Source organism: Acinonyx jubatus, chromosome A1 (assembly GCF_027475565.1).
Source record: "Acinonyx jubatus isolate Ajub_Pintada_27869175 chromosome A1, VMU_Ajub_asm_v1.0, whole genome shotgun sequence".
NCBI lineage: Eukaryota > Metazoa > Chordata > Mammalia > Carnivora > Felidae > Acinonyx > Acinonyx jubatus.
In genome coordinates, this window is record NC_069380.1 from 88,556,887 (window position 1) to 88,628,975 (window position 72,089).

The following is a 72,089-nucleotide window of genomic DNA, read 5'->3' on the forward strand; positions in this document are numbered from 1 at the left end:
GAAACCATAAAATCCTAGAAGAAAGCTCAGATAGTAATATTTTGGACACCTACCATAGCAACATTTTTTTTTTTTTTGGTCTCCTGAGGCAAGAGAAACTAAAGCAAAAATAAACTACTGGAACTACATCCAAAAAAAAAAAAAAAAAAAAGCTTTTGCACAGCAAAGGAAATAGTCAACAAGACTAAAAGGCAACCTACTTAATGAGAGAAGATATTTCCAAGTGACATATCTGATAAAGGGTTAGTATCCAAAATATATAAAGAAGTTATAAAACTCAATTCCCCAAAACAAATAATCCAATTTAAAAAATGGACAGAAGACGTAAACAGCTATTTCTCCAAAGAATACATGAAGATAGCCTACAGACACATGAAAAGATTCTCGACATCACTCATCATCACAGACATACAAATTAAAGATATAATGAGATTTAACCTTACACCTGTCAGAATGGCTAAAGTAAAATAAAATAAGTAAAAATAAAATAAAGCATTGATGAGGAGAAAAAGGAACCCTAATGCACTCATGGTGGGAATGTAAACTGATGCAGCCACTCTAGAAAACAGTATGGAGATTCCTCAAATGGTAAAATTAGAACTACACAATGATCTAGTAATTGTACTACTGGATATTTACCCAAGAAATACAAAAACACTAATTCAAAGGGTTAGATGCACCTCAATGTTTATAGCAGTATTATTTATAAGAGCCAGATTATGAAGCAGCCCAAGTGTCCACTGATACATGAGTGGATACAGAAGAAGTCATATATACATACAATAGAATATTATTCATCCACAAAAAAGAATAAAATCTTGCATTTACAATTATATAGATGGAGCTAGAGAGTATAATGCTAAGTGAAATAAGTCAGTCACAGAAAAACAAATACCCTGTAAATTCACTCATATGTGGAATTAAAAAAAAAACAAAAATCAGCAAAGGTGGAAAAAAGGAGAGAGAGACCACAAGCCAAAAAAAAAAAAAAAGACTCAACAATAAAGAATAAACTGATTATTACTTCTGGGGAGGTGGGTAGGGAGATGGGTGAATAAGGGATGGGGATTAAGAAGTGCACTTTTCCTAATGAGCGCTGGGTGTTGTATAGAAGTGTTGATTCACTATACTGGACACCTGTAACTAATGTAACACTGTATGTTAACTATACTGGAACTAAAATAATAATATTAATAATAATAAAAATAAACATCTATGGGCCAAAGAGGCCCATATTTAATCAGAACAATAGTTTACTACAGATTATATATGCATACTATTTTGCTACAAGAATAACTTGGAATGAGTGACCTTATGGTCACTGAAAACAAACACTACTTAATTTTTCTTGATGCACTGAGATAATTTGGACTGAACTTTGAATTCTCAATGAGGTTGTGTCATTACAAGTTTATTCCACCTGAATGTTCTTTTAAAATAAATATCATTATGCTTTCAATCTTTATATTGAACTGTGGTTGGATTAAAGTGTTTTTAGAATTTATGCATTATTAATTCAATACAAGGTAATGCTGTTTCTTTTGACTCCAGGAACCTTGATCTTGTTCAAACTTTTTTCCCACAAATATCACTGAAGGTGCATATCACCAGTTCCACCTAAACTAAAAATCCTATTCACTCCCACTGGTACACATCCCTGGCATCAAGTGTGCAGGTCTCCTTCCCTCCTTCCCCTGTAATTCCATTTCCTTCCTCCACTCTGGGGAGATTCTGGTAGAGAGTCTTCCCACCTTCCTCTCCTATTCTGAACACTAAGAGGTTTCAGGTAGGGGAGCATCATCTGGTGGCATGTGAGGGTTGTAGCTGAAGAAATTTGTGTTTGGTACTTTTGATGTTCAAGGGTGCCATAGGCTCTGGAACATAGATATTAAAAAAGTTACAAATCTGAGGCCATCTTCTGAGATGTGTGAAGCAGTTTGAGTTATTATAAGTTCCATTACTGAATTTAATATCTATTCTGAATCCACATTCCATAAAGGAATTCTGGATAATCTCAGCTATATCAGGGGCTCCCCTTTCCTAACAATCAGGATTGGATCTAAGTTTTCAGAGACTATATAATGTTGTGATGTTGGCCAGGCGATCTCCAGGTGTTGTTAACTGTCCATGCCTGCATCTGCCAAGATGTCCATTCTTGTGTCAGATTCTGGCCACAGACTACACAAGATATAACCCATCACCCTTCATTTCAGAATGAAAGTCCCTATCTCAGCTACTAATTTACTTCCCTGGAAGGCACATCAGCAATTGGGCTGTCATCCCGAGACAGTCTGGAATCTTGAAAAACAAGACGATCTTAGTCTTTCTTTGGTCTTGCATAGTATCTTCCTTTCATGCCATGGCACACTCCAAAACTCCCCAAAACTGTGTGGAGAATGTTATTATTTTCCATTTTAAGCTGAACTTGGAAGGAGGTTGCAGAGTGGGGCACCAGATCTTTCTCAGGAAGTCACTAATGTCCATGTTCTCAAAAGATTAGTCAGGTTCTCAAGTGCTCATAATTGCCTACTTGATAAGTGACACAAACTCATGTGACACAAAGGTCATTCTGATTAGAGGGTACAAGCCAAAGCTCCATGGCCTAGTCTGGGTTATCATGAAAGGCTTTCATGAAGGAAATGAGTTCTAAGTGAGGTTTGAAGGATGGATTGGAATGAGTTGGGCAAATGGAAGAGGGAAAGTCTTCCAGGTCAAAAGGATATCATGAACAAAGACACAAAAGAATGAGGCATCAAGGGGCACTTGGGTGGCTCAGTCGGTTAAACATATGACTTCAGCTTAGGTCATGATCTCACAGTTTGTGAGTTCAAGCCCCGCATCAGGATCTGTGCTGAAAGCTCAGAGTCTGGAGCCTGCTTAGGATTCTATGTCTCCTCCTTTCTGTCCTCCCCCGCCAAAATAAGTAAACATTAAAAAAAGTATGAGGCATCTAGGTACATTTGGAGAACTGCAAATAGACCTGCTGTTGGAACCGAGACTGCAAACTCAGAAGTGGTAGGGAATGAGGGGAGGGGCCAACTAACTTATTCTTGGATAATCCATTGAGCTAAAGAGACTGTGCCTTCTAGGGGGCACTATGTAGGGGACTGAGGCTCATAAGGAATTTATCATCTAAAAGACGATACTGTGAAAAGAGAAAACAGAATTTATCATCTAAAAGACGATACTGTGAAAAGAGAAAACTAGGACTATTCCAGCCCTATCAGAATGTTGGTCACCCTTCCCAGATGAGGGTTATTTAAACCAGTCTCTGGGTGATATGGGAAATGGGTTGCGGGGATGTGAGGTGACAAGGAACTGCAACAGTCCAGGTGAGAAATGGTGCTCAGGGGAGGGATTATATGTATGATATATGAAACACATTGAACTAACAGGATTTGGATACTTTTTGGTGTGGTAAGAATGAAAGAGAGGGAGAAATCTAAGTCTGTGTCTTGGTCCTTTGATCAATGAATCATCTGTGAGAGGGCTGATGAAGAAGGAGAAGTTTTGGGAACTGAGAGTATATGGACAGTGATGAGTAGCTTAGCTCAGAGCAATGGGATACTCATACCTAATTCAAGTATATGTCTGGAAAAGTGTATGAAATGAACAACATAGGTGTTGAGCATTGCTTTATGCTTGCACAGTAACTGTTCAGAATTGCCATTTGGATCAGTCCTTTGGCATTTTCTGTACTAATGGCTTTGGCATACACTTGCTTTGCTGTTATTTTCAATATAGTGATGACTATGTCTTTCCTCTCCAGATCCAGTTTGTCCATCCCTACCTTGTTAGGCATCCTAACTGCCTGATCTGCATGAACCATGACTGAGGAGCCTCTCACCCTCTTGATGCTATTGGAATTTGGCCAATCAACAGCACTGGCAGAAGATTGAAGGAAAGAAAAATGGTGACAGGGTATTATTTTCTTTAGTTTGCTAGACGGCCACCCACTTTTGCAGCCAAAGTTGTATACAGATGCCATCTTCAGAGGCCAACAACCTGCACCTCTTCCTGCTCTTTCAGGTCTTTTGGGAGTCACTCCCCTACTTCTCTTTGCCCTGAAATCAACACATTCTCTTGGTGGTCTTTCTCCATCTTACCCATACCTTTGAAAACACTCTCCTCAACAAAGTAGGAATAGATGAAACATACCTCAACATCATAAAGGCCATATTCGAAAGACCCACAGCTAATATCCTTAATGGGAAAGGCTACAGTCATGTCCACTGTCACCATTACTATTTAACATAGTACTGGAAGTCTTAGCCTCAGCAATCAGACAACAAATAGAAATAAAGGGCATCCAAATTGGACAGGAAGAAGTTTAACTTTCACTATTTGTGATGACATGATACTGTATGTAGAAAACCTGAAAGACTTCATAAAAAAATTTCTAGAACTAATACATGAATTCAGAAAAGTTTCAGGACATAAAATCAATATGCAGAAATCTGTTGCATTTCTATGCACCAATAGCAAAGCCATGGAAAAAGAAATCAAGGAATCAATACCATTTGGACTTGCACCAAAAACAATGATACCTAGGAATAAACATAGCTAAAGAGGTAAGAGATTTATATCCTGAAAATCATAGAACACTTATGAAAGAAATTGAAGGGGACAAAAAGAAATGGAAAGTATTCCATACTCAATCATTGGATAACAAACACTGTTATAATGTCTATACCACCCAAAACAACCTACATATTTAACACAATCTGTATCAAAATACTGCTGGTATTTTTCACAGAGCTAGAACAAACAATTTGTATGTAACCACAAAAGAGCCCAAATAGCCAAAACAATCCTGAAAAAGAAAACCAAAACTGGAGGCATCACTATTGTGTAATTGTGTATTTCAAGCTATATTACAAAAGCTGTAGCCATCAAGACAGTATGATACTTGTACAAAAACAGACACATATCAATGGATCAGAATAGAAAACCCAGAAATGGACCCCCAACAATATGGCCAACTCATCTTGGACAAGGCAGGAATAACACTTATTGGAAAGGAGACAGTCTCTTCAACAAGTGGTGTTGAGAGAACTGGAGGGCAACATGCAGAAAAATGAAACTGGACGACTTTCTTACACCATACACAAAAATAAATTGAAAATGGAAGAAAGACCTAAAAGTAAGACAGGAAACCATCAAAATCCTGGAGAGGAACACAAGCATAAGCCTTTTTGACCTCAGCCAAGAGCAACTTCTTACTAGACACGATACTGAAGACAAAGGTAAAAAAGCAAACATGAACTATTGAGACTTCATCAAGATAAAAAGCTTCTGCGCAGTGAAGGAAACAATCAACAAACTAAAATCCAGCCTACAGAATGGGAAAGATATTTGCAAATGACATATCTGATAAAGGGTTAGTATTCCAAAATCTATAAAGAAATTATCAAATTCAACACCCAAACAAATAACCTAGTTAAGAAATGGGCAGAGGACATGAATAGACACCTTTCCAAAGAAGACATCCAGATGGCCAACAGTTACATGAGAAGATGCTCAACATCACTCATCATCAGGGAGATACAAACCATGATGAGATACCACCTCACAACTGTCATAATGGCTAAAATTAACAACACAAGAAAACAACATATGTTGGTAAGGATGTGGAGAAAGGGGAACCCTCTTGCACTATTGGTGGGAATGAAGACTGTTGTAGCCACTCTGGAGAACAGTATGGAGGTTCTTCAAGAAGCTAAAAGTAGAACTACCCTATGATCTATCAATTGCACTATTAGGTATTTACCCAAAGGATACAAAAATACTGATTAGAAGGGGTATGTGTGCCCCAGTGCTTATAGCAGCATAGTCAACAATAGGCAAACTATGGAGAGAGACCAAATGTCTATTGACTGATGATGGAGAAAGAAGGTGTTGTGTATATATGCAATGGAATATTAATCAGCCATCAAGAAGAACAAAAAGAATGAAATATTTCCATTTGCAATGACATGTATGGAGCTAGAATATCGTCTGCTAAGTAAAATATGTCAATCAGTGAAAGACAAATACCATATGATTTCACTCATATGTATAATTTAAGAAACAAAACAAATGAACATATGGGAAGAGGAAGGTGAAAAGAAGAGAGGAAAAAAACACACCACAAGAGACTCTTAATGATAGAGACCAAACTATGGATTGATGAAGGAATGTGGGTGGAAGATGGGCTGGATGGGTGATGGGCACTAAGGAGGGCACTTGTGATAGCAATGGGTGTCATATGTAAGTGATGAATCACTGAACTTTACTCCTGAAACCAATATTGCTCTGTATGTTAGCAAACAAACATTTAAATTTTTTTAAAAAAGGAAAAAGAAGAAAAAACTAAAAACTAAAATTAATACATAAAAAGTGCATTTTCTTTCCTCTCAGAACATTTCTTTATAAAAAATTTGATATCTTTCAACAATAAGTGCATACCTAAGAAATGCCTGTGTCTTTTCAACTTGAACATCTAAGTTACCACAAACTTTCCAAATAATTTCCTACCGATTTTAAGTTAGCATTTATGTTTGTACTTGATTGTTCATCATTTTTGCTGTTATTATTATAAGTATGTAAGCTCTTCTGTGAATGTAAGTATCTCTTGTAGACTTAACCCTACAGTGAGATTGCAGGCATTTTATAGGGCAAGATTAGGAAGAATTTTCTGGGATTACCTAGTGGATTCTCTTCCTCATGCTACACACACAGTGATATTGGCTGATGGGTTTTCACAATTCCACAAGTAGTGAGTACCTACTTGCTAATTTTCCATAAAAAGCTACTACTTTGATGTGCATGAGTGAACATTTTTAAAATTCAAAACCACTTCTTTGACTGGGAACTCCCTGAGAACTCCATAGAGCCCTTCTGTTCCATGAAAGGCTGCCTACAAGACCAGCCTATGGGAGCATGTGAAACTGTTGGAGACCCACATTCAAACCCACATGCCCTGGTTCTGCCCCAAAATGCCCACTGACCCCACAGTGGTATAAGTTTCACACCCATCTGTAGGCCTTGTGATGCAACTTCATGCTCTTCTCCTTGGGGCAACCAAGCTAGCTCCCTCTGGGGTGGATCATGCTTGCTTCATTGCCCCCCAGACTTCTCTGGCTACAACCATCTCCAAGACCTAGACTCACCTTCCCCATGGAAGTAATGGACCAAGACACAAGTTCCACTCAAGGCAATGTGAACTTTTTCACATTGAAAACTCCCCAGTTTTCTCTATGCAGCATGGGAGCCACATCACAAGACTCCAGTGAGGGTTTCATGGTATGATCCAGGTGAAGCTCTCAGCAGGGCTCCTAGACCTCTCAGTGAATCCTTCCTTGTCTTACTAGGATCTCTGAGGAAGACAGTCCTCTGTTTTTTCTTACTCCCTCCAACTTTTATTACAGTGTATGATGGTACTATGTCTGTGAGTCTGTCTGGACTTGGTGTTTTGTATGCATTTTCTTAATTAATCTTCAAACTCTATTAGTTAAGCAATATTATTATTCCTGGTTACAGATGAAGAAACATTGTCTTACATATGAGAAAATACCTCAAATCCAATATTTAAACCCTTAGTGTGATTCTCTGTTTCTGTCTAGACAGAAGGAGAGGACAATCCTACATAATGCTAAATCTCCAGTACCATAGCCTAAGGCATTGCTAGATGCTGAGATGCTTCCCTTGGGGATGGGGGTCCACTTATTGCTATGAACTGCCATTGACCCCTCCCTGAAAAACCCTTCCTAATTTGGGGAGAGAATGGAAATCACAGTTCTCTCTAAACTCCCATCCTCACTCCACATTAAAGAAAACTCACTTATTTGTAAGTGTGAGGAAAAATTCCACTGTGTCCCCAGTTCTCAGAAACTTCCTGGAAACTTGACACCCAAAGGGAGATAGAAATGTTGAGTGAAATGATTAGTGGATTCTGGAAGTTCAGAGGGAAAGAAGTTAATGGGAATATTATGTGATCACCATCCCATTTGCTTGGGGACAAGGATCTACTGAGGCCTGTGCCCATAAAATCTTCAGGGTCCTATACTATGGGCCCCTGTGACAGACTAGAGGTACAATAGGTCAGCAAGGATGGTGCCACCTCCTGCGAGGAGTGGAGGTACCCTGAGGTTGGTGAAGGAGTGAATAACTTGGTGGTGGGCAGAGCACACATAAAGTTGGCTAGAAGCCAGAAAGATGGAACCCTGGGCTGGATCAGACTAGTGGAGTCTTCTGGAATGGGAGTGGTAGCCAGTGGAAGGTATTTTAGTGGTGTCTGGATTACCATCTTCTCCTCAGGCTCAATTCTGATTCTCCTCACCCTTTACCTCTTATCCACCAAATTGGAATTCCGTGTTTGTCATATTTAAGGACACTATATACTTTGCTCACAAGGGCAGTAGTGGAGGATGAGGAAGGGTTAGTGGAGGAAATAGGAAAGGCTGTAAGGCCTCTTTTATCTAAATTTCCTAAGAGTATGCTTCCCTTGCCATTGCACCAAAATATTTAAGACCTCTCTTGTCCCTTCTTCAAAAAACTTGGGTTTTTGTTTGTGGGGGACAAGGAGGTTCCCGGAGGCCTTATGTGTCATCCTGGTTCCTAGGAGATAATCTCCTGGGTGAGTTATCTTCTCACTGACTTGGTTGTGTAAAGAAGTTTCTTCTGCCCCTGACCATGCTATGGATTCTGCTGGCATCTAAACTTGTCCTTAGTATGGGCTGGGAAAGGATCAATGTTCTTATCAGCAGTCCCCTGTGGCCAGGCCAGCCAGAAAAGACACGAACAGGACAGGAGCCCTTGAATCCTTCCTCTGATTTGTCTAAATCCCATCATCACTTCTACATGCACCCATATCACCCTGACTTCTCTATTAGGTCACTGAAAAAAGTTGATATCCTCAATGAGTATAGTATAAGTCACCGAAAATTGGCTTGTTTTCTTGTAAAGTACATATGTGACATTGATGCCAAGGCATCTTTTCCAAGACATCCAGTTAAAATAAACATGTTACCAACTATACAACTGGATAAAGAGCCTGGTCACTCCACCCATGATATTCTCTTCTTTGAAAGCCCTGGATGTCTTCATAAACTGACCACCTGAGTCACTTTGCTTTTCCCTTCCCATGTTTTAATCACCACCCTTATGTTTTAAATGTACCAAGAGAGAGTGAATTCCCAAACCCTAGACATCCCACTTTTAGCCCCAATAAAGATAGAATCACAAGTCCTCATCGCTCAACCTCACTGTGTGTCCCTATGCACGCCATGTACACTCCAGCACCTGTGAGTAATGCAACTTATTTTTGAAAGTTCCTTGGTGGTTTTTGCTGTGGTGTGTCTTGCAATCATAATAAGAAGCACAAGGGCCAGACCAGCCACAGCATTGGCTATGGCCAGGGGAAATGTCTATGCTGGATAGCCACAAGTATTAGGGGCCCAAGTGAGTGCCCCAGTCATTTCCAGACACTAACACCACTATCAATAGGCTGAGACTGACACAAACGAAGGGGTCAAGTCCTAGAAAGTACTTGCAGATCTCATGTTAAATGCTTGGTATAGAAATACACAATTGGGTCTTGGAACTTTTAATAAAATAATTCCATTAGGTTCATTTTCCTGTGACCTTAGCTGTCAGCAGATACTTGGTACACTTTTGTTAGATGAAGGAAACACAATATATTTTTGTATATCCTTAATTTACTGCTGACAAACAAATAACTTTTAGTTCTAAAGTCTATTGCGAGCTCCTCCACATCCCTGATGATAGCAAGTAGTGGCTAGGACAGAATACGAGGACCCTGAGGTGGGTGTGGGATGTCAGCACAACACTACACTTTTTCACACCATTTCTGTGACCATGTCTGACCCATCCATGGACTTTGCACCTTTATGCTCACCTGAGAACTTGTGTTGGGTCCTGTTAAAGAGGGTGATGAGACCTCACAGTCCCCACTTCCTGCTCTTCTTGTTCATGCTTTGTGTCCTGGTGTTATTCAGACATTCACACAACACCTGACCAAGCCCTAGGCCCAGTGCCTTCCAGTGCATTTCTGCATGCATATTTCCCCAGCAGGCCAGTTTGGGGCCAGGCAACTTAGCAAGAAGTTGCAGGGTTCTCCAGCAGTGGCCAGTGTGCAAGTGTTTGTATAGGTGAGCCTCTAGGACACTGAGGGTAGAGCACTAACCCAGAGGTTGAGAGAGGCCACCAAAGATCAACCTGGGATGGAAGTGGCCTCCATTCTCCTTTCTTTGCAGACCCTGCTCATGTTATTCCTCTGGTATCCATCTCTGAAGAGTAGTTGAAGGTCCCCTTCAGAAAGGGACATAGGACCTTATGGAGGGAGCCCAGGGAGCAGATTCAACTAGAGAGGGCAGGGGTGCTTAGATGGAGAAACAGAACTGTGAGCAAGTCTTCCAAAGTCTTCTCAATGAGACCAGCAGTAATATATGCATCTCTTAGTTCCACACAAAAACTAAGTACACAATGGACACACACACACACACACACACACACACACACACACCACTAATCGGAAAAAGTGTATCACCACAAAATTGGTGTTTGTTCTACTCTCATTTGTTATAATCAGTTAACTTTTTCAAAAATGCTGATCATACTCATAAAACACATTTCACCACCTAAGACACAGAATGAAGACACTTGTTAGTGGACTTCCCATTCAGGGTGATATGCAGGTCACACCTGACCTAATTATCCTGAGAACCAACCAGAGAGACTCACAGAGAACTGGGACCCACCTTGTACCAGATGTGAAGCCTGAAGCAACAAGGACTTTTGTCAGCACAAAACCCAATGTGGGTTAAAGCCCCAGGTGTGTTATCTGATCATCACAGGGAAAGGCTAAGAGGAAATCAATATCCTGATTTATCCCAGAAAAGTATAACAAACCTCACATGCTCCATGTGCATGGTGCTGAGCAGGCCAGAACTAACCTGGGAAGATGATGAGAGACACATTGTTTCCACACTGGAGAGCTGGATGGGTTTGGAGCAGACAAGGAGATTGCGTTCTAAATTCAGTCCCTGAAGAATGTCAGAGAGGGTCCCTGCAGCAAATACTCACTAAAATGGATAATCCAGTCCCCAAGCTCTCCTACCCTGGTGTCAGGCTCTACCTTTCATGTTTTTGTGCTAACAGGGTTATTAGGAAAGTTGGGTTGTAGCCTTTCACTTACCTGCTCCAGAAAGCAGCAGTTTACCATAACACAGCAGATAGTATTGTCTTCGTATAAAGTTACCCCTCCCTGGGATAGGGTTCAGCCCTCAGGCAGAGACAGTACCCTCTGGGACCATCCAGAACTGGTTATAGGTCCCAGTTGTTCCAGAAGGATGAAAGAAATGTGTTGGGGTGGGGTTGTACTAGGAAGAACCTAGCGAGAAGGAGGGAAGAGGAGCTGGAAGGACAGTGGAATTTTGTAGTATTTTCTGCACTAGCACCACTCCTGCTCAGAGTTCAATCATTTCTATATAAAGGAGTCAGAAAGGCCCCAGCTCCAGGAGGAAGGAACGCAGATAAGACCAGTTTCAGTGTCTATGCCTAGAAATCACTCCAGTTCTCAAAAATCTGATGCCCCAGGTTCACTTCTAATCTGGAGGGCAGGGAAAATGCAGGATCTGCATGAATGACTGGGCCCATACCACTAAGAAGTCCACATGCAGCCTCTGTGAGGGTAGCCCCTCAGATGGGTGCACACACTGCCCATAAAATCGTTTCCTGTGGTTGCCCAACATGTCTACCTCAGGGGCTCACTGGCTTCCACCCGCTGAGATCAGAGTGCAGATGCTACATCCACTGTGGAGTTTTCTTTCTGACCCTAGCTGTGACCTCCCCTGGTGTCAATGCACCTGCCCCCACCAGGTGAAGGCTTGAGTCCCAGCATGGTCACTACTGATTGGATGACTCTGGACATCTATTTAACCTCTCAGTGATGGTCATGCCCTCATTCTCATGTGGGAGCAGAAGGGAAAAAAACTCAGCATGTTTGCAGTCAGGAGACACAGGGAGGGATCTTGTGACTGTAACAGGGTGATAGAGAGGGTCCGCTTTACAAAGTGTCTGCCAAGATTGCTAATGTCCACAACAAGGTGTAAAACTCTTATGCAGCCAAGAGACTGTGAACATGGCATCACAACCCTTGATCCCTCCCCTGTGTCAGAAGAGCATAGCTAACAACCTAGGAGAAAAGAAGACAAGCTTTTGCAAGGAATGTGTTTTTCCTTTAAGACAACAATAAGGGCTGGACATTGGCTTTCCTAGCTCTGATGATCTCCAGAGAAAGAGGCTGGACTGCCCTTCTTTGTCTGACACTGAGGAGGTAGGGGGCCAACAGGTTTGAACTGTGCCTGTCCCCAATATCCCAAGAGGGATGCCAGTGTGAGTGAGCCCCAGATGGTCACTCCTACCTGAGGGACATTCATCACCCCGAGCCATCAGCAGGATCGCACGTGTACCACATATGTGTTTCATTCCTAGTACTCTTGTTCCCCTGAGCTACCCCATTCTGTGTAATGGAGGTGGTAGGAAGAAGAAAGATGAGAGAAGCTGACTTTTCCTGTCCTTGATGCAGGTGTCTCAGTTGGAGGAGGGACTGAGCCATGGAAGGGGAGATTTCAATTCTATGAGTCTGGAGATTGTTTATTAGACTAACTGGACCTACTCACCTGAGTGAAACCAGGCGACAGGATATTTCCTGAGCCATTCCTTCTGTCACCAAACAGGAAGTGTCTGTTTTGTGCCGTACATTTCAGAGACCATGCTGATCTCCATGACTACTTGCCCTTTCCAGCATGTGTCATGCCCTCAGATCAAAGTTTCAGAGCCTTCATCCAATGGCAACCTGAAGACTTACTCAAATGTGTGGGGTAAGAAAGGACCACATCTATTTATTCCACCTCAGCAACTGCTTATAGTTAGCAAGCTTGCAGAAGACATTTCAGGCAGATAAACACTGCCTGAAAACTGCTTGTCCAACTATGGACTGACGGCTCTAGACAACCCTAGATATGCCTATCCTCCTTCCTCTCACTCCTGTCCCTGCCTTGATTACTCAGATCCCCAGTCCTAGTCTGGTGTCAGATGGAGGCCTTGCACTCAGCTTTCTGGATAGGCCTTTAGGTGTTGAAAGGATGATTGTACAAATATCAGATAGATTGACACTTCTTGAAAACATATGAATAAGAGGAGGTGGCAGACCCCAAAAAAGACTCAATTTGATTGCCTGCTTGGGCCTTGTGAATTTTCCTGGGCCCAGTTCCAAACCATATCAGTTGTCTAAGAGGTGGACTAGCCTGGAAAGAAAAACCCAAACTTAGAAAAGTTTTGCACTGTGACCCCAAGTGCAGTCTGCAATTTTTGTTTGCCTCTCATGGGCTCCATATTCTACCATGGATTCCTGCTCCATGTGGGAGAAGGAGCCTAGCAGAGGTCTGCAGACCTCTTATGTGGCTGAGAAAGTGTTTCACCTGCAGAGGCAGCAGCTGTGCTTATGGCCAGGGAACAATTCCACTTGATAAGGGCCCCAAAGTGAGCATTGCACATCTGTTCTCACCCACTTGTCTTGAGGAAGGGTCATGTGATCACAGGGGGACACAGGACCAGAAGGTTTGACTATGGACTGTGAGGTGTGCACTCAGGGCATCAGGCCCCAGGCCACTGAGTACTGTGGCCACTAATGACCAGAGGAGAAGGAGCTGAGAGCTTGGTCTCAGCAGCAAAGCTCTTTGCAAATGACCAGTGAGGTAATTTGCCAAGTGCCTATGTGCTGTCTCTGTCCTCAGTCATGTATAGTAATTGCATAATTTTTGTGCTCGTGGTTGTGAGTCTGTGCATGTCTATCCTAATATGTGGTCAGTTTGAAGCTGGGCAGCAGGTAGATTTTCAGTTCTACTTGTTCTTCATAATATTCCTAAATCCCACCCCACCTACTCACTCCCAGATTCGATTATAGCTTATTACTCTCATCTCCCTCTATCCAGTCTCTTGCAAACTGTGGGTTGTGATTTTACTCCTTTATGATATCACTGGCACTTAAATTCCACCCTAAGCCTATAAAGCTTTAAATAAACAAACAAAGAAACAAACAAGTGTTTAGGCATGAGGCACTTTCTAATAAATGCCAGTTTTAGTGTGTGTACATCTGCACCCAAATATGTGTTAATCTCAGGATACAGGCATTTTTCTGTCTGTTAGCAAGTCTGACTCTAGACTTTGAGGTGTGCACCTGGGGGGGCATCAGGCCCCAGCCCACTGGGTGCTGCAGACACCGCAGACCAGAGCCAACCAAACAGGGCCCAGCCCCAGAATGATTATCATACACTGCTGAGAAGTAGCCAAGCTCTGTGGAGCCCCCAAGTGGGAGCTTTCTGTCACTCAGTACAAAAAAAAACCCATCACTGTCAGGGTACCTGAGTCTCAGGTATTTCTTACCTTACTACAGAGGGCTGTAATTTGCTGTCTATGTGTGTTCATCTGCATCCAAGCTAGTTGTCAAGTTCCTGTGTGGGTCTGCATCTTTGCCTTGTAGTTGTTTCTGGAATTTTAGTCTTTCTTGTCCCCTACTTCCTCCCTGAATAATTTCTCAGTCTTTCTGCCATCATAGAATTGATTCTCTCTCTTTGTCAGATAGAGAATATTTTTCTGAGGTCCCCAAAATATGGCAGGATGGAGAGAATCATGACTGACTACACACAAAAGAATATGCACAGCAAGAATTTGAAAAGAACTGAGCTATTTTTCTGTTTTAAATATTTTACTTTCTTATGTAATACAATGATCACCTATACACTAAATAATCATACAAAGGAATAGAATATCTCTAACAGCTTATACCTCCCTTTCTGTTCCTATTCACTCCATTTCTGTCCACAGCCCTGGGGAACAATTTCATGAAGTACACATTTATGATTCCTTTCTTTTATTTGTACACTATCACTTACATATGCATGCTTAACCTATAAATGGTTTAGTTTTCTTGAAACTTTATTTAAGGGGAATTTTCCTCATTCTTGGTATTTAATTAATCTCAATACTACCCTAAAAGATTAATTCCTCTGTATATACTTGTGGTTTATTCTTTTCAATTCTATGTAGCTCAATTTATTTATCCATTCCCTGTCAATGCTTAGACTCTCATTTTGCACAATTATGAAAAATGTTGTTAGGAGCACATGTGCATATGTTTCGTGTACAATTTTGAAGAGTGAGTCTTTGGTATAGTATTAGGAGTGGAACCTGAGTCCTGAGGCACTCGAATATACAATTTAAAAAGATTTAGCCATATTGTTTCTTCAAAGTGATTGCACTGAATTAAATTTTCAGCTTCCATCTTTCAGCAATTATATCAAAGTACATTATCACCAATACCTGATATTGTCCAGAGTTTTAAATTTGCAATTTAATCAGTATACAATGTAATTTCATAGTACACAGATGTGCATTTGCCTCGTTATTAGTGAATCTATATTTCTCTCTCTCTCTTTCTCTCTCTCTCTTTTGACCAAACTATTTCTTTTTCTGAGAAATTTGTTCATGTCTTTTGCCCACTTCCATGCTGAATTTTTTCAGTTTTTCTTAGTGATTTCTGGAATTTTTAAAATACCTTCTTTCCATTAATCCTTAGTGATTACATTTGTGCAAATATCTTCTCCAGATCTATGGAGATTTTTAAGTTTTCTTTTTGTATTTGTTTCCATGAAGAGAAAATTTTCATTTCAATATAGTCAGATGAATCACATTGGTCAGTCTGTTTTATACAGATGTCATCTGGGTATCTTCATTCATCATCACATTTAAGAAATCTTTATCTAGGAAGAACTATATTTTCTTCCACAGTTTCCATTTGAGATTTAGGTATTAAATGCCTAAATTAATTAATTTAATTAGTTAATCTGGAGTTTATTATAATAGTGATGTAAGTAGAGATTCAGTAACCTCTGTCCATATAGAGAACAGGTTTGTCAGCTCCACTTACTAGATAGTTCCCTTTGACATCCCCTGAACTTCTCCCATGCAACAGAATTCCACACATACCTGAATCCTATACAGGGCTCTGTGTCTCTTTCTGTGGGTCAGCTGGTCTAGCACCCAACTGTCTTAGATACTATAGAATTGAAATAAATGTTATCTGAAACAGCAAATCCTCTTATGTTCTTCTTCTAAAGAAACTTTGGTATTTTCCTCTTGATCTTCCATACAAATCTTAAAATCCAGGCTCCTTCCTCTCTCTGTGTCTCCCTTCCTGCTGCTTGCCAATTTTCCCCCAGAATACCTTCTACTTGTTTAAGTTGTTCATGAGATGTGACCCCGTGACTTTCCAGTGTTGTCCATGCCCAATGGAGACAATCTGGCAGCCAGCAACATGGCTCCTAAAATGAAAGAAACAGAAAGACAAATGTTATAGTCCCTCTCCTTTCTGATAGAAATGCTTCTCTCATTCAGTGGGTATTTGGAAACTTGCTCATTGTCTTCCTCCCTGCCCTCAGTTATCCCATGGGACTCTGGGCTAGATGACCTCCCAAGGGTTATCAGACACCTGCCTCCCAGGGCTTCTGGTGTCTCTCTGCCCTCCCCCAACTCCCTAAGGCACATGAAGTCACAACAGCCTTATGTTTCCTTTCCTGGAACTGCTTGTTCTGTGGAGAAATGATGGTTTCACTTTCATGTCCTATAAATGTGGGCCTACAACAACTATCAATCAGCCAAGTTTTCCTGAAGGAGGGGCTTGAGTAAGAGGCTGTCATTCTTCCTGCTGTCTTACCCACTTTTACATGGTCAGGACAGAAGCTCTCCAGCCCCTTGCTGAGCATAGTGACCTCAAGAGCACCCAGTGCCTGTATTTCCCAAGGAGGACAGGTCTGAGGAATATTCCTGTTCCAGGAGTTCCAGGGAACACTTCACTAGCCTCAGCATTTTCTGCTGCATTAGTGAGAACATCATGATCTCTGACATCAGAAACCTGTTTCTTCTCTGAAGCTCTTGAGTGAGCAGACTGTCTACTTGCAATGTTGGGATGCTGGCTTGTTCTTAGAAGGTTGAGGGGTAGCCCTGGCAGGTAGAGAATTAAGATTTAATCCAGCTGTTCATGCCACTCTCTATGGAGAAGAAAGAACCATTTTCTGAAAATGCCTCTTTTCCTTCTTTTTTAAATAAGAAAATTTATAAAAATTTAGAATAAGCAGAATGCTTATTGGAAGTCTCCAGTTGGAATCTTCTTTTTTTTAACTTTTAAAATTTACATCCAAGTTAGTTAGCATATAGTGCAACAATGATTTCAGAAGTAGATTCCTTAGTGCCCCTTACCCATTTAACCCATCCCCCCTCCCACAACCCCTCCAGTAACCCTTTGTTTGTTCTCCATATTTAAGAGTCTCTTATGTTTTGTCCCCCTCCCTGTTTTTATATTACTTTTGCTTCCCTTCCCTTGTGTTCATCTGGTCATTTCAATACTCTGTAAGTTTTGATAATTGGTAACAATGCAGAGTAAATATATATTTTTTTGTCCATTTAGGCTATAACAAAATACCTCAGACTGGGTGGTTTCTAACCACAAATCTATTACTCATAATTCTAAGTGATAGGAAGACCCAGATCAAGGCACATGCAGATTCAGTGTTTAGTGAAAACTCACTTACAAGGTAGACATTTCTTCCTGTCACCCTACATAATGGAGGAGCTCTCTGGGCTCTTAAGAGACCATTTAAGAATGGAATTAATCCATTTATGATCTCTCTGCCCTAGGAACTGTCAAAAATTCACCAACTAGTACCAGAAATTTGAGCATACACTTCATCTATGAATTTTGCAGAGGAAACAAACATTCAGGCCATGGCAGTAATATAGATAAAATTTGTCTGTGGAGTTTCAAGTGAATTTCCACCCTCACTTTAGAATATAGAGCTCTTGCCCTATTTTAAATGCATTTCCATATTCTTGAACTATAAATATCCCTTCTTTGAGATTCTCCATTCAACTAGTAATTTCATCTGCCTGTTTCCTTCCTTAGTAAATAGTTAAATAAAATTCTTATCACATATTCCTATTATATATGTTCGAGGGTCATGATTTCCCCTCTGTTGACAATTGTCCTTGCAGAACATGTAGGATGGGGATAAACTTTGAGCATGCTTCTACTGGTATGATCACTGGTAGCCCCTGAGATAACCTTATGTGTATAAATATTTTTAAAATCACAGTTTCCTTACTCATAGTGATTTATAAAGGCCCCATCAACAACGCAATAATTATTTCCTTGAATTGCCTTGATTTAATCATATCTATATTTTAAACTGTGCAGAGTTGAATAAGGAAAATTAGAGCTCTTGTATACTGCCTTTGCCACTTCCTGTCTCATGTTCTAAATCTCACCAAATTCTTCCATTAAGGAGATTAAGATGCCATGGGGCAATTATTACCACAAAGACTATGTGCTTGACTATCCTCCTTATAGAACACACATCCTGGCAGGTTTTTCTCTGCCTCCTACCTCTCCCACAAGACGAGTCCTGCTCCTATTTGCTGAAGTATATGGGAAGTGAGGTATGTCTATAATTCTTCTGTGTTCTGTAATGTGCAAGGCCTGACTGATTCTTCCTACAGAATGGGAAGGTTTTGGACATTGTATTGAGGAAATGGCATTCTAGGAAATCTGCATTCTGGGAAAATGCAGACTGTCTACATTAATTTCTCATTGCTTAGTATCATATTAACACAAATTTACTGGCTAAGACAGCAGCCCAGATTTATTCACTTATAGATCTAGAGAGAAGTTGTCCAAAATAAACCTTAAAGTAACCAAAACCATGGTGTCATTAGGGCTGAATCTTCTTGAGGGTCCATGAAACAATTCATTTATTTGCTTTCTCCAGATTTTAGAAGCTGTCTGAGTGCCTTAGCTTCTAGTTCTTCTTACATCTTTCTGTAACTTCAATCCAATATGTGATTCCATCACTTCACCTTTTTTCTGCACTCATCCTTGCCTCTTTCTATAAGTTCCTCTCTGACTGTATCACCACATTAAATTAGTAATGCAGAGGGTTCCTCTCTCTGGAAAGCTTTATTAGAATTAAAGTAGCTCTACAAGAGGACAAGGTAAAAGATGTGGCTGACATAATTCAGGAATCCCTTTTAGAAGCAGAAAATGCTTACATGGATGTGGCTATGATTGGGAAGTCAGGGACTGGGAAGTCCAATTTCATCTATTCCATGAAAAGACTTAGTCACAAAGAGAATGTATCTTCTGATAGTATTGGAGTTGTGGGGCCACCATGAAGAAAACCCCTTGAAAACATCCAAAATATCCCAATGTGAACTTCTGGGACATGTCTGAAACAGGAACACCCAATTTCCTCCCACATACATATTTAGAAATGGTGGGATTTGCTAACTATGACTTTTTCCATCATTTATTCCTCTCAGTTTAACTTCAATGATTAAGTTAAAAAATCAGGGAGATAGGCAAGAAGTTCTACTTTATTAGAGTCGGTGTGTCCAATAATTTATATAAGAAGAAGAATAGCAAACTCAGGTCCTTTCAAAAGGCAGAGAGTGCTTCAGCAGTTAGGAGACAACTGCCTGGCTAATCTCAGCACCATCAGAGTGCCCAAGTCATGCATCTTCTTGGTCTCCAACTTTGACCTGGATGACTTCGATTTCTCAAGACGGGAAGAGACATTGCTGAATAAGCGCCCTGTTCATAAGTGCTACTCCTCTGTGGTCCTGTTGCTCAGTTTGTCTGATGCTTCCATTGAGATGAAGAGAGCGTTCTTCAAGGAGAAGATCGGGCTGGATACCCTGAAATCATCTGCTTTGACCTTCATCCCCTTCATGGCATGCTCCAGTGACTTTGATTTGCTCCAGCATGAGAAGTGCTTGAACCTTTACTAAAGCCACTTCAGTTTGGATGAAAAGTCAGTCAGAGAGATTGCCATGAACCTGGGCATGTCTGTGGAAGAGATCAAGACTTTTACCAAGTCCTTGAATTTCTGGTTACTTATGAAGATGAAAGCATAACAGCTAAAACCATGAATTGTGCTAAATACTATTGCTCGATGAACGGAGGCCTCCCGTGTACCCATTTCCCATTTTTGAAAATCTACTTTCAAGGCACCTGAGTGGCTGAAATTTACACAAATGTCAGTTTTAGGAAATTTTTATTGAACATCTGACTCTTGATTTCAGCTCAGATCATGATCTCCCCATTCGTGGAATCGAGACCCAGGTCAGTCTCAGTACTGAGCATGGATCTTGCTTGGGTTTCTCTCTCTCTCTGCTCCCTCTCCACTCACAATCTCGATCTCTCTCAAAACAAATAAGTTAAATAGAATACACTTTAAAAAGGAATGGACAATTTTGATTGGGATTGCATTGAATGTGTAGAAAGCTTTGGGTAGTATTGACATTTTGACAACATTTATTCTTCCAATCCATGAGCACGGAATGTTTTTCCATTTCTTTATATCTTCTTCAATTTCCTTCATAACAAACTGAGGGTTGATGGGGGGTGGGAGGGAGGGGAGGGTGGGTGATGGGTATTGAGGAGGGCATCTTTTGGGATGAGCACTGGATGTTGTATGGAAACCAATTTGACAATAAACTTTATATATTGAAAAAAAATAAAAAAATAAAAAAATAAAAAGGAATGGACAGAAATCTCTTTAAGAAAACGGAAATATTTCTGCAGTAGAAATTCATCAGTACAGTGATCATTGATGCTAAAATTACCTTGCACAAGACATTACAGAACTTAAGCCTAAAGATGTCACAGAGATGGGTTGATTTGCCAAAAAAAAATAACAAATGGGACTCAGGTCTTGTCTCCTCTTAGTGAGGTTTGGGTCCTCTTACACCCACCACCAAGGTCAACTCTTCAATAAGTGGAAGGAATGTCATTCCACTGGAGAAAAACCATTGTTTCACATTGACACTCCACTGCTATACAAAGGGGACTTGACAATGGCTTCTCTGCATTACCTAGACTATTTTGCTTAAATCATGACAGAAATGTACCCTGTGTTTTTCATTAATCTCCATGTGTTATGAGGCAATTTACATTTGTTTGATTTATTCAGATAATAAGCTTTTGAACACAATCAAGATAACTCTTGTCCATTGGCTTTTTACAACTGATTATCTCCAGTCATCATATTAATAGCTTTCTCACAAAACTAAGTATGGGAACATGTCTAAGTCAATAGCTTAGTGTGTAGTGGAGCACTGAAGCAAGAGTGAGGAAGTTTAAAGAGGATTAGGGAAATGTTTCCAGATGCTATGGGGGAACAGAGGGAAGGGAACAAAGTCAGGGTTTGTATTTCTAAGATTTTATCAACATTAGATGGGCCAAGAGACTAGTGAACAAGACACAGTGAGGGTCAGGAGATATGGGAGAGTGAAGATGAATTGAGAAGGAGACTACAAAGCAAAGATGAATTGAATTAGTGAAGTTGTAAGAATAACGTGTTTTGCTTCCACCCAAATCTACATCAAATTATGTAACAGGACTACCTCAAGACTCAAGGATTGTTAGAGCACTGCTACTGTAATCAAGAATTTCCTACATCTTCCCCCATCACTGGTGTATGGAGGATGCTTTAGGGTGTAAGAGGTGTACCTGGGGGATGCTGTCCCTCAGATACTTGTTACTCTGAATGTTCTCCCAAGAAAGTGGTGGGAACAGAGGTATAGAATGGGACCCAAATGGAATACAATTTCCTATCCACTCCCTGCTGCTCCACTGCTCAGGAGAGGTCTCTTGTAGGACAGAAGGGGGTCAGTAAGGGATAAAGTGAAGGACTGTGCAGCTTCATGCATAACAGGTGTATGAAATACTCAGAGGGAAGGAGCTCTTGACCCTCTTGTGTGACCACATTGCATTTAAAAATGTTTGTTCCATTGATTTTGATACACATTCCCAGTGTAGAATTTACACTCCCAGGATCCAGTCTGTTTGTCATCTTGCCATCAGATCACATCTATCATTATAAAAAGCATGAACACTGAGGAATTCCCCCCCGCTTTTTTTCATCTTATCAACCAGAGGTGGTCAGCACTGGGACTTACACAAACTTCCCCTTCCCCACAAGTCATGACCTTTTCAAGATCCATGGGTCTCTTCTTCCAATTCAATGGTCTTCCATTAAGACAGCAAAAGAAAAATCCAAGGGTTTTATATGGATCCCTTTGGGAAAACAATTGTGATAAGATTAGAGTTATCAAATACTTACATCTGTGGGATTTGTTTTAAAGTTCCCTTATTTACAGATGAGATTGTAAAATGAATCTTTCACTGTGGGAGGGAAGAACTCAGAGGAAGGTGGAAGTAGGGGAATAAGTTTTAGTGCTTTGGTCTTATAAGCCTTGTCCCAGGGTGAAGAAGAGTGTTCATGTGCCTGCCTGACATTCGTGATTTCTCTGGCAGTGTGAAAGGAGGTGGCTGCTAAGAGGATGGAGATGTGTTAAGGTCTGGGAGAAGAAGATAGAGCTAAGAGGTGTCTGTAAATTAAGACCTGTGGGCCCAGCCAGTCAGTTATTGTGAGAGATTTTGGGTATTTATCATCTCAGCATCCAACAGTCATCCTGATTCTGTCTGAGGGGGCTTCTAAAACTTCTCCAGGAGGCACCCTGATGGTTGTCCATCACTATGGGTATCTGGAGTGAGTCTTGCCATTCAGCAGCCCTCAATACCACCTCACTGTGCCTTAATATTTGTGTTCCCCACGAGACCTCCCCTTGAACATAAAACTCCTTTTCATGACCTGAATTTGGGGATAGTGGCTTAGAGAACAAGAGAATTGGTGTTGGTGATAAAGAAAAACTCCTCAGGCATCTTATAGTCTTCTTACCAGCTGGGTCAGTGGTAAAACAGCCCCCTACCTAACTTCTATCCACTCCAGGGACTGTGAGATGACATATTGGTTCTCTGAAGTAGGTCATTGTTGGAACAAGTGATGTGAAAAGTTCAGTTCCCAGGCCACTTGGGTCACTCCTATTGCAGCGGTCTTAAGTCAACATAGTAGGGACAAATGAAATCACTTCCTGGGAGTCACCATCAGGAAAGGAGGAGGTAAACTTTAGTGATATTTGTTGGGATGCCTTTTCTCCTATATAATCTAATGACCGAGAACTTTTATTGAAAGATAATTGTAGGGTAGGCTACTGCTATCATATTTGACACTCATAACAAGCTGAGGTGTGGCCCTTTTATCTCTCACTTTTTTTCAAATGCAGCTCAAATTATTGCATCCTTTCCTCAAAGTCACAGAGCTGGGTAATGAAGAAAGTGGGATTGGACTCCAGGCATTTGGTTTTTAATGAAAGAAGACATTATTTGAAAGGTGATTTATACACAGTGTAGTTTCGATGAGTTAAACATATGGCTATTCTCATATACTCCTTTTCTTCTCCTTCCAAGTTTGTATTTAAATTCCAGTTAGTGAACATACACTGTAATATTATGTTCAGGTGTAGAATTTAGTGAGTCAACACTGATATACAACACTCAGTGCTGGTCACAATGAGTGCACTTCTTAATCTCCATTGTGTATTTAACACATCTCCCCAGCCACCTCTCCTCTGGTAACCATCAGTTTGTTCTCCACAATTAAGAGTCTTTCTTGGTTTTCCTCTCTTTTCTTTTCCCCCTATGTTCCTTTGTTTGTTTGTTTTTTAATTCCACATATGAGTGAAATAACATGGTTATTGTCTTTCTCTGACTTACTTATTTCACTTAGCAGAATACTCTTTAGCTCCATCCACAACATTGCAAATAGCAAGATATCACACTTCTTATGCTTGAGTAATATTTTACTGTGTGTGTGTAACACACATCTTCTTTATCCATTTATTAGTTGATGGACGTTTGCTCTCCTTCAATAATTTGGATATTGTTGATAATGCTGCTATAAACATGGGGGTACATATTAGTATTGAAATTAGTATCCTTGAAGTCTTTGGGTGCATACCTAGTAATGTTATTGCTCAGTTCTAAGGTAGTTCTATTTTTAACTTTTTGAGGAACCTCCACACTGTTTTCCAAAGTGGCTGCACAAGTTTGCATTCTAACCAAAAGTATAAGGGGGTTTCACTTTCTCCAAATCCTCACTACCATTTTTGTTTATTGTGTTGTTAATTTTAGCCATTCTGACTGGTGTAAGGTGATATTTAATCGTAGTTTTGATTTGTATTTCCCTGATGATGAGTGACGTTCAGCATCTTGTCATGCATCTGTTGGCCATCTGTATGTTTTGGGAAAGTATTTATTCCTGTCTTCTCCCTATTTCTTTTAACTAGATTATTTGGTTTTTGGGTGTTGAGTAATAACTTCTTTATAGATTTTGGATAGTAACACTTTATCAGCTATGTTATTTGCAAATATCTTCTCCCATTCCATTGGTTGCCTTTTAGTTTTGTTGACTGTTTCCTTGACTGTGCAGAAGTCTTTATTTTCATGAAATCCCAATAGTTTATTTTTGCTTTTGTTTCTCCCTTGCATCCTGAGACATATCTAGTAAGAAGCTGCTAACAGCTGATGTCAAAGAGGTTACTGCCTGTGTTCTCCTCTAGGATTTTAATAGTTTGAAGTCTCACATTTAGATATTTCATCCATTTTGAATTTTTTTTTGTGTATGGTATTAGAAAATGGTCCAGTTTCATTCCTTTACATGTTGCTGTCCTGTTTTCCCAACACCATTTGTTGAAGACACTCTCTTTTTTTTCCGTTGGATATTCTTTCCTGCTTGTCACAGATTTATTTACAATACAGTTGTGGGATAATCTCTGGGTTTCCTATTCTGTGATTTTGATCAATGTGTCTGTTTTTCTGCCAGTACCATATTGTCTTGATCACTAGAGCTTTGTAATATAACTTGAAGTCTGAAATTCTTATGCCTACAGGTTTGTTTTCTTTTTCTTTTTTTCAATATATGAAGTTTATTGTCAAATTGGTTTCCATACAACACACAGTGCTCATCCCAAAAGTTGCCCTCCTCAATACCATTCACCCACCCTCCCCTCCCTCCCACCCCCCCCATCAACCCTCAGTTTGTTCTCAGTTTTTAACAGTCTCTTATGCTTTGGCTCTCTTCCACTCTAACCTCTTTTTTTTTTTCCTTCCCCTCCCCCATAGGTTTCTGTTAAGTTTCTCAGGATCCACATAAGAGTGAAACCATATGGTATCTGTCTTTCTCTGTATGGCATGTTTCACTTAGCATCACACTCTCCAGTTCCATCCATGTGGCTACAAAGGGCCATATTTAATTCTTTCTCATTGCCACGTAGTACTCCATTGTGTATATAAACCACAATTTTTTAATCCATTCATCAGTTGATGGACATTTAGGCTCTTTCCATAATTTGGCTATTGTTGAGAGTGCTGTTATAAACATTGGGGTACAAGTGCCCCTGTGCATCAGTACTCCTGTATCCCTTGGGTAAATTCCTAGTAGTGCTATTGCTGAGTCATAGGGTAGGTCTGTTTCTAATTTTTTGAGGAACCTCCACACTGTTTTCCAGAGCGGCTGCACCAATTTGCATTCCCACCAACAGTGCAAGAGGGTTCCCGTTTCTCCACATCCTTGCCAGCATCTATAGTCTCCCGATTTGTTCATTTTGGCCACTCTGACTGGCGTGAGGTGATATCTGAGTGTGGTTTTGATTTGTATTTCCCTGATGATGAGCGACGTTGAGCATCTTTTCATGTGCCTGTTGGCCATCCGGATGTCTTCTTTAGAGAAGTGTCTATTCATGTTTTCTGCCCAATTCTTCACTGGGTTATTTGTTTTTCGGGTGTGGAGTTTGGTGAGCTCTTTATTGATTTTGGATACTAGCCCTTTGTCCGACATGTCATTTGCAAATATCTTTTCCCATTCCATTGGTTCCCTTTTAGTTTTGTTGATTGTTTCCTTTGCTGTGCAGAAGCTTTTTATCTTCATAAGGTCCCAGTAATTCACTTTTGCTTTTAATTCCCTTGCCTTTGGGGATGTGTCGAGTAAGAGATTGCTACAGCTGAGGTCAGAGAGGTCTTTTCCTGCTTTCTCCTCTAGGGTTTTGATGGTTTCCTGTCTCACATTCAGGTCCTTTATTCATTTTGAGTTTATTTTTGTGAATGGTGTGAGTAAGTGGTCTAGTTTCAATCTTCTGCATGTTGCTGTCCAGTTCTCCCAGCACCATTTGTTAAAGAGACTGTCTTTTTTCCATTGGATGTTCTTTCCTGCTTTGTCAAAGATGAGTTGGCCATACGTTTGTGGGTCTAGTTCTGGGGTTTCTATTCTATTCCATTAGTCTATGTGTCTGTTTTTGTGCCAATACCATGCTGTCTTGATGATTACAGCTTTGTAGTAGAGGCTAAAGTCTGGGATTGTGATGCCTCCTGCTTTGGTCTTCTTCTTCAAAATTACTTTGGTTATTCAGGGCCTTTTGTGGTTCCATATGAATTTTAGGATTGCTTGTTCTAGTTTTGAGAAGAATGCTGGTGCAATTTTGATTGGGATTGCATTGAAGGTGTAGATACCTTTGGGTAGTATTAACATTTTGACAATATTTATTCTTCCAATCCATGAGCAGGGAATGTCTTTCCATTTCTTTATATCTTCTTCAATTTCCTTCATAAGCTTTCTATAGTTTTCAACATACAGATCTTGTACATCTTTGGTTGGATTTATTCCTAGGTATTTTATGCTTCTTGGTGCAACTGTGAATGGGATCAGTTTCTTTATTTGTCTTTCTGTTGCTTCACTGTTAGTGTATAAGAATGCAACTGATTTATGTACATTGATTTTGTATCCTGCAACTTTGCTGAATTCATGTATCAGTTCTAGCAGACTTTTGGTGGAGTCTATCGGATTTTCCATGTATAATATCATGTCATCTGCAAAAAGCGAAAGCTTGACTTCATCTTTGCCAATTTTGATGCCTTTGATTTTCTTTTGTTGTCTGATTGCTGATGCTAGCACTTCCAACACTATGTTAAACAACAGTGGTGAGAGTGGGCCTCCCTGTCGTGTTCCTGATCTCAGGGAAAAAGCTCTCAGTTTTTCCCCATTGAGGATGATGTTAGCTGTGGGCTTTTCATGAATGGCTTTTATGATCTTTAAGTATGCTCCTTCTATCCCGACTTTCTGGAGGGTTTTTATTAAGAAACGTTGCTGAATTTTGTCAAAGGCCTTTTCTGCATCGATTGACAAGATAACTCTTTTCTTTTATTAATGTGATGTATCACACTGATTGATTTGCAAATGTTGAACCAGCCCTGCATCCCAGGAATGAATCCCACTTGATCATGGTGAATAATTCTTTGTATATGCTGTTGAATTCGATTTGCTAGTATCTTATTGAGAATTTTTGCACCCATATTCATCAGGGATATTGGCCTGTAGTTCTCTTTTTTTCCTGGGTCTCTGTCTGGTTTAGGAATCAAAGTAATACTGCATTCATAGAATGGGTCTGGAAGTTTTCCTTCCCTTTCTATTTCTTGGAATAGCTTGAGAAGGATAGGTATTATCTCTGCTTTAAACATCTGGTAGAACTCCCCTGGGAAGCCATCTGGTCCTGGAGTCTTATTTGTTGGGAGATTTTTGATGACTGGTTCAATTTCTTCGCTGGTTATGGGTCTGTTCAAGCTTTCTATTTCCCCCTGATTGAGTTTTGGAAGCATGTGGGTGTTTAGGAATTTGTCCATTTCTTCCAGGTTGTCCAGTTTGTTGGCATATAATTTTTCATAGTATTCCCTGATAATTGCTTGTATCTCAGAGGGATTGGTTGTAATAATTCCATTTTCATTCATGATTTTATCTATTTGGGTCATCTCCCTTTTCTTTTTGAGAAGCCTGGCTAGAGGTTTATCAATTTTGTTTATTTTTTCAAAAAACCAACTCTTGGTTTCGTTGATCTGCTCTACAGTTTTTTTTAGATTCTATATTGTTTACTTGTGCTCTGATTTATTATTTCTCTTCTGATGGATTTAGGCTGTCTTTGTTGTTCTGCTTCTATTTCCTTTCGGTGCGCTGTTAGATTTTGTATTGGGGATTTTTCTTGTTTCTTGAGATAGGCCTGAATTGCAATGTATTTTCCTCTCAGGACTGCCTTCGCTGCATCCCATAAGCGTTTGGATTGTTGTATTTTCATTTTCGTTTGTTTCCATATATTTTTTAATCTCTTCTCTAATTGCCTAGTTGACCCATTCATTCCTCAGTAGGGTATTCTTTAACCTCCTTGCTTTTGGAGGTTTTCCAGACTTTTTCCTGTGGTTGATTTCAAGCTTCCTAGCATTGTGGTCTGAAAGTATGCATGGTATGTATGATTTCAATTCTTGTATACTTATTAAGGGCTGTTTTGTGACCCAGTATGTGATCTATCTTGGAGAATGCTCCATGTGCATTCGAGAGGAAAGTATATTCTGTTGCTTTGGGATGCAGAGTTCTAAATATATCTGTCAAGTCCATCTGACCCAATGTATCATTCAGGGCCCTTGTTTCTTTATTGACCGTGTGTCTAGATGATCTATCCATTTCTGTAAGTGGAGTGTTAAAGTCCCTTGCAATTACCACATTCTTATCAATAAGGTTGTTTATGTTTGTGAGTAATTGTTTTAAATATTTGGGGGCTCCTGTATTCAGGACATAGACATTTATAATTGTTAGCTCTTCCTGATGGATAGACCCTGTGATTATTATATAATGCATTTCTTCATCTCTTGTTACAGCCTTTAATTTAAAGTCTAGTTGTCTGATATAAGTATGGCTACTCCCACAGTCTTTGACTTCCAGTGGCATGATAAATAATTCTCCATCCCCTCACCCTCAATCTGAAGTTGTCCTCAGGTCTAAAATGAGTCTCTTGTAGACAGCAAATAGATGGGTCTTGGTTTTTTGTTTATCCATTCTGATACCCTATGTCTTTTGGTTGGTGCATTTAGTCCATTTACATTCAGTGTTATTATATAAAGATATGGGTTAGAGTCATTGTGATGTCCATAGGTTTCATGCTTGTAGTGATGTCTCTGGTACTTTGTCTCACAGGATCCCCCTTAGGATCTCTTGTAGGGCTGGTTTAGTGGTGATGAATTCCTTCCGTTTTTGTTTGTTTGGGAAGACCTTTATCTCTCCTTCTATTCTAAATGACAGATTTGCTGGATAGAGGATTCTCCACCGAATATTTTTTCTGTTCTCACATTGAAGATTTCCTGCCATTCCTTTCTGGCCTGCCAAGTTTCAGTAGAGAGATCTGTCATGAATCTTATAGGTCTCCCTTTATATATTAGAGCACGTTTATCCCTAGCTGCTTTCAGAATTTTCTCTTTATCCTTGTATTTTGCCAGTTTCACTATGATATGTCGTACAGAAGATCGACTCAAGTTATGTCTGAAGGGAGTTCTCTGTGCCTCTTGGATTTCAATGCCTTTTTCCTTCCCCAGATCCGGGAAGTTCTCAGCTATAATTTCTTCAAGTACACCTTCAGCACCTTTCCCTCTCTCTTCCTCCTCTGGAATACCAATTATGCGTAGATTATTTCTCTTTAGTGCATCACTTAGTTCTCTAATTTTCCCCTCATACTCCTGGATTTTTTTCTCTCTCTTTTTCTCAGCTTCTTCTTTTTCCATAATTTTATCTTCTAGTTCACCTATTCTCTCCTCTGCCTCTTCAATCCGAGCTGTGGTCATCTCCATTTTATTTTGCAGCTCATTAGTAGCATTTTTTAGCCCCTCCTGGCTGTTCCTGAGTCCCTTGATCTCTGTAGCAATAGATTCTCTGCTGTCCTTTATACTGTTTTCAAGCCCAGTGATTAATTTTATGACTATTATTCTAAATTCACTTTCTGTTATATTGTTTAAATCGTTTTTGATCAGTTCGTTAGCTGTCATTATTTCCTGGAGGTTTTTTTGAGGAGAATTCTTCCGTTTCGTCATTTTGGATAGTCCCTGTAGTGGTGTGGAACTGCAAGGCACTTCTGTGCTGTCTTGAATAACTTGCGTTGGTGGGCGGTGCCTTGGTCAGACCTGATGTCTGCCCCAGCCCACCACTGGGGCCACAGTCAGACTGGTGTGTACCTTCTCTTCCCCTCTCCTAGGGGCGGGATTCACTGTGGGGTGGCATGGCCCTCTGGGCTACTTGCACACTGCCAGGCTTGTGGTGCTGGGGATCTGGCATATTAGCTGGGGTGGATCCTCATGGTGCACAGGGGTGGGAGGGGCAGGCTCAGCTTGCTTTTCCTTTGGAGATCTGCTTCAGGAGGGGCCCTGCAACACTGGGAGGGAGTCAGACCTGCCAGAGGGATGGATCTGCAGAAGCACAGCTTTGGGTTTTGCGCGGTGCAAGCAAGTTCCCTGGCAGGAACTGGTTCCCTTTGGGATTTTGGCTGGGGGATGGGCGAGGGAGATGGTGTTGGCAAGCACCTTTGTTCCCCGCCAAGCTGCTCTCTGTTGTCCGGGGCTCAATAACTCTCCCTCCCGTTGTCCTCCAGCCCTCCTGTTCTCTGAGCAGATCTGTTAACTTATAACCTTCCAGATGTTAAGTCCCGCTTGCTGTCAGAACACACTCCGTCTGGTCCCTCTGTTTTTGCAAGCCAGACATGGGGGCTCTGCTTTGTCCGCGGCTGCCCTTCCGCCGAGGCTCCCTCCCACCAGTCCGTGTAGCACGCACCGCTTCTCTGCCCTTCCTACCCTCTTCTGTGGACCTCTTGTCTACGCTTGACTCTGAAGAATCCGTTCTGCTAGTCTTCTGGTGATTTTCTGGGTTATTTAGGCAGGTGTGGGTGGAATCTAAGTGTTCTGCAGGACGCGGTGAGCCCAGCGTCCTCCTACACTGCCATCTTCCCCCCCAAGGTCACTCATTTTCAAGAAGAATTGGTTTACCCTTTCTGAACAGAGACAATGTAACAATATTCTCATAAATCATCCATTCTGACCTTTTAATATTGACTTAGGAGCAGCAAGTCTGAATATAGACACTGAGTTGTGTGTATCCTGGGACATCAGACCCCAGCCCACTGGGTACCGCAGGCAAAGCAAACTAGAGCTAGCCAAACAGGGCACCAGCCCCAGAGTGAGTCTCACACACTACTGGGGAGCAGCCCAGCCTTGGGGAGCCCCCTAGTGTAAGTATTCTGTCTCCTGATACAAAGAACCCCATCACTTCCAGGGTATCTGAGTCTCAGAGGTATTTCTTACCTTACTACTGAAACCTGTAGTTGGTTGTCTGATGTGTTCATCTGCATTCACAGCTAGTTGTCAAGTTCATTTGTAAGCTTGCATCTTTGTCCTACAGTTGTTTCTACCTGGAACTTCAGTCTCTCTTGTCCCATCTTCCTCCCTGAATGATGTCTCAGTCTTTGTTCCATCATAGCAGTGATTGTCTATGTCAGATAGAGAATATTTTTCTGAAGTCCCCAAAATACAGCAGGAGGGAGAGATTAAGGACTGACTATACACAAAAGAATATAAGCAGCAAACAATCTGAAAATATTTGAGATATTTCTCTTTTTTAAATCTTTTACTTACTTGTGTAATATATCGATCATCTACACTGAATAATCAAGGGAAGAAATAGAACATCTCTAACAACTTATATCTCCCTCTCTTTTCATCTTCACTCCAGTTCTATCCACAGTCCCCCAGTAACAATTTAATGAAGTACTTATTTATGATTCCTTTCGTTTTTTTTTTTAATGTGTATTTATTTTTGAGAGAGTGTGTGAGTGAGGGGCAGTGAAAGAGGGAGACAGAAGATCCAAAGCAGGTGATGAGCTCACAGTAGAGAGCTTGATGCAGGGATGGAACTCAGTTGTGAGATCATGACGTGAGCTGAAGCCAGATGCTCAGCCAGACGCTGAGTCATCTAGGAGACCCTGTGATTCATTTTTTTTTTAATTTATGATGTTATCACTTACATATGCATGCCTAAATATATATTGTTTAGTTTTCTTGAAGCTTTATTTAAGGGGTATTTTACTGATGCTTAATATTTGATCTCAACACTACAAAAAGATTATTTCCCCACTATATACCTATGGTTCGTTCCTTTCAACACTGTATAGCTGAATTTAGACAACAGCTATCCTCTCTTTTTTCACAGCTAAGAAAACTAATGCTAGGAGCACACATTCACATGTCTCCTGTACATTTTTGCAAAGTGACTCTTAGTTATAGTTTTAGGAGTGGAAATCTGAATCCTGAGGTGCATGATGTACAATTTTATAAGATTTAGGCATATTATTTCTTAAAAACGATTGTATTGATTTACATTCCCAGCAGCCATGTTTCAGAGATTCTATCAATCAACGTTGTCACCAATACCCAATTTTGTCCGACTTAAAATTTTCTAATTGAATTAATGTATGATGTCATCACATAGTGCACAGAGGTGCATTTGTCTCACTACTAGTTAATCTGTGGTACTTTATATATATTTTTTTGTTGCCTATACGTGTTTCCTTTTCTGAGAAAGTTCTGTTCATGTCTTTTGCCCACTTTCATGTGGGATTGTTTCATCTTTTCTTAATGATTTCTGGAATTTTTAAAATACATTACTTCCACTGATCCTTAGTTGACTACATTTGTGCAAATATCTTCTCCAGATTTGTGGAGATTTTTAAGCTTTCTTTTTGCATTTGTTTCATAAAGAGAAGCTTTTTATTGTAATGTAGTCAAAGGCATCACATTGGTCAGTCTGTTTTATACAGCTGTCATTTTGGTATCTTTATACAGGTGTCATCTCATTTAAGAAATCTTTCTCTAAGAACATCTATATTTTCTTCTTCAGTTTGTTCAGTTTCTTTTTCAGTTTCAGGTCATTTGGTCTTAAATCCATCTGGAATTGATTGTCATGGTGATGTAAGAAGAGATTCAGTAACCTCTGTCCATATGGAGAACGAATTTGTCAGCTCCACTTACTAGACCCACTGACCTAGTGCCTACCTTATCCACTAACATCCCCTGCACTTCTCCCATGCAACAGAATTCCACACATGCCTGAATCCTATACATGGCTCTGTGTTCCTTTCTGTGGGCCAGGTGGTCTATCCTTGTGCTAGCATCAACTGTCTCAGGTACTATAGCATTAAAATAAATCTTATCTGGTACAGCAAATCCTCCTATGTTCTTCTCCTAAAGAACTTTGGTATTTTCTTCTTGATGTTTCATACAAAATATTAGAATCCAGGCACCTTCTTCCCTCTCTGTGTCTCCCTCTCTGATATTTTGCCAAATGTTCCCAGAACCCCTCCAGGTAGTTTAAATTGTTCATAAGATGTGACCCCATGACCTGCCAGGGTCATCCATGTCCAAGTCTAACAACATGGCAGCCAGCAACAAGAGCTCCTAAAAATGAAAGAAACAGAAACACAGAAAACTTTTATAGCCCCTTTTCTTTCTTCTTCTTTTTTTAAGTTGACATTTATTCACTTTTGAGAGACAGAGCGTGAGCAGTGGAGGGACAGAGACAGATATAGAATCTGAAGAAGACTCCAGGCTCTGAGTTCTCAATCAGCACAGAGCCAAATGTGGGGCTCAAACTCATGAACCACAAGATCATGACCTGAGAGGAAGTCAGATGCTTAACCGACCAGAGCCCTGGCCCCTTTCCTTTCTGATAGAAAATGCATTTCTCATTCACTGGAAGCCTTGGAAACTTGCTCACAGCCTTCTTTCCTGTTCCCAGTGTTCCTAAGTCATAGCTACATGACCTCACAAAGATAATCGGTGACCTGCCTCTAATGGTCCCCTCATGTCTCTCTGCCCTCCCTCCACTCCTTGAGACACCTGAAGTCACAACACCCTTCTGTTTATTTTCCTGGAACTGCTTGTGCTGTGGAGAAACAACAGTTTCACCTTTATACTCTGTAAATATGGGTCCTCAACTATTAGCCAAGACCTTCTGAGGGAGGGGCTCAAGTTAGAAGCTGTCATCCTTCCTGCTGTCTTTCAAACTTTACCCAGGCAGGACAGGGGCTCTCCAGCCCTTTGCTCACTGCATTGACCTCAGGAGCACCCAGTGCCTGCATTTATCAGGGAGGACAGTCTGTGGAGTGTTCCTGTGCCAGGGGCTCCCAGGAACAAATCACTGGACTCAGCATTTTCTGTTGTGTTAGTGGAAACGTTCATGATCTCTAACATCAGAAACCTCTTTTCTCTCTAGAACTGTGTACTTGCAATAATGGGATACTGGCTTTGTGTTTACAGGGTTGAGGTATTGCAATGTCTGACTGGTCGAGGGGTAAGATTCCATCCTGCTGCTCATGCCATCCTCTTTAGAGAAGAAAACCATGGTCTGAAGGTGACATTTTTCTGCTTCTTTTCTTCTTCTTCTTCCTCTTCTTCTTCTTCTTCTTCTTCATCTTTTTAAATGAGAAAGTTGTTAGAAAATTTGGAATAAGCAGGATGTTTACTGGGCATCTCCAGTGAAAACTATGCCGTATTTAAATGCAATTTAGCCCTTTATATCATAGAGATATTTCAAAACTTAGTGAGTTTTAATAATTGGTAGCAATGCAAAATAGTTCTTTTGTTGGGATTTCCTTTCCATCTGTTAAGGCTATAACAAAATACCACAGACTGGTTGGCTTATGAACAGAAATATACTTCTCATACTTCCGGAGGATAGGAACACATCAAGTCACCTTTGTGTCAATATTTGGCAAGAGCTCACTTCCAAGGTGGACATCTCCTGTCACCTCACATGGCAGAAGCAGCAAGTTAGCCCTCTGCAGTCTCCTATTCTGGAGTTACTGGAGCACTAATTCATTTGTGATCCCTCTGCCCTCATGACTAAGGAACCACCCAAAAATCCACCTACAAGTACCAGAACTTTGAGCTTATGAGTCATCTATGAATTTTGTGAAAGACACAAACATTCCATCAACAGCAATTATATAGGTGAAATCTGTCTGTCGAGGTTCAATTGGCTTCCCATTCTCAGCTTAGAACAGCACTCTTGCCCTATTTCACTATGCATTTCAATATCCTTGCACTTTAAATGTCTCTTTGGGATTCTCCATTTAACAAGTAATATCTTCCACCTGGTTCCTTCATTAGTAATCAGATAAATAAAATCTTAACACCTTTATTTTATATTTCTTTGAGAATCATGGTTCTCCCTTTTTGGAAAATTTCCTTGCAGGACCTGCAGGATGGGAATGAACATTGAGCACACTCTTGCTGGTAAGAGCTCACTGGGGGGCACCTGGGTGGCTCAGTTAGTTGAGTGTCCGACTTCGGCTCAGGTCATTATCTCGCAGTTCGTGAGTTCAAGCCCCGCGTTGGGCTCTGTGCTGACAGCTCAGAGCCTGGAGCCTGCTTCCGATTCTGTGTCTCCCCCTCTCTGTCCTTTCCCCCCTCATGCTCTGTCTCTGTCTCTGAAAGATGAATAAACATTTAAAAAAAAATTTTAAAGAGCTCACTGGGAGTCCCTGAGACAACCTTATGTGTATAAATATTTTTAAAATCAAAGTTTCCTTACTCATGGTGGATGACAATAGATCCCATCAATAATGTAATGGTTTCCTTGAATTGTCATGATTTAATCAGATATCTATGTTTTAAGATGGTGCAGAAAGGAATCTGGAAAATTAGAACTCTTATTTGCTTCTTCTGCCATTTCCTACCACATGCTCTGAATTTCACCCTAATTCTTCCATGAGGTGAGATAAATGGAGATTAAGTTGCCATGGAGCAATTATTACCACAAGGACTAAGTGCTTGGCTATACCCCTTATAGAACACACACCTGGCAGGCTTTTCTCTACCTTGTGCCTCTCATATAAAACAAGGCCTGCCCCTATTTGCTGCAGTGTATGTGAACTGATGTATGTCCGCTATTCTGTGCTCTCTAATATGCCGGCCTGATTCCTCCTACAGAATGGAAAGGTGTGTGGCTTGGTATTTTGGTTTCAGGAAAATGCAGACTGTCTACATTAGTTTCTCATGGTTGTGTGACAAATTAACACAAGATTAATGACTTAAGATAACAACACATATTTATTGATTTTACCAATTACTCCCCCCCACCTCCCCTTTGGCAATCACGAGTTTGTTTTCTAAGTATAAAGGTGTCTTTTTATCTCTTTTTTTAAATTTTATTTTTTAAGTTTATTTATTTATTTTGAGAAAGATATATCTTGGGTAGGAAGGGGCAGAGAGAGGGAGAAAGAGAGAGAATCCCAAGCAAGCTCCACATTGTCAGTGCAAACCTGATGTAGGGCTCGAATTCACAAACCTTGAGATCATGACCTGAGCTGAAATCAGGAGTTGGGCACTTAACCAACTGAGCCACCCAAGTGTCCATTTCTCTCTTTTTAAAAATTTGTTTTGTTTTCTAAATTCCACATATGAGTGAAATTATATAGTATTTGTCTTTCTCAGCCTGACTTATTTCACTCAGCATTTTACACTCTAAGTCTATTCATGTTGTTGCAAATAGCAATATCTCATTCTTTTTTGTGGCTGAGTAATATCCCATAATTGAATCAATTATGGATGGCATTTTATTTTTTTTATTCAGTTATAATTGAAATTATTTCCTTAATTTGTCTTTTAGCTAGTTCATTTTTAGTGTACAGAAATGCAACAGATTTGTGTATACTCAGTTTGTGTCTTGGAACTTTACTACATGTGTTTCTTAGTTCTAATCGTTTTTGGTGGCATCTTTTGGGTTTGCTTCTTCCTTTATGGCTTGAGTGCATTTTATATCTTTTTCTTGCCTGATTGCTATGTCTAAAATTTCCAGTACTATTTTTAATAGAATTGGTGTAAGCAAGCATCCTTGTCTTGTTCCTGATCTTAGAGCAAAAGATTTCTGCTTTTCACTGTTGAGTATGATGTTAGCCATAGGCCTGCCTGCATGGCTTTTATTATATTGAGTTACCTTCCTTCTAGACACATATTGTTGAGCATCTTTATCATGAAAAGGCATTTAATTTTGTCAGATGCTTTTTCTGCTTCAACTGAGATGACCATAAGATTTTTATTATTTATTCTGTTTATGTAGTGTGTTATATACATTAATCTGTTCATGTGAAATTATGCTTACATCCCAGGGATAAAACCCACTTGATTCTGATACATGATCCTTTTGATATGCTGTTAAATTTGGTTTGCTAGAATTTTGTTGAAAATATTCGTGACTATATTCATTAAGGATGCTGGCTTGAATTTTTTTTTTCTTCTCGTGTCCTTATATGGTTTGCTCCAGGGGAACACTGGCCTTGCAAAATCAAGTTGGACATGTTTCATGCTATTCAATTTCTTAGAAGAGTTGGAGAAGAAGTGGTATTATAATTATTCTCTCAATATAAAATAGAATTCATCAGTGAAGTAATCTAGTCCTGGGTTATTCTTTACTGAGATACTTGATTACAGATTCAATTTCCTCACCAATATCTGTATGTTCACATTACTAAATTTCCCCTTGCATCAATTTGGGTGGTTGTGTGAGTGCAAGAATTTATCTGTTTCTTCTAGATAATTCAGTCCATTGGCATATAAGTTGCATTTTTATTTAGCAGTAGTTTCCAGTTTTATTTGTCTTCTCTTTTTTCCTCAGTCTAGCTAAATATTTGTCCATTTTGTTTATACTTTGAAAAACTTAGCTTTTAGTGTCATCAATATTTACTATCATTTTTGTCTTTAATTCCTTTATTTCTGTTCTGTTGTTGATTTCCTTTCTTCTGTTTGACTTCCGCTTAGTTTTTTCTTATTTTTGTATTTCTTTGAGGTATAAAGTTAGGTTATTTATTTGAGATGCTTCTTTTCTCTTAAAGATGTAGGGATGGTTTCCAAGGTGGCAAAGTAGGCATACCCTGGGCTCTGTTGGTCTCTCAAACACAGCTGCATTGAGGTCAGATAACTTAAAACACCCAGAAATCCATCTAAGGACTGGCAAAAGGATCTCCATGGTTGGAGGGAGACAGCATGGTAGATGTAAGGTGAAGGGAAGTGAATTAAGGGACAGAAAAATGGTAGTGCCACAAGGGGAATGGAACCTTTTCCATAGGGAGAGAAACAGAAAGTAGTTGAGAGAGTGTCGTGTTGAGTTCACACAAGATGAAAAACACTACAGAGCACCATCTAGGGAGCAAGGGGTACTGAGTGCCATAGGTTTTTTGCAAATAGCGTATGGAGCTCAAACTCTGAGGTTTAGGAAGTGGGCAACTTTCTCCAGAGTGAGCTATGTCATCCACCCCTGGGGAGAAGGAGGGCACTGGCCCTGGAGTGCCACAGCATTGTGTAGGGATCACCTTGGTTGCACTAGGAGAGAGCATTCCCCATCCTGAGGTACATTTGGAAGAGAATATTTTGCCTTTCCAAGGACAAAAGACCCTGAAGGCTGCAGCAAAAGGACTTTTATCAGCAGGGAACAGAGGCAAGCACAGATGGTAGATAACCTGTTTGCTTATTTTCACAGTACTACAGCATGGATTCCAAGCAACACACAGGTGTAGGACTGTTTTTCTGTGGCAAGGGACATCAGATAAAGCATGGAGAGGCTCTACTCCAGGACAGGGGTCAGGTCTGCTTAGTGCTGGGTCTTTAACATTTGAAGTTTTGAATCTCAGCCATGCACCAAAGAAAAAACGCAAGAGAGATGTGGCACAGGGTGTGCTGACTGCCTTTTCTATTCTGTGAGGGATTGCTGAAGAGCAGGGGTGTGAAGCAGAGGTGTGAGATCCCCTGTCAGGGGAAAAGAGAGTGGGGTGACACCATTTTCCCCCTACCAACACAGTGAGACTGCAGACAGCAACACAGCAGCCTCCAGTGGAGGTGGACCCAATTACACCAAACCCTGCTTTCTTGTGCCTGGCAACTGCATATTTAATGTGGTGGGTCTGACTCTGAGCCAACACAGTGGACCTTTCCTTCAGAAGACCAGCACAGGCAGCATGATGCATGCATCAAGTCTATTATCATAGAGTACTTCAAAGGATAACTTGCATCTCTAGTGGAACTAGGACCAGGCTTACTCTCTTTTTTCCCTTCTGTTTTTTTTTTTTTTTTCTTCTCATTTTTCTTTCCTTTGGAACCAGGCTTATAGTTTTTTGTCTGTGAGTTTGTTTTTTCATTTAGTTTTCTATTGTTTTTTTTGAGATCAGTGTTCTTTTTCCTTCCTTTTTTTCCTTTCTTTTCTTTGGAAACAGGTTTATAGTTTGTTTGTTTGTTTGTTGACTGTCTCTTTGATATTTTTGTTGTTGTTGCTTTTCCTATTCTCTTTATTTCTTTTTTTGGATCAGGCTTTTTTTTTCTATTTTTTTCTTTATTTCTAGGCTTATTTTAACAAACAAATCAAAGCAAACATAGTTAAAGGTCCAAAAACTCCCCACTGTGAAGAAGGAGGAGCTCTGAAGAGGATAGATGGCGGGAAGGAGCAGCCAAACCCTGGACATTTTCTGAAGTGCCAAACCCTGGACAGTTTATGACCCCTTTTTAATATAGCATTACACTCAGGTACAGTAAAGATAACAAGGTATTAAAACACATAAAAGACAGAAACTTAACCAAAATGAAAGACAAAGGAATCCCTCTTTTAAAAAAAAGAAAGGTCAAGAAGAAATCACAGCCAGAGACTTGCTCAAAACAGACATACACAATATATCTGAATACGAATTTAGAAAAACAGTCATAAGACTACTAGCTGGGTTGAAAAAAAAGCATAGAACACACCAGAGAAACCCTTATTGCAGAGATCAAAGACCTAAGAACTAGGCAGCCTGAAATAAAAAAAGGCTTTAACTGAGATGCAAAACTGACTCCATACAGTTACATTGAGGATTTAAGAAGCGGAGGAAAGAATAGGTAGAAGACAGAATTATTAAAAATAATGAGCTGGAAAAAAAAACAGGAAAAGAAATTAATAGATCATGAGGGGAGACTTAGGGAAATTAGTGATTTCATAAAATGAAACAATATCCATATCATATGAGTCCTCGAAGAAGAACAGCTAGAAAGAGGGCAGAAAGTTTATTTGAACAAATTATAGCTGAGAACTCTCCTAATCTGGGGAAGAAAACAAGCATCCAAGTCCAAGAGGCACAGAGAACTCTCAAATTCAACAAAAGTAAACACCATGACATGGTAAAACTTGCAAAATACAAAGATAAAGAGAGAATGCTGGAGGAGGGGCCAAGATGGCAGACAGGTAGGGGGATATGACCTTCCCACATCTCTTAAACAAAGAAGTGTTGAAGCCAAAAGACTTTGAACCCCAAGAGTCTGGGAGGAAAAGAGACTGAATAGCTACCAGGGATACTCCAGGACAACTTGACAGGCCATAGATGCGTGATTGTGAACTGAGAGAGATTAAACAAATAGAAAGAGAGATCCCCTTCTGCAGAGAGACAAGGGGAAGAGAGAGATGGCTGGGGAAGCATAGGGCTATACCTGCACAAGAGAAAAACCTCAGACTGGGATGGAGAAAGAACTAATCTCTAACTGCGGGGCTTTTTCCGGACTGGCACTGGCTGCCCTGTTCACGCACCTGGGGAGGAGGGGAGCCAGTTCCAGGCTCGGTGGCTAGGTCAGGGGCTCAGTCTGCAGTAGGAGATAGAAATCCCCTCCCTGGAGTGCTGTGGGACAGGACAAAGCCTGTCCGGGGATCACATATCAGGCTGTGCGGAACTGTGCTTTTCCAGGACGGGGATGTAGGGAGTGGGAGTTTGAACCCCAGCCAAGTGCTGGGCATGGGAGTCCGAAGAGTGAGACAGACCGCCTCATCTGCACCTGTGGCTGGTGAGGATGGCTCAAACGGAATAATTTAGGACACCAGATCCGTGGAGGATAGACTGGGAGGGTTGCCATTTTTCTCCCCACCAATACCAACGTGGGGCCTCAGGGATTGGACCTTGGGGTCCACAGTGAGGAGGACTGCCTACACCAAATCATGCCTCTCTGAGCCTGCTAACTGCATATCTACTGGAGCAAAATAGACGCTGAGGAACCAGAAAGCCCCTTCCTCCAGACCATAGCTGCTGTACTGCCTGGATTAATTCTCAGACAATTCTTGTTATATGGATATATTCTTCCTTCTTTTTCTCCTTATCACTTCACTCTTCTACTCTGGTTACTCTTGTTGGTTTGTTTAAGCAGACATATTTAATCAATTCTCTTGATACATGTTCTACATCTCCTTCTTTCCTTTCTCTCTCTGTCTGTCTCTCTCTCTCTCTGGAATAACTAAGCCAAATACTTTCTCTGTCTGGGCAACTTTATCTTCTTTTCTTTTTCTCTCCCTCCTTTATTTTCCTTTATCTCTCTCTCTTTCTCTGGATTAAGTAGTTTAGTCTCTCTGCCTGGTCAATGTTTATTTTTTCTTTTTCCCTGCCCCTGTCATTTCTCTGTTTGTATGTGCTGTTTCATCAACACAGCCTCCACCAGTTCTTTGCTTATAGCTAGTGTTTCTGGCTTTTTGCTTTTGTTTTGGTTTTTTCTTTTATTTCTTAATTTGTTTTTGTGTTTTCATATTTTTGTTTTCTGTTTGTTTGTCTGTTTTCCTTTCCAGGGTTACTTCAAAGAACAAATCAAAGCACACCAGATGGAAAACATCACTATGGGTAGGGAAATAAAATAACCAAAGTCACAAAAACAGAGAGCAAGTAACACTCTCAAAAAACACCCCCTTAAGGCCTAGGCTGGGATAGTGTATGACCCTCCTTTAATATAGCTTTGCTTGCAGGTGCAGAGCACATAACAAGATTTAAAACACATAAGGGACAGAAACTAGCCAAAATGATGAAGTGGAATAATTCTCCTCAAAAAAAATTCTAGGAAGAAGTGACAGCTAAAGAATTGGTCAAAACAGATATAAGAAATATAAATGAATAAGTATTTAGAATAATTGTCATAAGATTAACTGCTGGGATTGAAAAAAGCATAGAAGACAGCAGAGAATCTATTGCTGCAGATATCAAGCAGCTAAAAAATAGTAATGAAGGATTTTAAAATATTAAAAATGAGGTGCAAAATAAAATGGAGGAGGTCACAGCACAGAATGAAGAGGCAGAGGGGAGAATAGGTGAATTAGAAGACAAAATTATGGAAAAAGAGGAAGCTGAGAAAAAGGGAGATTAAAAAAATTCTGGATCAAAAGGGGAGAATTAGAGAACTAAGTGATTCAACCAAATGGAACAATATCTGTATTGTAAGAGTTCCAGAAGAAAAAGAAGAGAGAGAAAGGGGCAGAAAGTGTACTTAAACAAACCATAGCTGAGAATTTCCCCAATCTGGGGAAGGAAATAGACATTGAAATCCAAGAAGCACAGAGAACTCTCTTCAGACGTAACTTGAATCGATCTTCTGCACGACATATCATAGTGAAATTGGCAAAATACAAGGATAAAGAGAGAATTCTGAAACCAGCTAGGGATAAAAAGGCCTTAACGTACAAAGGTAGACACATAAGGGTAGTTGGCAGGCCATAAAGGAATGGCAGGAAATCTTCAATGTGATGAACAGGAAAAATATGCAGCCAAGAATCTTTTATCCAGGAAGTTTGTCACTCAGAATAAAAGGAGAGATAAAGGTGTTCCCAAACAAACAAAAACTAAAGCAATTCATCACCACTAAACCAGCCCTACAAGGCATTCTAAGGGGGACTCTGTGAGTGAAATGTTCCAAGGACCACAAAGGACCAGAGACATCACTGCAAGCATGAAACCTACAGATAACACAATGACTCTAAACCCATATCTTTCAATACTAACAATGAATGTAAATGGACTAAATGCTCCAATCAAAAGACATAGGGTATCATAATGGATTAAAAAAACAAGACCCATCTATTTTCTGTCTACCAGAGACTCACTTTAGACCTGAGGATACCTTCATATTGAAAGTGAGGGGATGGAGAACTATCTATCATGCTATTGGAAGTCAAAAGAAAGCTGGAGTAGCTATACTTATATCAGACAAGCTAGACTTTACACTATGCATGCATGGTGAGGCTTGACTCACATTGGAATGAACAAATTTTATTACAAAAGTAAGGTGGTGAAAAATTAGAATTTGGTTTTCTGTTTGTTAAAAGCACAAATTTAGTTTTTGTGTTTTTTAACATTTGATCTACTTTTGATAACGGTTGTGAAAGTTCCTTTATCATTTAAGAGATTTTCCTAGAAAACAAAGATCCTGTATTTTATGTTGTATTTGTACAGGTATATAAGTGTTCTAGAAATTATGAGAAATTCCTGGAAATTTGATATGCCCTAGTATAATGTCATTACTTGTAATTACTCTCTTACTTTCTGAAATTGCTGTCATCAAAATTGAGGCTCATATTAAAAGAAATAACCAGAGTATCAGGAAAATGCCCCAGCTGATTTTCATGCAAAGACAGCCAGCAAAAAATCTACAAAGGCAATGGCACATGTGAATAAAATCCATTCTGCTGCTACAAAAAAGTCCTCACACTGTAAGATTTTTGCCATTCTGATGTCAGAGTAACATAGCAACACTCTGCTTTTCAGTCACAGAAAATAAGTTGAGTAAACAATGGCTGTAAGTTGAACACTCATGGCTTTAGGAAACACAGGACAGCTGCTTGATTCTTCCTGACTCCCTGGTAAGCTCCATTGTTTTTGTTTTTGTTTTTTCATTCCCTCACCCATTATAAGTGAATTTAAGATGACCCAAATTATGGCTAGACATTACCCAGGAGAATTCTATAATATTGTGGAAATAACCTACTACCAATGTCTGACTTCTCAAGGTCCATTATCCTGGTAAAAATATTTTTGCCCCGGGAAGCCTGACACCTATTATTCCCTGTGGACTTTGAACACCTGCTGCTGGTCTTTAATCAATTGCCACTGAATTTGGATTACCAATGTGTTCTTCTTTATATGTGTGTTTTCCGGTTAGGTTGAAGCTTTCCCCTGCAGCAAGGCTGAAGCCTGCACAGTGGCAAAAAACTGTTAATAATTTCTTTTTCTCCTCCTCTCTTTAAAAACATTATTTTCCTACAGTACAATGAAGCTCTTCTCTATTTGCTGGATAACTTGCTGCCTAATTCATGAATCATTAAATAAAGTCAATCAGCCCTTTACAGTTTGTTGATTTGAATTTTATTTTTAAACAGTTAACATACATTGTCTCTCCAGTGAAAGGTATTTAGATGTGAGATGACAGGTGTCTGATGGCAGAAGTTCTTAGGGAAAGTCTCTATCCACTGACACCCCTGACATTCACATGAACCTTCTGCAATTCACAGGAATAGTTTGTTCTCCAACCACCCTCTGAATATTTCCAAATAGTTAATTCTCTAAATGGCTCACAGCCATCCACCAGTCATCCTTCCCCTCAGCCTTTCAAGCCCACTGCACTCAAAATTGAGCATCCAGACTCTTCCACGTTTAGACCATCAGATCTATAGTTCTATTTTTAGATCAGCACTCAATCCAAAGTGATTTCTTGCTTACCAGCTCCTGAAAGAAAAGAGACTTGGTGTCAGTGTTGAGCTCTGAATGTGTCCACTGGCAGCACAGGAAACACTGAGTCTGAAGAGCTCACACAGGAATACTTCTGCCCACAGACTGTCCTTGAACTGGAACAGGTCCTTTGTGCTGGTGTGGTCACGGCAGAGATTAAAGAGCTCACTGTCACCCCAAATGTTTAAACTGTGTGTGAGGAGCTGGCATGATTTAAATAGTCTCTGGTCTCTGCTCCACCCTCACATGAATCTGGCCAATAATAAAGAAGCATCCATCACATTGCAGAGCCCTGCATTTACAAGAACAGAAAGTGAAATCAAAGTTCTGAGGGTTGCTTTTCTGGGAAACACAGCCACTGCTAAGAAGTGAAACTGAAAGGCATCATGTCCACAGATTTTGTGTATTTTTGACATCATAAGTGAGAGGAGGGCACAGAACCCCAGGCAAGAGGCTTCTCAGTGACCCATTAGAGGACACCCTAACCAGGCCCCAGGCACCAGGTCAGGCAGAATCTGAATCCAGAATTAGAGAACACAGCCCTGAGTTCTGGGAAAAGGACACTCAGGCCCCTTCATTAATCTTGGACAGCCTAAACTCCATAGGGAGTGAAGTCTAAAAAGGAATATATCTAGTTCTTGTCCCTGGATCCTGGAGTAGAGCCTCAAAACCCCTGGGAATTGTCTGAGTGAAAGGAGTTGACTTTGTTATGCTGATTGATTCTTGACAATTTCCTAGATAGCTTCAGGTCAGTGGCAGGTCACCAGAAAGACCAAGCATGTAAATACAGTGCTAAGACTTTGGACCAGCTGAACCTCTAGGGAGAAGGGGGATGGAGATTGAGAACCCCTCCCCCTTCCAAAGTGCAGCAGCTAGTGTGTGAATTGAGGGCAGTCTTCTGAAGGACTAAGCCTTGAAACCTGGGGAGTCTGCTAACTCTGGGTGGTTAGTGTAGGAATTAAAAAGCAGTATACCCAGTTGGGGTGGAAACTGAATAGGGAGTAGCCCTGTGTCAGGGGGAGCCATATTCTGGCTTTAATTTTACTTTTTTTTTTTCATTTGCTTGCTGAATAGAAATCCACTATATAGTTTCAAATTCAATAGCCATAAGATGCATGCAATAATATGTCCCTCCACACACAATGGCCATTCATCAAGTTTCTGTACCAGAAGGACCGTGTCATCTATTTTCTCTTGTTTACAAAAATGGCAGCATTCCTACACGATGTCCTGAGCCTTGATTTTTCATTTGATATTGGGTTCAAAATCAGCATACTCAAAGTTCCTCCTATTAAAATATTGTACCTCTAAAATAATATAACAGAATATGTTAACTAACTGGAATTAAAACAAAACTTAATGTAAATAAATAAATAAATACATACATAAATAAAGAAATACATAAATATATTTATTATTTTTATTTTAATATATTTTATTTTAATTTATATTAATAAATTAATTTAATTTATTTTAATATATTTTATTATTTTTAGTATTAAATAAACAAATACATCAATATTTATTTGTTTAAATAAATAAGTAAATAAAGTAAATAAATAAAGTAAATAAATAAATAAACAAATAAATAAAGTAAAAATAATAAAAAAGTAAACAAATAAATAAAATAAAAAAATAAATAAAGTAAAAATAATAAAATAATACAAATATTTTTATTTATTTATTTTTTTTTCAATATCTGAAATTTATTGTCAAATTGATTTCCATACAACACCCAGTGCTCATCCCAAAAGGGGCCCTCCTCAATACCCATCACCCACCCCCCCCCTCCCTCCCACTCCCCATCAACCCTCAGTTTGTTCTCAGTTTTTAACAGTCTCTTATGCTTTGGCTCTCTCCCACTCTAACCTTTTTTTTTTTTTTCCTTCCCCTCCCCCATGGGTTTCTGTTAAGTTTCTCAAGATCCACATAAGAGTGAAACCATATGGTATCTGTCTTTCTCTGTATGGCTTACTTCACTTAGCATCACACTCTCCAGTTCCATCCACGTTGCTACAAAAGGCCATATTTCATTCTTTCTCATTGCCACGTAGTATTCCATTGTGTATATAAACCACAATTTCTTTATCCATTCATCAGTTGATGGACATTTAGGCTCTTTCCACAATTTGGCTATTGTTGAGAGTGCTGCTATAAACATTGGGGTACAAGTGCCCCTATGCATCAGTACTCCTGTATCCCTTGGGTAGATTCCTAGCAGTGCTATTGCTGGGTCATAGGGTAGGTCTATTTTTACTTTTCTGAGGAACCTCCACACTGCTTTCCAGAGCGGCTGCACCAATTTGCATTCCCACCAACAGTGCAAGAGGGTTCCCATTTCTCCACATCCTCTCCAGCATCTATAGTCTCCTGATTTGTTCATTTTGGCCACTCTGGCGTGAATGTGTTTTCAAACAGACATCTCTTTTACTGATAGGTAGGTCAAGAAATAAGACCTATGTGAACTAAAGCTCAATAAAACTGACATTTTAAAAAAGAAGATGAAGAAATGGGCTGGTGATGCTTTGCAAGTAGCAATGCTCTCCTCCAGTATAGAGTTTCTTTCCTTCCTTTTTTTTTTAATTGAAGAATAAAATGTTACATTAGTTTCAGGTGCACAACTTATTTTTTTAATTTGTTTTCTTTTTAAGTTTACTTATTTTAAGAGAGAGACAGAGTGAACACCGCCAGGTGCACAACATATTCCCAGGAGTAGAATAACTGGATTATATAATATTTCTATTTTTAATTTTTTGGGGAAACTTCATACACATTTCTACAGTAGTTGCACCAATGTACAATCTTGCAACAATACATGATAGTTCCTTTTTTCCCACATCATCACTAACACTTGTTATTTTTTATCTTTCTAATACTAGCCATTCTAATGATTTGAGATGATACCTCATTATTGTTTTGATTTGAATTTTCCTGATGATTACTGCCTTTCTAAACTTGAATTGTTTTTTTTTTTTTTTTTGGTGTTGAGTTGTATAATTCCTTTATACATTTGCTGTATTATCCCTTTATCAGATATATCATTTGCAAATATCTTCTCTTATTTACTAGGTTGCCTTTTTGATTTGTTAATGGTTTCCTTCTCTGTGCAAAAGCTTTTTATTTTGTTGTATTCATAATAGGTTTTTTTTTCCCCTTTGTTTTCCTGCCTGGAGAGAATATTCATAAATACGTTGCTAAGGAAGATGACTAAGAGATTACTGCATATGTTTTTTAGGAGTTTTATGGTTTCAGGTCTCACATTTAGGTCTTTAAACCATTTTGAGTTTATTTTTGTGTATGGTTTAAAAAGTGGTTCAGTTTCATTCTTTTGCATGTAGTTATCCATGGTTTTCCTAAAACCAGTGTTGAAAAAGCTGTCTTTTCCCTTTGCATATTCTTGCCTCCTTTACATTAATTGACCATATACATGTGGGTTTACTTCTGGACTTTCAATTCTGTTCCATTTATTTTGTTATTATTTTAGAGAGAGAATGCATGAGCAGGGAAGGGGGCGGAGAGAATCTCAAGTAGACTCCATGCTGATCAATGCAGGGCTTGATCCCACAACTCTGGGATCATGACCTGAGCTGAAAGCAAGAGTCAGACACAACTGACTGAGCTACCCAGGCGCCACTCTGTTCCATTGATTTTGTGTCTATTTTTGTGCCAGTACCATACCCGTTTGATCACTACACCTTTGGATATAACTTGAATTTCAGAATTGGGATGCCTCCAGCTTTGTTTTTCTTTTTGAAGACTACTTTGGCTATTCGGGGTCTTTTTTGGTTCCACCCAAATTTTAGGATTGCTTTTTCAGTTCTGTGAAAAATGCTGTTGGTATTTTAATAGGGATTGCATTAAATCTCTACATCATTACGCATTGTATGGACATTTTGACAGTATTTGTTCTTCAAATCCTTGAGCATGGAATATCTTTCCATTTGTTTGTGTCATCTTCACTTCCTTTCATCAATGTTTTATAGTTTTCAGGGTACAGGTCTTTCACCTCTTTGGTTGTTTATTCCTAGGTATTTTATTATCTTTGGCACAATTATAAATGGATTTTTTTTCATAATTTCTCTTTCTGCTGCTTCATTATTACTTTATGGAAGTGCAGTGGGTTTCTGTACACTGATTTTGTATCCTGAGATCTTACCCAATTCACTGATGAGTTCTAGTAGGTTTTGTGTGGAGTATTTAGGGGTTTTTATATGTAGTATCATTTCATCTGTAAATAGTGAAGGTTTTACTTCTTCCTTACCAATTTGCATGCCTTTTTCAGGTCTGATTGCTGTGGCTAAAACTTCCAGAACTATGCTGAATAAGAGTGGGGCGAATGAACATCCTTCTCTTGACTCCTGCAGTTTTTCACATTGAATATGATGTTAGTTGTGGTGTTTTCACAGTTATCATTATGTTAAAGTATGTTCCTTCTAAGTTTACTTTGTTGAGGGTTTTTATCATGAATAAATGTTTGCTTTGTCAAATACTTTTGTTGCACCTATAAAAATGATTATATGATTTTTACCTTTTCTCTTGTTGATGTGATTTATCATGCTGATTGACTTGTCTGAGTGATAGGAAATATTGAACCATACTTGCATGCAGAAATAAATCCCACTTGATCATGGTGTATGAATTTTGTAGTGTATTGTTGGATTTGGCTTGCTAATATTCTGTTGAAGATTTTTGCATCTATATTCATTAGAGATATTGACCAGTAATTCTCTTTTTTTTGTAGTATCTTTCTCTGCTTTTGGTATCAAGGTAATGCTGGCTTCATAGAGTGAATTTAGAAGTTTTGTTTTGTTTTGTTTTGTTTTGTTTTGTTTTGTTTTACTCTTCTATTTTGGAACTGTTTGAGAACAGGTATTACCCATTCTTTAAATGATTGCTATTTTTCACCTGTGAATCTCTCTAATCCTGGACTTTTGTTCGTTTTAAATTTTTTGGATTACTGATCCAATTTCATTTCTGATTACAGGTCACTTCAGATTTTCTTTTTTTTTTTCCTAATTCAATTTTGGAAGGTTACATGTTTCTAGGAATCTATCCATTTCCATTGGATCCATTATCCATTGGATCTAGGTTATCTAATTTTTCATAATATTCTCTCATAATCCTCTGTATTTCTGGAGTGTCAGTTTCTTTCATTTCTGATTTTGTTTATGTGAGTCCTTCTCTCTCTCTCTTCTTTCATGAGTCTGGCATGAGTTTTATCAATTTTGAGAATCTTTTCAAAGCACCAGATCCTGGTTTCACTGATCTATTCTATTCATTTTGTATTTCTGTAACTTTATTTATTTATTTTGAGAGAGAGAGAGAGAGAGAGAGAGAGAGAGTGCGAGTGAGGGAGGGACAGAAAGAGAGGAAGAGAGAGAGAGAATCCCAAGCAAGTTCTGTACTAGCAATGTGGAACCCAACAAGGGGCACGAACTCCACTGATCTGTTCTATTTGTTTTGTAATTTGTTTGTGTAATTTCTATTTCTTTATTTCTTCTGTAATTTGAAATACTTCTTTCCTTCTACTGTTTTGAGGTTTGGTTCACTCTTTTTCCAGCATCTTTAGGTGTATGGTTGGGTTGTTTAATTGAATTTTTTTCTTGCCTCCTATGGTAGACCTATATTACTATAAACTTAAATCTTTGAAATGCTTCTGCTGCATCCCAAAGATTTTGTACCATTTTGCATTTATTTTTATTTATTTACTTGTTTAAATTTATTTACTTGTTTAATACAAGTTAGTTAACATATGGTGCAGTAATGGTTTCAGGAGTAGAATCCAGTGACTCATCATTTTTATATAACACCCAGTGCTCATCCAAACAAGTGCCCTCCTTAATGCCATCACCGATTTAGCCAGTCTGCCCTCCAACCTACTATCCAGCAACCCTCAGTTTGTTCTCTGTATTTAAGAGTCTCTCTGTTCTTACCTTATATTTCCTTCCCTTCCCTATGTTCATCTGGATGAAATCATATGGTATTTGTCTTTCTCTGACTGACTTATTTCACTTAGCATAATACATTCTAGCTCCATTCACATTGCAAATGGCAAAATTTTCAATCTTTTTCATCACCCAGTAGTATTCCATTGCATATGTATACCATATTTTCTTTATCCATTTAGCAGTCAATGGACATTTGACTGCTGAATCAAACTATTGTTGATATTGTTGATATTGCTACTATAAACACTGGGGTGCATGTGCCCCTTCAATTCAGCATTTTTGTATCCTTTAGATAAATACCTAGTAGTGCAATTTCTGGAACATAAGGTAACTCTACTTTTAATTTTTTGAGAAAACTCCACACTGTTTTCCAGAGTGGTTGCTTCAGTTTGCATTCCCACCAATACAAAAGTATTCCCCTTTCTCCACCTTCTCTCCAACAACTGTTTTTTCCTGAAGTGTTAATTTTAGCCATTCTGACAGGTATGAAATGGTAGTATCATATTGTGATTTTTATTTGTATTTCTCTGATGATGAGTATGTGAGCATATTTTCATGTGTCTGTTAGTCATCTGGATGTCTTCTTTGGAAAACAATCAACAAATCTAAAAGGTAAACAACAGAATTGGAGAAGATATTTACAAATGACATATCAGGTAAAGGGTTAGTATCCAAAATTTATAAAGAACTTATCAAATGCAACATCCCATAAAACAAATAATCCAGTGAAGAAATAGGCAGAAGACATTTTGTATTTATTTTTATTTGTCTCCATGTATTTTTTTATTTCCTCTTTGATTTCTTGGTTGACCCGTTCATTGTGTAGTAGCATGTTATTTAACCTCCTTGTATTTGTGGCCCTTAGAGGTTTTTCTTGTGATTGATTTCTAGTATCATACCATTGTGTCCAGAAAAGATGCATGGTATGAGTTTGATCTTTTAAATTTGTTAACTCTTCTTTTGTGGTCTAATATGTAGTCTGTTCTGGAGAATGTTCCATGTGTGCTTGAAAAGAATGTGTATTCCACTGTTTAGAGATGGAATATTCTAAATATATCAGTTAAATTCATCTGGTCCAATGTGTCACTTAATGCCACAGTTTTCTTATTGGTTTTCTATTTGGATGATTTGTCTGTTGATGTAAGTGGTCACTAAAGTTCCCTACTATTATTATATTATTATCAAATAATTCCTTTATGTTTGTTATTAACAGTTTAATGTATTTGGGTGTTCCATATTGGGTGCATAAATATCTATAATGTTCATATCTCCTTGTTGATTGTTTTGTTTGTGATTATATGTTGTTTGCTTCTTATTATAGTCCTAGTTGTAAAGTCTATTTTGTCTGACATAAGTATTAATATACCAACTTTCTCTTTGCATCCATTTGCATTATAAATGCTTTTCCATCCCTTTACTTTCAATCTTCATGTGTCTTTAAGAAATGAATCTCTTATCAACAGTGTATAGAGGAGTTTTGTCTTTTTATCCATTCTGTCACCCTATGTCTATATATTGGAGCATTAGTTTATTTACATTCAAAATAATTAATGAAATCAGGAGCATGTTCTTTGAAAAAATAATTCACACATATATGCAGATTAAATAACATGTTCCTAAAGAATCAGTGGGCCAAGAGAAAATAAAAAGACAAATGAAAAATATCCTAAAACAAACAAAAATGGACAAACCATATACTGAAATGTAAGGGTTGCAGTAAAGGAAGTTCAAAGAGGAAATTTTAGAGTGGTTAATCCCTACATTAAGAAAAAGTAAACATCTCAAAAAAAAAGTATAACTTTCTGCCTCAAAGAAAAGGAAAATAAGAAATAGCAGTCAAAAACAAGCAGAAGGACAGACATAAAGATCACAAAAGAAATAAATGAATTAAAGACAAGAAAAACAACAGAAAATACTGATATAACTAGGGGCTAGTTTTGTAAAACAATACAGAAAATGGACAAATCTTTAATTAAAGAAAAATAAAGAGTAAACAAAACTGGAAACTATTGAAAACAAAAATACAAAGGATCTTATATGCCAACAGACTGGATTAGCTAAGTGAAATTGACAAGTTCCTGGAAATATGCAACTACCAAAACTGACTCAGGGAGACATTTAAAAATCTAAACAGACTGATAATGATGAACTTTGAATAAGTAATCAGTTCTCTCAATATAGAGTATCCCAGGACTATATTGCTTCACTGGTGAATTCTACCAAACATTAAAAGAAGAATTAATAACAATTCTTCTCTAACTCTTCTAAAAAAATTGATATCAGGAAACATTTTCTTTCGTTCTTCTTAATGAAATTTGTTGTCAAATTGGCTTCCATACAACACCCAGTGTTCACCCCAACAAGTGCCCTCCTCAATGCCCATCACCCACTTTCCCCTCTCCCCCATCCTTCATCAACCCTCAGTTTGTTCTCTGTATTTAAGAGGCTCTTATGGTTTGCCTTCCTCCTTCTCTGTTTGTAACTTTGTTTTCCTTCCCTTCTTACATGGTCTTCTGCTAAGTTTCTCAATATCCACACATCCTCACTATCACAGATGAGTGAAAACATATAGTTATCTGTTTTTCTCTGACATATTTCACTTAGCATAATACCCTCCAGTTCCATCCACATTGCTGAAAATGGCCAGATTTTATTCTTTCTCATTGCCAAGTAGTATTCCATTGGATATATAAACCACATCTTCTTTATCCATTGCAGTTTTTATCTTTTATCTTGATGAGGACCCATTAGACAGATATATTTAGAATCTACATCCTAGAGCAGCAGTATATACTTTCTTCTCGAGTGCACATGGAACATTCTCCAAGATAGATCACATACTGGGTCATAAAACAGCCTTCAAAACATATAAAAGAATTGAGATCATACCAGGCACATTTTCATATCACAATGTTATGAAACTTGAAATCAATCACAGGACGGGCACATGAAAAGATGCTCAACGTCACTCCTCATTAGGGAAATACAAATCAAAACCACACTGAGATACAAATCAAAACCGCCTCACACCAGAGTGGCTAAAATGAACAAATCAGGAGGCTATAAATGCTGGCGAGGATGTGGAGAAACAGGAACCCTCTTGCAGTGTTGGTGGGAATGCAAACTGGTGCAGCCGCTCTGGAAAACAGTGTGGAGGTTCCTCAAAAACTTAAAACTAGAGCTACCCTATGACTCAGCAATAGCACTGCTAGGAGTTTACCCAAGGGCTACAGGAGTGCTGATGCATAGGGGCACTTGTACCCCAATGTTTATAGCAGCACTTTCAACAATAGCCAAATTAGGGAAAGAGCCTAAATGTCCATCAACTGATGAATGGATAAAGAAGTTATGGTTTATACATACAATAGAATACTACTTGGCAATAAGAAAGAATGAAATATGGCCTTTTGTAGCAACGTGGATGGAACTGGAGAGTGTTATGCTAAGTGAAATAAGTCATACAGAAAAAGACAGATACCATATGTTTTCACTTTTATGTGGATCCTGAAAAACTTAACAGAAGACCATGAAGGAAGGCAAGGGGAAAAAAGTTACAGAGAGGCAAGGAGGCAAACCATAAGAGACTCTTAAAAACTGAGAATAATCTGAGGGTTGATGAGGGGTGGGAAGGAGGGGAGGGTGGGTGATGGGCATTGAGGAGGGCACCTGTTGGGATGAGCACTGGGTGTTGTATGGAAACCAATTTGACAATAAATTTCATATTTAAAAAAATAAAAAGAAAATTTAGAAAAAATAAAATAAACAAATAAATAAAATAAAATACAAACTTGTCAAATTAAAAAAAACAGGTTTGAAGTACATTAGACTACTTATATGTGGATTTTTAAAAGTACAATACTGTGAATATATTTCTAGATTTGTAAGTGTATTCTTTATGATTTTCTTCATAACATTTTTCTTCTCTAGATTTCTTTATCATAAGAATACAGTATGTAATGCATGTAATATACAAAATATGTTTTAAGTGATTATTTATGTTATTGGTAAAGCCTCTGACCAACAGTAGGCAAATAGCAGTAAAGTTTAGGGGAGTCAAAATTTATATGCAGATATTTGACTGCATGGGGGTTCAGTGCCCCAAGCACTATGTTGTTCAAGAGTCACTTTTACTGCAAAATGACCACCACAGCAAGTCTAGTTAACATCCATCACCACACATAGTTACAATTTTTTTCTTGTGACAAGACTTTTTAGTATCTACTCTCTTAGCAACCTCAGAGGTACAATATACTATTATTAACTATCATCACCTTTCTGTACACTGCATCCACAGGACTTATTATTTTATAACAGAAGTTTATACCTTTTGACTCTCTTCACCCATTTTACCTACCTCCAACCCCTCTTTTAGCAACCACCAACCTATTCTTTGTATCAATGGTTCTTTTTTATATACCACATATAAGTGAGATCACACAGTTTTTATCTTTATCTGACTTATATTAGGTTCTATTCATGTTGTCTTAAATGGCAAGATTTCCTTTTTACTGACTGAATAATATTCCATTGTGAATAAGATCCACTTATATAAATATTTGTACATAAATGTATATATGCATTTTTATTCATTCATTTATCGATAGTATGCATATTTCATTTAGGAAATTAAAGTAATAAAAAGATTATTTCCCAAAAAAACTTGCCATTACATCAGTTACTTTCTCTGTATCTTTGTCATTCTACCCTGGTGCTGTGAATGAATTGCCAAGGCTCTTTATCATAGCTAATCCATCCATTTGTGCAATAAATCTGGAGCTCTCTTTTCTGCTTAAGACTCCAATCTTTCATTATTCTTCTCTCTTACACCCATTATCAAAATTTCCCTATCAACATGCAGATGTAGTATATTTCTTGCACATTTCTTGAGTCATTTCTACCCTTCATTTGAGCAATATTCCTGCAAGTAATTATCTCTCTCTCTCCAATTTCTCACATCTCATTTGCTCTTGATCCCATAATGTAGTAGACAGAAAAATACCTGTGAGTTTTTCCCTATGTAGACATTGTAATGTGTTTCTTTCGATCCTTTGAATATGGTTTAGCCTTTGACTTGCTTTGCCATTCACTGTGGAGCAAACATAAGACAAACAGAATCTTGATAAATGCCTTCATGTGGGGCTTCATGTGTGAAACATCCTAGCTTATTAGGTTATTAGAAAATGAGGGGCACCTGGGTGGTACAGTAAGTTAAATATCCAACTTCAGCTCAGGTCATGATCTCCCAGTTCATGGGTTCAAGCCCTGCATTGGGCTCTGTGCTGACAGCTCAGAGCCTGGAGCCTGATTTTGATTCTGTGTCTCCCTTTCTCTGTGCCCCTACCATACCAGTGTGCTCTCTCTCTCTCTCTCTCTCAAAATAAATAAACATTAAAAAAAGGAAAAAAAGGAAACAAAATATGCTCTATATCACTAATCACTAGGGAAACGCAAATCAAAACCACTATCAAATATAACCTTACACCTGTTAAAATGGCTAAAATAAAAAACATAAACAACAAATAACAAATAACAAACAACAAATAACAAATAACAAAACAAGTGTTGGTGAAGATGTGGAGAAAAAGAAACCTTTGTACACTATTGGTGGGAATAGTGAATATAATGTGAATTGTGAATGCAGCCACTTTGGAAAACAGTATGGAGGTGCTCAAAAAATTAAAAATAGAAATTCTACTTGATCCAATAATTCCACTATTGTATATTTACTTTGAGAAAACAAAAATGCTAACTCAAGCTTACAAGCTCGAGATCAAGAGTTGCATGTTTTACTGACTGAGCCAGCCAGGTACCCCCAAAGACACTAATTCAAAGAGATATTCACTCTCATGTTTATTGTACCATTATTTACAATAGCCAAAATATGGAAATATATATATATATATTTATAGTAGAATATGCTATATTATGCAGCAGTGAAAATGAATGACATTTTGCCATTTGTGCAACATGGATGGACCTAGAGGGTATTACGCTAAATGAAATAAGTCAGTCAAAGACAAATGTCGTATGATTTTGTTCATATGTGGAATATTAAAAAAAAAAACCAAATGAATAAACAAACAACAGAAAAAAGAATCCAACCAATAAATACAGAGAACAAATTGTAGGTTGCCAGAGGGAAGGGTTGTCGGGGGATGGGCAAAATGGGAGAAGTAAGTGGGAGATACAAGCTTCTAGTTATGGAATGAAGAAGTCATGGTGATAAAACGCACGGAACAGGGAATATATTCAATGATGTTGTATAGTGTTGTAGGGTGACAGATGGTATTTACACTTGTGGTGAGTATAACATAACATATGGAGATGTTGGATCACCTGAAACTATGTAGGATTGTGTGTCAACTCTACTTAAACAAAAAATTGTTTATTTGGAAATGTGTTTATTTTGCTTTCAAAGACTGGTAGGTATTGCTGCTAATAGACCTACTCTACAAGAAATATTAAAGAAAATAGTACAGGTTTAATAGAAATGACACCAAGTCATCACTCAAATACACATGAAGAATGGAAAAGAAAAAAAAAGCATTGGGTAAATACTACTGTGTAAGTAAAACAAAAGACAGTCCAAATACATTTTTTTCTTTGTTTCTCTAAACTAATCTAAAGAAAATTGTATAAAGCAGTACTAATAAAACTACATTGTTCAGCTTAAATGAATATATAATTTGTAAGGCCAAAAAGTAGAAAGCATTGAAGAAGGAATGGAGTGATGTTAGAGCAAAGTTTTCATATTTTATTGGAGTGAAGTGATAACATCTGATAAATTCTGATAAAGATGCATTTTGAATGCCTACAGCAGCAGCTAAGAAAATGGCAAGAAAAGACAGTGTAAACTTCAAGAAAGTTGTTATAATGATATATTACAACATAAGAAATTTAAAAAATAATTTGCCATTTTATACAGTAATAGGCAGATAACAGAACAAGGCTCAAAAATATTTTGCTGAACAAAAGAAGCCAAATACAAAAGTTGTTTTCATTCATACAAAGATCAAGAAAAAGCAAACTTAGTCTATTTGGATAGAAATCATAATAGTGGAGGATAGAGATAAAAATGGTTGTTTGAGGGGGACTAATAAACTGCAAAATGACAAGAGAATCCTTCTATAGTAGTGGTCATTCACTATACATAGTTCAAGTTACATTTGTCAAAAAATGCCTAATACATTTGGAAATAAAAGCTGTATACTTATAATCTATATATTTGACTGAATGTGAATCACATTTCTTAAAAACACTGAGTGTAAAAAGAAAAGAAAGACAAGATGCGCACAGAATGATTCATACATATTTAAAGGGACAAAAACTCAGGAGGAGTGTTATATATTTTATTAAAAAACCATGCCTCCCAATAAAGAAGAGTCAGGATTAGATGGCTTCACTGGTAAATTCTACCAAATATTTAAAGAAGAATTTAAACTAATCTTTCTCAAACTCATGTAAAATAGAGAAAAAGAGAGAACACTTCCTAACTCATTCTGAGGCTGGCATTACCAAGTACCAAAGCAAAAAAGGACAATACAAAAGAAATGAAAGTTAAAGACCAATATTCTGAGAAGGGTGGGTAGATTGTGGAGTAAGAGGACTCTAAGCTCACTTCATTGATACAACTAGATAACACTCACATCTGCATAAATAAGTCAGAAAATCACACCAACAGTGTCAGAACACCCTCCACAACTAAAGGTAGGGAAAAGGCCACATCAAAGTAGATGGAAAGGGTGAAGATGCAGTGGGGAAAAATTGGTCAAGAAGTATTCAGAGGCACACAGAAAGTGGAGAAACAGATTATCACACCAGGGAGTCTGCACAGGGAAAACAAATGTCCACAGCATTTGGTTTTCAAAGTGAGAGGGACCAAAGTTCATGAGTTCTTACAATTAGAGGGACTTTTGGAGCCTGGAACTTAAAAAATTAGCTGGCTTAGCTCTAGGAAAGCTCAGAGGGCAACAGGAAGGTGTCTTTAAGGTGTCTGACCTTAAAGAGAGAGCAAAACCAACATGCCTCAGAGATAAGGCATAGAAGCAGCAGTTTGAAAAAAGTCTGGGGCATATGGGAAGGAGAGTTATTTACTCATTTCTGAGAATGTTCTTGAGGGAGACACCTCTAGGAACAAAGGAGCTGGCAGGCAACATTACCTTTCCCATCCCCCAACATAAACATATGGCCACTTGTAGGAACAAGCATGGTGCCTACATTCACCACCTTGAATGTAAGCATTCACTTGCTTACACACCAAGCACTGCCACCCTGCCTAAGTAGGCAGATTTGCCTTGTCCAGTTACACTTGCCTCAGTTTTGTTGCTACAGGTCTCCCTTCCCACTCAAGACTAACACAAACCTTGCCAACAGCATGTCTCTCAACCACTGTGTTTTGTGGGTTCTTGGTCTGGGCAGGCATAGAGATAGGTACTGTGGAAGCCCGAGGCACACGTTTTAAAAATTGTGCACCCCTCCCAAGAGATCCCAGTCCCAGGAACATCTCATTTCAGAAGGAAACCAACATGCACCTTGTTAAAAATGCATGAACTACCCCAGCCAAGGACCAAACACTGCCCAAAACAGTCAAAGAGAGCCTCCAGAGATGACAGGATTGAAAGAAAAAGTGGCCAGGACAAAACAAAAAGGCACATGCAGCACACATAGGAGACACCCCTAAAGTGCCAGCTTATGTAAAACAGGAGACACTGCAGGACCTCTTCTTCATAAGGTTACTACTTTCAAGAGCAAGAGACATAGCTGACTTTCCTAACAGACAGAAACAGACACAGAGCATTAGACAAAATGAAGAGACAGAGGATTATGTCCCAAATAAAGGAATAGGACAAAGTCACAGCAGGAGACTTAAGCAAAACAGAGATAAGTATGCCTGATAGGGAATTTAAAGTAGTGATCATAGATACTCAAAGGACTTGAGAAAAGAGTGGAAGACATCAGTGAAACCCTTAACAAAGAGATTTAAAACAACAATCAGAGATGAAGAGCACAATAAGTGGAATTAAAAATGCACTAGATAAAATGAAGCATTTATAGAGGGAGAGGAAAGTGGCAGAGGAGTAGGAGCCTTGTCTTGTCCCACAAACACAACTTGATAACTATCACAAATACCTCACAAATCGACCTGAGGACTGACAGAACAAACTCCACCACTAAAGGGAGAGAAGAGGCCACATAAAAGAAAGTAGAAAGTGCAGATACCTGGTTTTGGGGAGAAACGGATCATGGGTGCTGTGTAGGAGAGGAAACTGTGGTCATGGAGGAGGGCTAGAGAGTGAGAGGCACCCAGGGGATTGCAAAAGAAGAATTCCCCATATCCATTGGTTTGGAAAATGAGAGGGGCTGAATTTTGTGAGTTCTTGAGGACAGCAAAGCTTAATGCATTGAGTTTTAAAGGCTTGGCTAGGATAGAGCCCTGAGGGCACTGCCCTATTCCTGGACAGAAGACAGGCGAACATCATGGAGGCAGACAACCTGGAAAAAGCGGTATGAAGAACACCTGAGGAACACAGAAGGAAGATTATTCACTCCTCCAAACAAGTTCTGGAGAGGCAGTGTTCATTGAGATGCCTCTCTGTGACCAAAGTTGCTGGCTGGAGCCATTTCCTTCCCCTGCGCATCAGCATAAACACAGAGGCACCTGCAGGAAGCAGTGCAGCACTACACTAGCTGCCTAAAAATACTACCCAAGTATTCTGTAGCCAAGAATACTCTATCCAGCAAGGCTATCATTCAAAAATAAAAGAAGAGTAGACAAGTTTTCCAGACAAAGAAAAACTAAAGGAATTCAAGACCAGTAAACCAACCCTGCAAGAAATTTTAAAGAGGACTTCTTGTGTGGAAAAAAGAGACCGAAAGTGAGAAAGACAAGAAAGAATAGAAAATCTCCAGAAACAATGACAAAAGAAGTAATATAATGGAAATAAATACATATATATTAATAATTACTTTGTATTTTAATGGACTAAATATTCCAGTTGAAAGACATCGGTTATCACAATGGGTAAAAAAAACAAGACCCGTCTGTATGCTGACTACAAGAGATTCATTTTAGACATAAAAACACCAGAATGAAAGTGAGGAGATGGAGAAACACTTATCATTCAAATGGATATCAAAAGAAAGCCAGAGTAGCCATACTTATATCAGAAAATTAGATATTAAACCAAAGAATGTTACAAAACATGAAGAAGGACACTGTATCAAAATTAAGAGGTCTATCCAACAAGATCTGACAATTGTAAATATTTATACTCACAACTTGTACCCAAATATATAAATCAATTAATAACAAACATAAAGGAACTCATTGATAATAATACAACAATAGTAGGGGACTTTAACCCCCCACTTACAATGGACCAATCATCTAAGCAGAAAATCAACAAGGAAACAAAGACTTTGTATGACACACTGGACCAGATGGATTTAACAAATATATTCAGAAAATTTCATACTAAAGCTGCAGAATACATCTTCTTTTCGAGTGCACATAGAACTTTCTCCAGAGTAGATCACTTATTGGGTCGCAAATCAGGTCTCAATAAGTACAAAAAGACTGAGATCATACCATGCATCTTTTCTGAACACTGCTATGAAACTTGAAGTAAACCACAAGAAAAAATTTAGAAAGACCACAAATGCATGGAGGGTAAACAACATGCTACCAAACAATGAATGGGTCAACCAGGAAATCAAAGAAGAAATGAAAAAATAGAAAACAGGGGCGCCTGGGCGGCTGGGTCGGTTAAGCGTCCGACTTCAGCTCAGGTCATGATCTCGCAGTCCATGAGTTCGAGCCCCACGTCGGGCTCTGTGCTGACAGCTCAGAGCCTGGAGCCTGTTTCAGATTCTGTGTCTCCCTCTCTCTCTGCCCCTCCCCTGTTCATGCTCTGTCTCTCTCTGTCTCAAAAATAAATAAACATTAAAAAAAATAGCAGAAAACAAGTGAAAATATAAATGCAATGGTCCAAAACCTTTGGGATATAGCAAAAGCAGTCCTAAGAGGGAAGTATATAGCAAACCAGGTCTACCTCAAGAAGCATGAAAAATCTGAAATAAAGAACCTAACCTTACACGTAAAGGAGATAGAAACAGCATAAAAAACAAAGCCTAAAGGTAGCAGATGAAGGGAAATAATAAAGATTAGAGAAGAAATAAATGATACAGACACTAAAACCAAGAGGAGAACAGATAAATGAAACCAGAAGCTGGTTCTTTGAAAGAAGTAATAAAATTAATAAATCCCTAACAAGACTTATCAAAAAGTAAAGAGAAAGGACACAAATAAATAAAATCACAAATGAGAGAGGGAAAAAACCCAACACCACAGAAATAGAAACATTATAAAAGAGTATTATGAAAAATTAAATGCCAACAAATTGGACAACCTCAAAGAAATGGATAAATTCCTAGAAACATAAACTACCAAAAATGAAACAGGAAGAAATAGTAAATGTGATCAGACTGATAAACAGCAAAAAATTGAATTGGTAATGAAAAAGCTCTCAACAAACAAAAGTTGAGGACCAGATGGCTTCATGGGGGGATTCTACCAAACATTTTAAAAAAGAGTTAATACCTTCCTTCTCAAATTATTCCAAAAAATAGAAAAGGAGGGAGAACCTCCAAATTTATTCTATGAGGCCAGCATTACCCTTATTCCAAAATTAGACAAAGATACTACTAAAAAGGAGAACTACAGGCCAATATCTTTGGTGAACATGCATGCAAAAATTTTCAGTGATATACTAGCAAACCAAATCCAACAGCACACTCAAGATTCATTCACCATGATCAAGTGGATTTATTCTTAGGCTGCAATCGTAGTTCAATATTCACAAATCAATCAAAGTGATAAACCTGATTAATAAAAGAAAGGATAAGAACCATATGACCCTTTCAATATGCAGAAAAGGTATTTGAAAAAGTGCAAATCCATTCATGATAACAGACACATAGATAAGTGAAACAGAATAGAAAACCCATAAATGATCCCACAGCCATATGGTCAATTAATATTCAACAAAGCAGGAAAGAACATCCAATGGAAAAACACAGTCTCTTCGACAAACGATGCTGGGAAAACAGGACAGCAACATGCAATGGAAAGAAACCACTTTCTTTACACCATACACAAAAATAAATTCAAAATGGATTAAAGACCTAAATGTGAGATCTGAAACCATAAAGATTCTAGAAGAGAACACAGGCAGTAACTTCTTTGACAGGGGCTGTAGCAACTTCTTTCTAGATATGTCCCCTGAAACAAGGGAAACCAACACAAAAATAAACTATTGGGACCTCATCAAAATAAAAAAACTTCTGCACAGCAAAGGAAACAATCGACAAAACTAAATGGCATTCTATGGAATGGAAAATATATTTGTAAATGATGTATCTGATAAAGTGTTAGTATCCAAAATATATAAAGAACTTATAAACAGAACACCACCAAAACAAATAATCCAATTAAAAAATGGGCTGGAGAGATGGACAGACATTTCTCCAAAGGAGACATCCAGATGGCCAACCGACACATGAAAAGATGTTCATCAGCACTTAGCATAAGAGAAGAGCAAATCAAAGCTACAATAGGATATCACCTCACACTTGTCAGAATGGCTAAAATCAAAAACACGAGAAACAAGAAGTGTTGGCTACGCTGTGGAGAAAAAGGAATCATCTTGGACTATTGGTGGCAATGTAAACTCATGCAGCAACTCTGGAAAACAGAATGGAGGTTTCTCAAAAAGTTAAAAATAGGACTACCTTGTGATCTAGCAATCTCACTACTGGATAATTATACAAAACATACAAAAACACTAATTCAGAGGGATATGTGCACCCCTATGTATATAGCAACATTATTTACAACAGCCAAATTAGGGAATCAGCCCATGTCCATTGACTGATGAATGGATAAAGAAGAGGTGATATATATACACAATGGAATATTAGTCATAGTAAAAATGAAATCTTATCATTTGCAATGACATGGATGGAGCTAGAAAATATAATGCTAAGTGAAATAAATCAGAGAAAGACAAATGCCATATGGTCTCATGCATATGTGAAATTTAAGAAACAAAACAAATAAGCAATGGGAAAAGAGAGAGATGGAGAGACCCAAGTCAAGAAACCCACTCTTAGTTATAGAGAAAAATGTTATACTTATCAGAGGGGAGTTGGGTGGGGGAACAGAATAAATAGGTGGTGGGGATTAAGGAGTCCACTTGTAATGAAGATCACTGGGTGATATATTGAATTGTTGAGTTGCTATATTTTACACCTGAAACTAATGTTTATTATAATGGAATTTCAAAAATTTAAATTTGTTTTTAAAATAAAGTGTAAAAAACTACTATCTAGATTTCTCTTCTTCTTCAAATGCCATCCAACATGTCTTCTCCCCTTTACAGGTGCAGGAAAGATCCTTTGAAAGTTGTTTCTACTCCAGGTCTATATTCCTTACAATATCAGCAAAATACAAAACTGCTCTTATAATCACTCTAAAGCGTATGTTGCTAATCCCGATGTAATTTTTAACTGCATGTTTTTCTTTGTTTTTTTAACGTTTATTTATTTTTGAGACAGAGAGAGACAAAGCATGAATGGGGGAGGGTCAGAGAGAGGGAGACACAGAATCTGAAACAGGCTCTAGGCTCTGGGGCTCGAACTCACGGACCGCGAGATCATGACCTGAGCTGAAGTTGGCTGCTTAACCGACTGAGCCCCCCAGGCACCCCTGCATGTTTTTCTATATTCTTGTTCCATTTACTCTTTCTTGCTCATTCCTTCCACTGGAAGAACATTCTTCACCGATCACTCCTTCTCAGGCTCCTGTGCTGGGTCCCTCTTTTATGCTGACCTTTTCACACCCTTGTCTGCTCTCTCCCCAGTCACTCCTTGGCGCTTGCATCCAGTAATGTGGTTTTACAGCAACTACAACTGATAGGCCCACACTGACTTGCCTTTGCCCACACGCTTTACCCACATCAAAAATCATATATCCAACCGCCTATATGACATCTCCATGAGGATCTGTATTAGACGTCTGAAACAGAACTGGTCCCAAACTTCACTCTGGATATCACATCCTACACCTGCTCCTCTCACCTCCCCATTAGAGACTGTGGCAATCCTTTCCTTCAGTGCACCCAGGGAAGAACACTGGAGCCATCCTCCATCCACTCATCCACTCCACATCTACTCCATCAGGAAAACCTGATTGGCTGCATTTTTAAAACAATCCAGAATCCAAACTACCATTCTGTCCTGTCTCAAAACCCCCATATCTCACGGGGATTATTCCAAAACCTCTTCACTGGTTCTCCTGCATGTATCTTTTCTCCACTACACTCCAAGATCAACACAGCAGCCAGAATAATTCTGTGAAAATAGAACATACAACAGGTCACAACTGGCAAAAATTATGTATGTACATCAATTTTTCTGAGAATAATGGCACAAGTAAGCCTTTTAATGGCTCAGTAAACCAGACATTGACCCGGCATGCTGATCCCTCCCCATGCCCTCACATCACCCCCTGTGCCCTCACCAGCTGATGTGTCTCTTCCTCCCAGATTCCCTGATTCCTTTTTCCTGACTTCCTTCAGTCTTGGCTGAAACCTCATCTTCAAGACAGGTCCCTTCCTGACCACTCCTTTCAAAATACAAATCCTCCTGCCTGCACCAGGAAACCATTTTATCCTACATTTATTTTTCTTTTTCAACGTTTATTTATTTTTGGGACAGAGAGAGACAGAGCATGAACGGGGGAGGGGCAGAGAGAGAGGGAGACACAGAATCGGAAACAGGCTCCAGCCTCTGAGCTCTGAGCCATCAGCCCAGAGCCTGACACGGGGCTCGACCTCCTGGGCCGCGAGATCGTGACCTGGCTGAAGTCGGACGCTTAACCGACTGCGCCACCCAGACGCCCCTGTTTTCTAACCTGCTAAATGTTATGCCTCTTTCACTGAAAAATATGAGCACATTTAACCCTCATTTGTATACTTTTGATCACTGGTACGTGACCAAAAGCTGAGGAGTGCTGACTTATGGATGATATCTAACAATGAATTATTGATGACTGTTAAAACCTCAGAGATTCAGAGTTGGACACTCAGGAAATAGTTGTCAAATGATTAACTGAGACAAGAGAATGGTACTTTAGGTTTGATGCTTTGGCGTCTGGTGCCTGTGTTATTAAAGAAGAGGGTACACTGGAAGAATGTGAATAGGAATGAATCTCTACCTTCCCAGAAGGCACAGCATCAGCATGGGAAGCATAGGATCAAACTCTGTTAAACTCACTTTCCAAGAAGGAACTCACTTATTCTCTTGATATTTTTGTACCAAAAAAAAAAAAAAAAAATCTTAGGTCAGCACTTTTCTCATTGGCCTGGGCACTACATGAATGTCAGCTTCATTTTGTTTATCAGGCTTATTGGTTAATTTAAAAATGTAATATTTCAGTAAGTGTACTGATTGCAAAAAGAAAAATAAAAACCATAGAAAAATTGCTTAAATTACACATTCCTATTAATTAAAGCTCCTATTACATATTAGGGGTTCAATTAAAAATTCAGTTGGTTTAGTAGCCCCAGAACCTTAGCACTTATATTTCTTTTTAATTGAATCAATAGAGGTTTGGATGCTCCAACATAAATTATGGATCAATACTAAAGTGTCTGAGGAAAGAAATTACTCTCTGGATGGCTGTACTTTGACTAGATTAAACAAACAAACAAAAACACCCTGCTTTCTAGCGGGTGAAAACAATGAACACTCTGAGTTTACTTTCTCCTCTAGTCTTCTAGAACTCCTCGGAATACCTTCTTTGAAAATTAGAAGAGATGTTTGTGACCTCAGGTGCTGACTATGATTAAAAACACTTCCAAATTCATCAAGAGAACCCTCTGCAACTCACAGAGTAATTTGTGATTCCTCTGGACAAATCAGAAAGTTCACTGTGCACAAATGGGTTTTTTCAGTCCTTGGGGATGAAGCAACCCGCCCCTCATAGCCCTGGATCCAGGCACCTGCATCCAGCTGGAGCCCATCAGAGGTGCCTCCTGAACTGCTGAGGAGCTCAGACTCAGTAAGTCCCCTCCCTGTGTGCAGCTCTTGCATGCAGGGAGAGACCTGGCCATTCTTTGCAGGAATTTTGGTTCCCTAATCCTTTCTTATGTCAAGTACATTTTCTGCTGAATACTTTGTGCTTAAAGGTTAGTCTCCTTTCTCTGTGTTTCTGCACCCATACTCCTGGACCCCTTTTTCCTTATTATTTTTTTTTCTATTCCATTTTTGCTGTCTTTCTTTTGTGTTACTCCTTTTACTCTGCTGTTTTCTCCCTTTCATTTCTTTTCATTTATACTTAATTTTAATTTATAAGCTTTTTATACTTGTTTATATCATAACTAATCTTCCTACCCTCCATGATCTTACCAGTTTTTCCTTTCTCTGCCTTTAATTTATTTATTGCTTATGAAACTCCGGTTTTATTTTCCTCTTGAATTCCATCTTATTTTTCCTCTTATCTGCCAGCCCTTTCTTTATTCCGTGCCTTCATTGTATTAATTTAAAAATATGTATTTCATTCTTTTCTGTCATTTCTTTCCATAGTTTATGAAGTTTTCCATAATCTTTTTTCATCCTTTTATAATGCCTTTCACATATTACTCACCATTATTTTGTGTTATTCATATGTATTCTGTTTACTCTTGCACATCTTCTGATTTCTAAAACTCAAAAATTTCAAGAAATTTATTTTCTCTATGATTCTTTCTTGTATATTTTTTCTTTTATGTACAATTCTTCTAAAACTCTCTTTGGAAAGTTTAATTAATGTTATTAAAAACAATTTTAAGGACCAATATTGTGTGGCATACAATTTGGATCTGTAAGAAAGACCAAGGAAATTTGCTATAAAAATTTTAAGTTATTTCAGACTTTATGTGTTTGTGTGTGTGTGTGTGTGTGTGTGTGCGTGTGTGTGTGTATTATTTTCTACAGACTGCAGTATTCTCAAGGTCAGGTTCATAAACTTATTTGAAAAATAAACAACTGCTGTAAAAAAGTGCATTTCCAATATAATTTTGCTTCTATGATTCTGATTTATACTAGCTTCAATAAATTTATATTCTTTTTATCAGGATTACAGATAATATTACTAAGAGTCAGTTCAAAAGCAATCACTTTACACAAACACATTTTGCTTAAGAGGAAAATAGAATGATCAATGATGATTTCAGGCATTAGGTCAACTAATGTTGACCTAATGTAGGTCAATACATTAGGTCAACCTTTTACTGGAAATATGAAAGGGAAGTTTGTTCTTATGTTAACAAGTAAAAGGAATGAAGTAAAATATTTAATTCATACACAAATGCATTCAATTGTGGGAGACCATACAATATATTATGTCACAGGTCAAATACCACCATGTCAGAATTAACTATTCAAAAGAATACTTAAAGATTTACATCAGTGTAATAACTTGTGAGCAGTTATTTCTTTTAATGCATTATAGGCAAACATGAGGTTCCTAGAATGGCCTCATGACATCACCTTAGGGATTGGGAGACTTAGAAAAATGGACAAGAAGAGCCTACAGAAAGCTCCCCCAGTTCTAGGCCATAACTGCAAAGTGGTGAGAGAGAACCAATGCTCCCTCAGAGGACTGTGGACATAAGTCCCCAGGGAGTGACGGCCAGAGAGAACTTGGGTACAGATAGTTCCAGAAGTTTCTGGAAACAAGCAGGAAAGCTTGAAGACCTGCATGCTTTGCTGATGTCTGATAACAGCCCAGGGAGCTCTAGCTTTACCAGTGGATAAATTTGTTTGATCGTTTTATATACACTTTGCTTCCTTTCGTGTCATCTTTCTCTTGTCCTGTTCACCCTCTTCTCTTCAGTGTATACTCCTACTCATAGCTGTGAAATTCTTACTCTTGTTCAATTTCTTATTTTTTTGTTAATCATTGGCAGTTTCCTACTACTCATTTTATTTACCACACCATTCCTGTTTCCTGTTATCTCTTCTGCTCTCAGACTCCTGTATCTTATTTATTTAAAATAATCTGCCTTCACAAATAGATTTTTAATCATGTCTCCTCTACTCTTCATCTCTAACGTGTGTGTTTTTGTCTTCTCTATTAACTTGACGTTCATTGCCTTCTATTCACTATCCAATTCATTCATCATTTATTCAGGTTTTTCTTTTTTCACCTTTCAGTATTTAAATCCTTTTTCCTCTGTCCAAATTAATTACTTTCCCTTATTCATCTGTGAATGTTTTCACTCTAAAATATTTTGAAAACATTCTAATTTAATAATATTCAAGGATATTCTTTTTTTCTTTTCTCTTTATTATTTTAGTCTCCCCGACTCTCATCTTTTGTTTCTGTTACTATGGCTTCTTTTTTTTTTTTTTATCATGTCCACTTTTCTTTCCTCCTCACTTTCTCTATCCTTACAACTCTTTTGTTGATTAAATCATTGATTTTTAATTCATGTGTCCATTTTTCCACTTACTGTAATAACTTATTTACTTTCTCCTTTTGGTATATATATTTTTTCATTTCTCTATTTTCTGTTGCTCTGCCATTCAATTTCTGTCACTTATAAAGGCTTCCTGTTATTTAAATTACACAAATTTATGTCTAAGTTTTAAGACTTTTTGTTATTCCTTTTAGGGAGGAAATCTTTTTCCTCTACTCCCTTATGTTGGATATGGGAGCATGCAACCTAAGCTGACAAAAGACAGTTGAATGGGAGATGAAACCCCAAATTTATTCATGTTTCTGTGGGAGCTCACAAGAGTTTAGCTCATGAATGGCTAAAATCAAGAGTTTATATAACTAACTTCAAAAAAATTGGGAAGGGGGAAGAAAAGCCTTCTATGAGAAGAACAAATTGGTTTCTAGGGGAACAAACAGAAGACAAGAAATTTTGTGATGATCACTGTCTATGCAGGTGTGAGTGCCATTTTCCATCTTTCTCAAGTCACCAGAGAAGGGAATTTATAACAGTGTCATTCCCAGAAGTTTCTAGTTTTAGTTACATAGAAGCTCCTAGCAGGCTTCCCCACCCCTATGTCTGTTGAATCTCAAATGTCTTTAGTTTAAAGTAATTTTCTGAGAGTCAGCCACAATCCTATCTAATTGTCTGGTAGCAATTTCTTAGAAAACCAATGCTTCTAAAAAATTTTTCTTTTTCTTGATTTCCTAAAATCCCTAATTTAATGCTTTATATATATAATGCTATATATAATGCCTATATAATGCTATATATCCTTATATATTTTCTATGTCATGTTAGGCTTAACTTTTTCCATAATCTTTTTTTTGTCGCCTGTGCCTTTTTTTATTTCCACAATTTTCCTTAGGTTCTTGACTGCCCTCACTTGCTTTTCTTTCTCTTTTCCTGCTCATTCTGTTCAGCTGATTTCCTGGCTGAGATGGCAATACCTTTGTTCTCTCCTGTTCTGTTTCTATTTGCACTTGTACCTTCATATTCATTGTCCCCCTCTTTTCTTTTCCATTTTGATTAACAATTGTCTCCTGATTTTAATTCTCCTTCTCATTTATTTTAAACATTCTCTTCAATAAAGCCTTGTTTCTCTTTCTTAGTTCTTCATTCTCTCCTGATCTAACAAACAAGATTTTAGAAACAACCTCTCAAACTCAATGTAACAAAAGAGTTTAGATTTTGTTGAAAATAGTGTTAAATTTTAAATATTGCTGAGAACCGTCACTTTGTGATGTAGGGCATTATGATTTATAAATGTTCTAGGGAGAATTTTTTCTTTCTTAACAACTTTAAACAGATTTGTATAATTTTATCCAAGAAATTCTTACACAAATTTAAGATTATTTCATAGTATTATTATTAATCCTAAATTTTCTAAAATTACACTGTATAAAGAAATTAACTTCCAAAATAATGAGCTGTGTTACCAATTTAATACTTTTCTCTAGGTTTTCAAACTTATTTTCAGTGTCAACCATCTTATAATCAGTGAATAATGACAGTTACATCTTTTCATTTTCTAGAATGCTTATTCTTTTTCATTTGTTTATTTACCACATATATTAGGAGCTAAAATGCAATATAACGTGTGGACATGACAGTTGGTGCAGTTCTAACACTATTGATTTAAAAGAGCATTGGGCTTCATTTATTAGTTCTATGTTTATATTAGCTAACTACCTTGCATAAAGTCAATAATCTCCTTTATATTTATAATATACTAAGGAATTATATATTTATAATAAACAAATATTAAATATATATGTTTCTTACCCATTTAATGAGATAGTCATGTGCCTTTCTTCTTTAAGATATTAATATGGAGGGGCTGCCTAGGTGGCTCAGTTGGTTGAGCACCTGATTCTTAGTTTCAGCTCAGATCATGATTTCATGGTTGGTAGGTCCAGTACCCCCACCCCTACAACTACCTTTGGGTTTGGGCTCCATGCTGACAGTGTCCCTGCTTAGGATCCTCTCTCTCTCAATAAATAAATAAATAAATAAACTTAAAAAAAGATGTTAATATGAGACTTTCTTTAATACATTTTCTAAAGTTAAGACATTTTAACATTTTGGAGAAAATCCAAACTGTTCACAAAATACTGTACTTGTTTATACTTTGATTCATAGTTTCTAATCATTTATATGTATATTTAAATATTTTATTGACATTAAATTAGCATAACATAAATATAAACCATGTTTAAGTGTGCTATTAGGTCGGATTCATAACATTTTAAATGTTTTACTACTTTTATTAAGTTTCAAAGCGTTTCATCACCTGAAAAGAAAGCCCTAGACTCCACAGTCACTCCTTTGTCCTCGCTGTCTTTAGCCCTTGCAACCACAAGTCTGCTGTCTACAGATTTAGGAATTTATATATTTTAGGATATTTCATATAAATGAATTTATGCAATACATGAGTTTTTGATTCTAGCTTCTTTTGCTTTGTTCAGATTGGTCTTGCAAATGCGGTCATGTAGGTAGTAGGCTGGAGGGTGGCCAGTGTTTCATATGGGTCTTGATGTTTCTTGGAGTGGAAAACTTTCACATATAATTCTGGATTTGGCTTAAGATTTCCTCCATGTGGTTGCTTATTTTCTTTTTCTTTTTTTAAATTTTTTAAATGCTTATTTATTTTTTGAGAGAAAGTAGCGGGGAGGGGCAGAGAGAGAGGGAGACACAGAATTTGAAGCAGGCTCCAGGCTCTGAGCTATCATCAGAGATTCCAATGCAGGGCTTGAACCCCTCAACCATGAGATCATGACCTGAGCTGAAGTTGGATGCTTAACTGACTGCACCACCCAGGCACCCCTGCTCATTTTCTAATAACCTAATAAGCTAGGATGCTTCATACGTTCACAGGAGAGCAAGCCCCGCATGAAGGCACTTATCAAGATTCTGTTTGTCTTATGTTTGCTCCACAATGAATGGCAAAGCAAGTCAAAGGCTAAACCATATTCAAGGGATGGAGAAAAACACATTACAATGTCTACATAGGGAAAAATTCATAGGTATTTTTGCAGTCTACCACATTCTGGGACCAAGAGCAAATGAGATGTGAGAAACTGGAGACAAACTGAGATAATTACATGCAGGAATATTGCTCAAATGAAGGGTAGAAATGACTCAAGAAATGTGCAAGAAACACACTACATCTGCATGTTGATAGGGAAAT

The 72,089-nt window shown here is 38.5% G+C and overlaps 1 pseudogene; it reads left to right on the top strand.

The window, feature by feature from the left end:
- The first annotated feature begins 13,693 nt into the window (after positions 1-13,693).
- On the top strand, positions 13,694-40,749 carry LOC106970245 (T-cell-specific guanine nucleotide triphosphate-binding protein 2-like; annotated as a pseudogene).
- Positions 40,750-72,089: the final 31,340 nt, after the last annotated feature.